Below are 66,703 nucleotides of genomic sequence, written 5' to 3'. Positions count from 1 at the left end.
AGGCCTTTCAGGTTAATCAGGTTCCTCTCAGGAAACTAAAATATCCTCCTTTATCATTAAAGTTGTACCAGCCATAGGGAATAAAATAGGTAGACTTAGTAGGAAATCAAGTGCATGTCATGATTTGTCAGTGTCAAAGATAGCCTGGTGTGTTGTGTGTGTTACAGGTGTGTCCGAACAAGCCGCAAACATTGCAGGACAGCATTCCATCACTCAGTTTTCCACTGTCTCTGTGTAACCGTCTCATCATTTAAATAGAGGGAGGGACACGGTTTCACACATTTCAGACACATATGCATCACACAGTCGTTCATTCAAATCAGGTTCTATGAACAGACGGGAAAGGTTCCCAGAAAAGTGTACAGTGAGCTATGAATAGACGTCTACATGTGTACATGGAGGGTGTGATGATTAAAAATAGAGGTAGGGATCAAAACGTCACATGCAGAGAAGCTGCCAACACCTGCATACCACCTGTGTACTGCAGTATGATGGTGTCTGTAAACTTTTCTGGCTCACTATTAATATGCTGTGCTTCCTGACTGGCAGTGAGGTTTTATTTTGGTCCTTTTCTCCTTTCATCGTCTCACCAGAGCTTCACTCTCTGCTATGTTCAGAGCACAGGATAAGCCAAAGAAAGCCTAAGCCAATTGTGTCCGTCGGCCTGGGCATGAGAGAGTAAGAAAGGGAGAGAAAGACAAACTTGGACGTCATGGTGCGAACAGGCTGTTTAAACAATACTTTTCTGTTATCAGGCACACTAGTTTTATGGCTTTAAACAGAACACAGTTGACATTTGCAGACCAGGATGCAAAAAAACACAGTTGACATTCGCAGACCAGGATACAAGAAAAACACTGATTACTGTTGTTACTGATTATTAACTAACGCAAGACCTTCACCAAAAATGTTTTGCTAGCTGTGTTTTTTTTTTACACACTGATAGTAACCGAAACCTGGCAATTGCTCTCACTATCATCTTGGATCAGCTTTCTTTTTTTTTTTGTTGGTGTGAATTCAGTAATGTGAGCTGATGACTCACTGCCGTGGATTTAAAGGCATCCACATTAAAAGCACAACTCCTGAAACACAGTGGAAGAGTCAATATTTAGCTCAGATATGATCTTATTCGGAAGAGGATTATGAACCAAAGCTGGTTTGTTCAACAACACAAGAGGTGACCGAAGACGGAGGTCATTATGTTTTTGTGTTACTGAATATATATGTGTGTGTTTGTGTGTGTGGATATAGAATACAAAATACAAACATTTGTTTCATACTGCTTTCTTATAATGTTATGCAAAGACAAAAGACCCTGACTTCATTTTAAAGGTCCAGTGTGAAGGATTTGGGGGGATATATTTTCAGATATAGAATGTAATATAAAAAGTGTGTATTTCTTAGGTATGTCCTTAGAATGAGCCATTAATATCTACATTACAATATTATACTTATTATTTCTTTTATAACATTTTAATCATGTAAGCACTAGTGATAAACACTGTAGCATAATGCACATTTTCATTTCTATTTTATTTTATTTCATTGTTTTATATTTACATACGTCTATTTCATACCTTTAATCTTACTAATTATAATTCTCTGTTCTTTACATCGGAGTGACTGTCACGAATTGTAAGATCCTCTCTGTATTTCTGATTCTGATTCTAATACATAGGTAGCGGGGCCACGTGTCCGGAAAGTGCCATGTTGCACCACCATGTTTCTACAGTAGCCCTGAACGGACAAACCAAACACTAGCTATAGATAGGTCCATTCACATTTTCACATCAGCCACCCTAGTTAGCACCTGCTCTTTAACAAGCAGTGTCTGAAAAATGCAGTTGTTTTTTTTAACATGAAACTGTTTTATTCAGTGTTTCTACCAGTTTAAATCCGCCGGTCTGTCTGTTTTGGAGAGGAAGAGACCACTGCGGATAACTCGGCTCCCGGTAAAAATCTCCTGAACAATGAACACTGAAGGAATTCTAACTAGTAGAAGTTTCAGCCGGTTGCAATCTGCAACAATTGTCACCACTAGATGCCACCAAATCCCTGTAAATCTTACACACCCTTCCACTCGTTGTTTTTTGTAAAATAAAAAAAAATCAATGAAATAAAATACAATATAAATAGTGGGGGCGGCACGGTGGTGTGGTGATTAGAACTGTCGCCTCACAGCAAGGGGGATCCTGGTTCGAACACAGGGTGGACGTGCCCTTCTGTGCAGAGTTTGCATGTTTTCCCCGTGTCAGCGTGGGTTTCCTCCAGCTTCCTCCCACAGTCCAAAGACATGCAGGTTAACTGGTGACTCTAAATTGTCCGTAGGTGTGAATGTGAGTGTGAATGGTTGTCTGTCTCTATGTGTCAGCGTCAGTGTCTGTGATAGTCTGGCGACCTTTCCAGGGTGTACCCCACCTCTCGCACAATGTCAGCTGGAATAGGCTCCAGCGCCCCCATGACCCCCTAACAGGATAAGCGGTTATGAAAATGGATGGATGGATAAGTAGTGGGTTGTGTTTGGCCTTAACAATGTAAGGTTATGAAGAAACCAAGGCAAAATCCCCTCTGTTTTGTTGCACTTAGACTGCTTTGTACCCATACATGAATTTACTGTTTTTTGTGTGACAACAAATTTTTTTGATGGTTAAGAAAATAATTGTAAGGTGTATGGATATATCACTAGATTTTATCATTTTACAGTGTATTGCTTACAGTAATCAACCACAAAGTGAGAGTACAATACAAACATAGAGTACCTTAACTCCTGAATAAGTTTAGGGTCAAAGGTGAAGTTGGAGCTCAAGATTTTTATGCAGATACATTGTTTCGTTTTTTTAAAATACCACATGTCCAATAATTACCTATAATTAATTTATAGCTGCGCACCAACACAACTTAAAGGTTATTTCTCTTTAAGGTCTGCACTGTGGGAAGTTCAGGTCTCCTGCCTTTGTAGGGCAGGCTATTTGATGGTTATCATATTTCCCTCTGCGCTTTATCAAGCTGGCTCAAGCTGGTGCAAACCTGAACTGTGCTGCTCCACTGACAGCAAAATATTTGCAATGTGAATGCAGTGAAGGTCAGGAATGTCTTACAATGTGTGGTTGCCTCCTGCAGACCAGATCATATCACTCCCCTGCAGGTCCAGTTTCTGTCAATAGAGGTCAGGAGTGTTCTACTTTTATCACAAGACTCCATCACACTGTTATGTGGAGGTAACTTGGGAGGTCCTTCTAACTGAACCCCTGCAGCCATGTATGTCCTTTAATATGTGATTAGTGCTGGTGACCCTTAATTTAAAAAGTCATTAAAGCTAATTAACATTAAACACCACAGCCTGCCTGCTTTCATATAATTACCCCCGTTCACAACACGCATACCCTATTAGAGACTCACTAGGCCCTTAGCTTTACTATCTGCACCCTTAGGTCTAACGCACTGACCGAGGCTTTTGCTGTTCATATACAAGTATAATTAGTAGCACAGCCACAGGCACAGGATTGGTAGAGTAGCATGAGGTAGTCTCATAAGCATCTGACCAGGATCGTAAAGTCCACGCCATTATTAATCATTATTATGATCTTTACCAGTGTCACACTCCAGCATTCCAAGCACAGACTGCAGAAAATCACAGTTAGAAATGCAGCGCCGCATGTGAGTCATGTTCATTTGAATATCATTCGGCAGCATGTGTGAGTATAGCGGTTCACATAAGGAAACTTGCAGGCAGACAAGCAGGTCGTGGTAGTCGCTGCATAAATTACTGATGCATCAGTTTCAAAAGCTAAAAAGTTATGTAATGTGGAAAAGGGAGGAAAGACTGGCAGGATTCAGTCTGTGGCCTGCAGTGGAACACGTGGTTCCAAATCAGCAGAAAAGCAGAAGAAGACAGAAAGCATGAAACAGGATCATGTGTAATACCTGCCACTCCTGCCAGCTTATTAGCTAAATCTTTTGATACGTGCAAATGGTATTACGCTCGCTGGGGGCTGCTGTTAATTCTACCTGAAGTAGGTGAGCAAGAATCAAAAGTGCTTTAACTGTTGCAACATTTACCAGCCCAGTCACCAGAAGAAAATGTTCTGCACACCATGGACATGTTACTCACGTATGTCACATACATATCATATCAACACAGTTCTGATGTCATGATTATTAGCTATCTTTGTCATTGAGATGGAGGTAATGGTGGATAATGTGACACCAAGGCGAGATGGCTGCCAAACTGCAGACCACTGTTTAAGACCAACAAACAACAAAATTTGGTGTTTTCTAATGAGGTATCAGCCACATTTCCAGCAGCGATTGTACCCCCAAAAGTAGATACTGGTGGCATTTCCAGCCATGATTGTGCCACCAAAAGCAGGTATTATTTAGCAAGACATGGGCAGCATATACAGTGGTGATTTTACCACAAACAGCAGGCAATCGGCAGCATTTCCAGCCTTGATAGTGCCACCAAAAGCAATGTGTTTTCTAATGAGGTATCAGCCACATTTCCAGCAGCGATTGTACCCCCAAAAGTAGATACTGGTGGCATTTACAGCTGTGATTGTGCCCCCAAAAGTGGGTATTTTTTAGGATATCTGCGGCATTTTCATCTATGATTGTGCCATCAAAAGTGAGGCCTCATAGCATTTCCAGTGGTGATTTTGCTACCAAAAGTAAGTTTTGTTACCGAGACATCTATGGCATTTCCAGCTGTGATTGTGCCACCAAAAGCGTTGTGTTTTATAATGAGATATCAACTGCATTTCCAGCAGCGATTGTGCCCACAAAAGTGGGTATTTTTTAGAAAGATATCGGTTGCATTTTCATTTGTGATTGTACCATCAAAAATTAGTTTGCAACATTTTCAGTGGTAATTTTGCACCAAAAGTGAATTTTTTTAGCAGGACATCTATGGCATTTCCAGCTGCGAGTGTGCCATCAAAAGTGGTGTGTTGTTCAATGAGATATTGGCGTCATTTCCAGTGGCAATTATGCCCCAAAAGTGGGTATTTTTTAGAAAGATTGGTGACATTTTCATCTGTGATTGTGCCATCAAAAGTGAGTTTTTTGACTGGACCCTGTGGCATTTCCAGCCATGATTTTGCGACCAAAAGTAAGTTTTTAGGGAGACATCTATGGCATTTCCAGCTGAGATTGTGCCACCAAACGCAGTGTGTTTTTAACAAGACATCAGCAGCATTTCAAGCGGCAATTGTGCCCCCCAAAAGTGGGTATTTTAGAAAGATATCAGTGACATTTTCATCTGTGATTGTGCTATCAAAAGTGAGATTGTTTAGCGAAACATCTATGGCATTTTCAGCCATGACTGCCACAAAATGTGGTGTTTCAAGCCAAAACATGATCTTCCTAACCATAACCATGTAGTTTTTGTGCCTAGAGTGTTGCTCAAATGTGAGGTAACACAAAGTTCCAGCATATTCACCACATAGTGACATACAAATGTTACATATCCATGATTTGCATTTACACATTTGGAGCACACATAGCTGATGTGAGTTTAACTCGAACCCTCTGGTTACCAACAGCCATCAGCAACCAGAATACAACTCTTTATCATGATCATGGAAAACCAACAAAATTACATCCTGAAATCTATAATTCAAGGACTCTCGGGGAATCAGTCTGCCTTTTTGTTTGCACGCCATGGTGTCGTTTCCAGCCTGTCACTGTTGTTAACAGACTCTCTGGTGGTTGCCATTCACCCTCAAACTAACTGATGTGATCTGAACCAACAGTTACAGAGGAAACATTAATAATACACACTGTTAATCTTACTCTGCTGCAAGGAGCCATTATAATACAGCAGCATAACTTGATGCAAAATGTGATTTCTTTTTAGTGTTTAATTTACTATAAATCATTACAGCTTTCACCCACCGTGGTTTGAGCATCACTGAACACACTCTTATCCTTGTGAAAGTGCTGATGCAGACAGAGGTCAATGATGTTTCTACAAAAATCTCTATAATTACAGACAGGCTGTGAGTAATTACTATTTTACTTGACATGTAAGTTTTCAAGGGTGAGCACAACAGCGGGTCTCCTTTACACACTTTATCTGTGTTTCTGCAATATTCTGTGCATCAGTTTTTCAGTGTTTTAAATGAACAAAACCTCCCTGGCTTCTTCTCATGCTGACTCAGTGATGAAATATGTCACTCAAACACGAACAGAAGAGTGAGCATCTGCTCCATCTGCTCAGTGGTTGAGGAGATCCAAAGGTTTCCAACTGAGTTCACAAGAATCTTTCGAGCCAACTTAAGATATGCATAAGTAAATAATCAGATCATTAAATCTGAATTCCTTGCAAAACCAGTGAGAGACGTGAAGAGAAAAGGGGGATTACGGGGAGCGGTAGAGAGAAACTGGAGATAAAGTATCAAGAGGACAATTTAATGTGAGGGGAACAAGAGGGGAAGAGAATCAGTGGACACAGACGTGAGATTTTCTTTTTCTGGAAACACAGAAGAAGAAAAGAGCAAATTAATGAGGAGCTGGGCCTTCAGACTAAGCAGATGGAGAAAGGCAGAGTTGTCGTTGTCTTTGAAGGGAAGTTGAGAGACTTTGTGCCCACCTGCTTTTCCGTCGTTGCCCACTTGCTTCCGTTCTCACACACACACACACACACACACACACACCCACACCCACACTCATGCAAATCTGTGTGTGCCCTCTGCATCAGCGCCCCTGACAGGATGAAATGTTTTCATCACTCAGGCAGAAAAGCTTGCATACTGAATGTGCCTGTGTGTTGAGGGCAACACATACTCATGCACCACAACTACAGGCTACTGATTTTTTCCCCACACAGACAATGAAATGTCAGTTAAACACTTTATTCAATAGATTTATGAAGTAAAAATCCCTTAGTATTAATAGACAATGTGCTACTGGGCAGTTGATGCAGTACAGCGATAATAACTACACAGTGTTAACACTCGCTGTTGAAAACATCCGGTGTTGTCTTCACTGGAAATGGACACAGGAAGTGAAGTAGGTTTATCAGCTGAGTTACGTGAACAGAAGAAAATGGTATGAGGAGTGAACAGCACCGTGGCTGAGGAGACAAAGAACAGAACCACCTACAGAAAACTTGGCAAACAAAGAACAAAATCCAAAGGAAAAAAAAACCATACAAAAGTAGCGCCTACGCTGTTTGTTTGAGAAGTGAGGCTGGGAAGTGCCAACAGGAACACAACAGCAGCGACCAATTAGCACAAAGCTGCTCATAGAAATGGAACAAATTAGCTTCGTAAGCGTACAGGTGGATGCACATCTATGGAGACTGACTTCTAAATCATCTGATGCTTTGTCAAATCTATTTTCATTCTTCTTCAGTATTGCTGTTCAGCATTTATTATACAACTATGTGTGGTGGGTCGCTTCCTTTTTAAGATTCTATATATGTCCTGATGTGTAGGACCTCAGGGGAAATCATAAAGGGGCCAAAAAGTAAAGCTTGTGCTTTGGCACTCGAGCTTAACCGCAGTTCCACTTCCTCTCCCTCTCTTCCTCTTCTATTCTTCCACCACCACACATTCAGCCCGCCTGTCTTCCTCTTGCAGGCCCTCTTCTCATGGCTGAGTCAAGTGACCAGCTGACTGGGGATTTCCTGGACAGGTCATGCTATTCAAACCACAGTGCGTCCATGCTTTCCTGCTGTTCTGCTTTGCCCAGATCTGTTTAGTTCTCTTCATTTTCCTCTGCTTTTCTCTTCTAAATAATCATCTCACAATCTTTCTCATGTTTGTCTATGTGTTTTCAACATGCTAACTAGTTTTAAATACTGTATATTAAAATGAAAGGGAATTTTCTGCTTTAGTCTCAAGAATGTCCATGTTTTGGGGGTTTACAGATGGATTGCACTGCAGGATAATTTTGTGAAGAACAAATAAAAACACATAACTCAGGATTCTGAGCAGCCACTGACAGCAGCAACATTTCTCATGGCACATTTTGACAAGGCAAAAGGGCGAATGCTCTCTCATTCCGTGACAGCTCGTGGCCTCGATGTGCAGTGTGGAAAATTTAGACCTCACGAGAAAGAGCTGAAGTTTGCATGTTGTATCTTACACCAAAAAGAGATTAACTATCATTGTTAAGTATCACATTTGGAGTAAGTACTGATGCCCCCGCTTGTGCAATATTCTACACTTTTCAGAGCAAAAATCAGTGACTATTTTGGCTCACAACACCTGAGTCTGCTGGGTTTTATTAGTGAATACTGTTGCGTGTCGTGGCTGTATTGAGGCTCTTTCAAATTGCCAGATGTGTGTGTGTCACAAGAAGATAACTGCAATTTAGTTTTGATTTATCAACAATCACTACTGGCGTCAGAGACTTGTAGGGGAAAACCATCCTGACCAGTCACATTGTGTGTGGTTTTTGCATGGTGTAAGTGACGTAACTGTTGGAGACCTTTTTGGAACACACAGAGGACGTCTTGGTATTAATAAGTGGTTTATCTGTAATGCAGTTTGACAACAGTGCGATCACCATAAGAAAATGTTGGCATTCTAAGTTTCTGCAAAGCATTGATATGCTACATTTATATGTTTCATACGTATCAAATCATTGTTTCTAAAGAGCCATATTCCTGATTATCTATATCAGCTAACTTTGTCTTCGGTAAGAGGACAGGATGGTGGATGACGTGACAGATAGGCGAGATCACTGCTAAACTGCAGACATTTTTTGGCAAGACATCTGCAGCATTTCTAGTGGTGACTGTGCCACCAAAGACAGGTGTTTTACATTGAGACATCGGTGGCATTTCCAGCAGTAATCGTGGCACCAAAGCCTTGTACTTTAAGCCAAAACATGATCTTTTTCCTAACTCTAACCAAGTGTTTTGTGCCTAAACATAGCCACGTGTTAGCTACATGTGAACTATAGTGTTGCTGCTACATAAAGAAACATGAACTTCAAACATATCCATATTTGTTCTGGTGGTTTGCTGACAACAAATACTATAAATCAACATGTTTCTTGACATTCTGATCTCCATTTGTCTTCCAAGCCAGTGGGTTAGCTGTGTACTGTCATACTGGAAGAACAATTTCAGCAGGAACAAATATTGTCCTCGCTGCCTCTCCAGCCTGCAGACTTTTCAACTTCTGTTTTGGTTAAATCTTGCAGGTGAAGCGAGAAAAAATGAAGTTGCATTTAGGCTTCAGTTACACCCACAGTGTGTCAGTATAATTTCCTCTGATCCTGAGTGTGTCCCTCCAGTATTGAGATGAAAAGCTCTTCTCTGGCAAACCTTATTTTTCACTCTCCACTACTTCCAACTTGACTCCGGGGCACTTGTGAATTCAGCTCAGTGAATGAATAAAGCTGGGTTGTGTGATCTGTCCACTGTTAGCTACCTGCTGCTGTCAGGCTCACAGCAGTAAGTGAGAGAAGCCAAACTGTAATGTGCAAACTCAATGCTGGCTATATCCTCCATCCTTTGCTCTTTTTCTCAGACTTGGAAATGTTCATCCAGTTGCCCAGTTACCCTTTTTGCCATGTGGGTGTGTGCGAATGGAAGTCTCTGATTGGTGGATATGTCTTCTCTTTCAGTGCTCCACATGTAACCCTAGATGCCTTGCAAATCTTGAATGCAACTACTGTCATGGTGGACATACAAGATAAGTATAAAAAGCGAGACACTCTGCATATGGCGGGCAGGAGGGGCAGTGGATGGGTCAAACATACATGGACTTCCAACCAGGAGACCACTGTTTGTGTCCTGTCCACACATTCTGATTCAATATTATTAAACATCAAACTATGACACTTTAGGTGCCCTGTGTCGGTTTTGAACATGAAAGGATGGCGTGCAAATATATGTTCATTACATGCATCGTTCATTCATTCATTTTCCGTAACCACTTATCCTGTTGGGGCTCACTGGGGGGGCTGGAGCCTATCCCAGCTGACACTGGGCGAGAGGCAGGGTACACCCTGGACAGGTTGCCAGATTATCAGGAGACACATTACAGACACTTCACATTCATTCATTTAGAGTCACCAATTAGCCTGCATGTCTTTGAACATGAAAGGATGGCGTGCAAATATATGTTCATTACATGCATCGTTCATTCATTCATTTTCCGTAACCACTTATCCTGTTGGGGCTCACTGGGGGGGCTGGAACCTATCCCAGCTGACACTGGGCGAGAGGCAGGGTACACCCTGGACAGGTTGCCAGATTATCACAGGGCTGACACATCGAGACAGACAACCATTCACACTCACATTCACACCTACGGACAATTTAGAGTCACCAATTAGCCTGCATGTCTTTGGACTGTGGGAGGAAGCTGGAGTACCTGGAGAAAACCCACGCTGACACAAACTCCACACTAGGGTTGGGTGATGTGTTAAAAATTTCCGACCAGCCACCGTCAGCCCATCAACCGGCGGTTGCCAATATATTCGGCAGTTGTGTGTGTGGCGGAGAAAAAAAAAAAAGAGGGGGGATGTTGCATTCATGTGATGTCAGAAAGAATCGAAAAATGACTTTCAGAATGGGATAATTCACATTAACGCCACCTCATGTCAGAAAAACAACTCGGATCTCCCGACACCACATTAATGCAGCAAAAAAATGCAGCGTGCTTTGCGAGCCCACTCATGTCCAACATGGCACGGAAATATCTGTGCATACCGACAACAAGCACGCCATCAGAGAGGGTGTTTAGCACGGCTGGTAACAGCCGCTACGGGACTCGCGCTGCAGACATGTCACGCCGCTTCCGTTGCCGGTGGACCCCGGCCGTAACTTTCAGCTCCGCCATCACTGAGGTGTTTTGTGAAAGACTCGTCGAAATCAGCGTGATGCTGCCAGTTCCAACAGGCACACACTTTGAATTGTGCTCTACATCGTTATTATGGACTATATGTACCGAGTTTAATTCTGTGGAGACAGACCATTAATTTAGCAAAATAAAATGACAAAAATCGCCCCAAAAAAATCGCCAAAAATGAAACCAACCGTGATGGATTCAGCCGATGGGCGACTGGCGATATATTCGTCCAATCGCCCAAGCCTACTCCACACAGAGAGGTTCCCCCACCCTGGGTTCAAACCAGAAGCCCTCTTGCTGTGAGGTGACAATGCTAACCACTGCGCCACTGTGGCGCCTTTTCGAAATAAACTTTTGTCTTCAAAGGAAATGTACAGGTTTATTTTCATATGTTAAAGCCACAAAAACATTCTAAAATAAGTATGTTTGGTCATAACATCACTTTCTCACTCTTTGTACTGTGGTAGTTTCCCAGAGCGTCAAAAAACTCCACCGCATGGCCCGTCTCATACCGCGACTAAAGGATGCCTCTGTGCATTGGTATCTCACACCGAGGGCCACTGATCAAGCATCAGTATTTAAAGGAGGGGAGTGAGACTGAGTTGGTCCCATGTGAAACCAAAAGCCAATGTACATTACATAACGACACGAAATACAAAAAAAGTAATGTCATTTTTGTCTCGTATGTAGTTATTCAAACCAAAACCACAATCTGAGTCTGAACTCAAAGTTTTTCTCTAAGCCAGTTTTTCTATCCCCAAACTCTGGTCATGTCACAACTAAACTGTGACTGTGCATAATAAACATTTCATTGGCATTGTTTTTGTGTTCCCAGCACATAATGTTAACACATTTCGTGCCCACCACCACAAAGAGATCGTGTCCATTTCATGTATTTCTGTGAGAATGTGTTCAGCAGTATGTACACATGGGGGATTAAAAGAGGAGATTACAGTTTAACAAAGGGGAAATAAAGCTCTTGTTATGGCTGCTGGCCCAGGAACTACACACTGAAAGTGAATAATATAGCCGATGAATTTCTCTTGTGTTTCATAAAAGCAAGTTAATAATTCAGATGTTTCCCTTGTTGGTTGTATTATTCCTTCACTTTTCACCTACACCTGACCTTAATGTAAGTTTCCATTTTTAAAGGTGTTAAAAGAGCAAGTACGTGCTGACTTTTCACCTCCAAGGTGAGAATCTAAAGCTGGGTCACACGGTGACAGAAGTGCAACGACAAACCACACACGGATTCAGGCAACTGATAGAAGAAACACTCACACACACATAGAATCCACAGAAGCCACACCAACTGTGTGAGACAAATATATACACAGGAAGTGCCTCCCACTCCCTTGCCCCTACTTGCTGTGAGTGTGTGTGTGTGTGTGTGTGTGTGTGTGTGTGTGTGTGTGTGTGTGTGTGTGTGTGTGTGTGTGTGTGTGTGTGTGTGTATGTGTGTGCGTGTCTCTCTCTCTCTCTCTCTCTCTCTCTCTGAACGTTACTCATGGTGGTGTGTTGCCGAGCAGCAGCCAGTCGTGTTTTTCCCCTCGCCGAGCTCACTCTCTTTCATCCTCTGCTCTGACTCTCTCGCGTGCTCTGTGGCTCAGCGGACAGACGAGACCTCTCCTCTCTTGCGCCTCTTCTTTTCTCTCACTTCGTCTTGTCTGTTGTTTCATCGAATCCTCTTCCTTTATCTTTTTTTTTTTAATTATTTGTTTTTATTTCTCTTTCTCCCCCCTTCGCCCTGTGCCAGGGGCATTAGTGGGGGTCCCAGAGAGAAAGAGAGAGTGTGTGTGTGTGTGTGTGTGTGTGTGTGTGTGTGAGTGTGTGTGTGTGTTGGGAGGTTTCGGCATGGAAGCAGTGGCACTTTATACGTTTCGTGCCACAGAGGGGGATGAACTCAGTTTCAACAAGGGAGACTTGCTCAAGGTAAGGGAAAATCATTTTGTCACTTTTTATCTATCTATCTATCTATCTATCTATCTATCTATCTACAAACATACAGCACATGTTTCACACAGATCAGAGCAGCGCAGCGGTCCAACAGATGAACCACCTCTCTCTTTCTCTTTCTCCGCCTCCACTGTGATAATTACAACAATTATAACTTTAGCGTCACCCTCTGTATCCAGGTGCTACCGTTGCCAACTAAAGAAAAGAGCTGTATGACAAACCAGCCAATAGACGAACTGCTCTTGTACTGAATGTTAGAAGCAGATTTGATTTTTGAGAAAGGAACTGCAGCTTAAAAAATTGCACATGAATATGTGATTTAAAGTTCCATTGTTGAAAAATAGTTTGACATTTTGGGAAATGCACGTACTCTCTAAGATTAATGCCACTATCATGTCTGTACGCTGAATACGCAGCCGGCTAACTTAGCTTAGCATAAAGAAAAACTGGCTTCAAAACCCACGTACCTGCACATTTAAAGCTCACTAATTGTGCTATTATATTTCAATTGTTTATTTTAATTTAATTGTTAAAAATGGCTTTGTATGGTTCATTATGTGCACAACTGTTTCATGGTCGGGGCCAATAACTTCCTGGAGTTTCTGGTCTGGCGTTTTTATGCAAAGCTAAGCTAACTGGCTGCTGACTGCAGCTTTTAGCAAACAGACAAAAAAGTGCATTTTCATAAATGACAAACTATCCCTTTAAATTATATTTTTTGCTATGGAATGCAAAACAAACATTGTCTTAAAGCTACAGCTGTGTTTTCCTGATGGATAATAGGCAGAATGCAGAGCTCGGATACTTTCCGCACAGCTGGAAATTACTGTAGTAGAAAATTGTCCCTCTAAGACATCAGCAGTAAACCTCAGAATTAAAGAGCGAGAGCTTCTCTGAAGACTTACTCCATGGCACCAGCTGTTCCCCGGTCAAACAGCACACAGACAAAGTCATGGCAGAAGACACAGCGAGATCAATTTCTCCACAGGGTTTAGCCTCAGTTGACCAGAGTGCAGTGCTGCTGCAGGACCAGTTTCAGGGTGGGCAGCTCTAACTTTTTCATGACTGGGAAAACCCTTATGTTCCTGCTCTCATTACAGCCACTTGCACGTATTACTGGTTTGTTAAAGGCATTCTGGAAAATGTTGGAAATGACTGGAGGTAGGAATAGATGAAGCAGCTGGAAGGGAAAGACGTCATCATAAAATAACCCATGACAAGGGGATAATAACGCCCGAGGGTGGAATTTACCTTTAATTGTATGCAGTACGCTGGTATATTATTCATCCCAGACACACTCTGTTCCAATATTAGCAGCTTCTCATTCCTGCTGTCTGCAAAGTCATTGTTTTGGAGTGTCATACTGCAGCCAGAATGAGCTGGCATTTCGTTTTGCTGCTTACAGTAAATAAATGTGATTTCTTGCAGTATTTGTGTGCAGAGCAGATATCACTTGGTAGAGTGTGGAAGTTTGGAGAGTCTGGGAAGTGCGACATAATACTATGTTGACGGCAAGGTCAAGAGCATCAAAGTGGACTTATACTTTATGGCCACAGTGGCACAGTAGCTGTGACTAAAATGAGACCAACACTTAAAACACTGTTGAGCTAGTTTATGCAGCACGTTTTCTTTTTTTCCTGCTGGAATAAACTGCTGTCTTGTCTCAGCCAAACAGCTCTGGTTCAGACTCAGGTCAAACAGTACTTCATAAATAATTCTTCACGTTTGTTCATTCCTGCTTGCGGCACCAGATGGCCGAAGCTTTACAATATCACAACAACTTGTGTAGCATTGTGTTAAATGCCCATCTTTTAAAACTATCTTAAATTGACAGTCAGATATTTACTGTTGTTTTTGTGTATCATTTTATTAGTGTTTTCTTCATGTCGTTCATGTGGAAACGGATCAATCAGGCTGACTGGAGTGTAGGCTCACGATGAAATGATAAAAATAGCTTCACATCGCTGCTATGACATTCTGTTTAAAGCTGGAAGACATCGCGGCCAAGTCCAACTCAAGGGACACAAAAGTAGAGCGCCAAAACACACAATTCTTTTGTTCTCCAAACCCCAACACATGAATGTGACAATTTGGGGTTTAAATTGGATTTGGACTGTGCGACAGACTCCTCTGCCACTGGCAGCAGCTAAAACTACAGGGAGTATCCAGGTGGTGGCCTCAAGAAAAGAGCTACTTTCTTTTTTGTTCACTTCCTGGTGCGACAAAAAAGACCCAAATTCAGAAGTGACTGACTTTCCGAGTGCCTGACCCAGGTGCAGGGGATCATCTGAACTCTCTCAGCCTCATTAAGAGTTCAGATCTATAGTGCAGATACATGGCAGAAGTGTTGGATTTTTCCTTTATACATTTTGGGCTAATAGTATGATTGTTATTTTAAGGGTTCATTATATAACTGATAAACCCATTGGTATGGTCTGGAAGGAGCTGAGACAGTCACAGCTGAATCAGTGGGGGTGGTCATGGATAAACATCCTATATATACATTTCCTAAATACACATGAAGACGGAGGAAATAAATTGTTAATGGATTTGACTGAGCTCAGACGAACTTAGACTGTGTGCTTTTCCCAAGAAGCAAATAAACATAGCAAGGATAGTTTGGGATTTTTTGCATGATGTAGGACTTGTACGAAAGATTTAGTGGGATAGTCATACTATAAAAAATATGTGCAATAAAGCTCTTTTAGAATGAGAAAGGTGCACAGTTTTATGCAGGATATGCAAAAACATTAATCAGGGGATGTGCAAAAGTTCATGGTATAGCAATGATGCAATGTCATGATGCAGTGTCTGCAGAAAATAAAGAAGAAGAGAACCTGATTATATTGCAAAGTCAAGAGCTTACGAACGCACCCCTGGCAAAGTGTAATTAAGCAGCAAAATCAAAAAGGACACTGAGGGTGTGACATGACAGAGGTTGGGAAAGTGGATGAAGGGAAGATGGTAGCTTTCAATTCAAATTCTGGTTAGAAATGCTAACGTCTGTGGCTCACAGACAGACAGTGATGGATTTAAGGAATACTTCATGCTCCAAATGGCTTTTGTATATCGATTATTCACCCTCTTATGTTGCATTCATGAAGAAAACTGTTTTTCTTGCGTGCCTCGGGCGAACAAAGAATCCAAAATCTGAGAGAATCCTTGATGAAGTGAAGTCACAACAACAGCAAAGCTATGTCAAAACATTTGTTGACAAACTCTCACACAACTCGTGCTGTATCCAAGTCTCATTTACCCAGTCATATGCTCAGTACATCCCAAACAGACAGCCCTTTACGAGAGGGAACTGAACCAAAAGTAAAAATTATTCATGCTCTTTCTGAAGCCAGAGTCCATTAACAAAAACAGCAATTTCACCTCAGCGAACCAGGAAACTGCTGGACTACCACTACTTTGATGCAGATAGTTTGTGTTCTTGTGTGACTTTAATGAGTCTGAACTAACCCTTCAAAACACCAAAGTCACACAGTGACACAAACATACTGACTAACTAATCGAGGCAGTGGTACCAGCAGCTCTTGTGTACAGCGAGGTAAAATGACAGTTTTTGTCAATGGAGTCTGATTTGAAAAGACCATAAAAGTTTCACCCTCACTGCAGTTTTTATAGTACTGTTGTAGCAAACAATGCGTGTGTTTGGGAAGTACTGATCATACAACTGGATAAATAGCTCCGTTTCCACTGAGCAGTACAGTACAGTACGCTTCTCTTGCATTTCCACAGTGAAAGGTTGTGGATGGTACCAACGGAACCTTCTGTTGGGGTACCTAGCACACAGATCTGGTACTAAAAGGTGCAGCTGTGAACACTGCAGTCTGTTGATTGGTCAGTAGAGGACGGTCACTCTGCTCAGGGCTGAGATGTGTCTGGTTTTGAGGCTCATGTACAGAGTTGGGTATAACGCGTTACAAAGTGACGCTTGAGAGTACTTTGATTACTTTTAGCAGTCACGAGTAACCTAACGCGTTAGTTTGCTATTTGAGTAATCAAATACTTAAGTATATTTTCAAACAAGACATAAGTTACTTCCGTTACTTTTAGAACGCTGGTCCTTCAGCTCCGAAACAGCAACGGCTGTTGTTTGGTTCTAATAACGGAGATAACGTTAAACCTATCAGTCTGAAAGAAGCCACGGAGCTTGTGGCTCGCTACGTGGTCGGAGAAATGCTGCCGTTGTCTATGGTGGAGTCTAAATAGGTGGAGTAGGACTCGCTGACAGACATATTTCAGACTCAGGACTTGCATTATGCCTGGTACACGCTACACGCTGGTACTCACCAATTATCCCCGGTCGTCTTTCACGGCGTGTGTGATGTCATCGGTTTATTCTTGTCCTGTATTTATTTCACTATTATTTGAGTCACTGTGTGTTCATGTGCCAGCTGACATGTTGTTGTAGTCACCTAAAAGCGTCAGCAGATGGCAGGAGCTACATTTGACGCGCCATACGTAAACTGTCAAGCTACTGTATCTTCCACAGGAAGTTCTGACAAATGTTTCAGAATAAAAGCCTATTTGGAAAATGGAGGGATTCTCTAGCCGAGGTTATAAGGGACTTTTAATTTGTAACAAGTGTTGAGTTTGAAATGACGGTGCGATGTGTTAACTTTACAAATACAACGGAGCGGTTAAACATAAATATATAAACACACAGAGGGATTAATAAATAACGGACCGTCTATAATGTAGTTTGTTTCAAATGAAGCTGGGAGCCTCTGCAGTTGTGGTGAGTAAAAGCCCCGCCGCTATTTGTTAATGTTATTACTTTATGTCCGACCGTGAGGATGTACCATTGTTTGCTAGCTTGATGCTAATGACAGTAACGTTAACTCAGCGGGTTGACAAAGTGCCTCTGCTGTTTCACACCATCATTTCCCCCTTTTACTCTGTGTGGTAACATCCCTAGAGGAAATATTAAAAATGCTGGGGTGTTGTTGTCATACAGTTGTCTACGGCAGCAGATCGTTGTGTGTTTCTACTGGTCAAAGTGACGGCTGTGATGGGAGAACTGGATCTCAGTGAAGGACAAGTGGTCCATAACTTTAATGTTGGAGACAAAAAATGTAGGCTTAGCGCCCTGTGGTCCATTGCCCAATAGGAAATGTAGAATACTCAAAAGTACTTTAAAAGTGCTTGAGTTACTTTTTTCAGGAAGTAACGTTGGAAGTACTTTTAAAGTAATTGAGTTACTTTACTCAACGCAGTAAAGTAACTGGTTACTTTTTTAAAAAGTAACGTACTTTGATTACTTTTAAAGTAACCCTTACCCAACACTGCTAATGTAACCACTGTTACCATGGAGAGTTGTATTTGTAGTCTATAACTATAAGATAAAAGGATGTTTTGTTGCCTCTCACAGCAGCTGGAGCTGACTGCTGGTGACTTTTAAGTTGGAAAGTGAACTTATAATGTTACTCAATGCATGAGTTGACGATGTGAATCCATCAGCACACCTTAAATGTCACTGTGACAACTTTGAGTATTACTTTAGTTTTTATATGACATACACTTTTAGTAATGAGTGGACCTTCAGCATTTATGTAACGTAGACTCACGGTGTTCCGGACACTTGGCACAGTAAAAGTCCCATAAGATATCAATGCGCAGATAGATACGCTTGATTGGTGTGTCTATCTCTGGGGGCAGGTCTTACACGCATACCAAAGTTTGATTGACACATTTTGGGCCAATCATTTGGGAGAAGTGTTGAAAAAACAGTCAGTAGTCACGCTGTCCGGATGACGGTGACTGCTCACAGTAATCCGGACAGCTGGCAATTTCCACTCACGGTATTCCGGACAGGTCCGGAAAGAGGTGTTAATAACACAGTAATGTTAATATAAATTAAATTTAATGTTATGGCTTGAAAAGTTAATAACGTTAAGTTACAAATATGTGTAAATAACTTTAAAACAACCATTTTAAGAGTGAGATGATGTGTGTGTCTTGCTCGGTCTTGCTGCAGTGATGTGCCGTTGGCGCTCATATTCATGTCAGACAAAGGGCCTCTGTAAATGTGTGTATCCCTTCAAAAGGTCAAAATATTGGTAAAAGTAAGTCGTAAATATTCTATGACACCTTAAAGATGTTTATTTCATTTTGCTGATGGGTTATCATGTTTTAAAATGGGTACTTTGCGGACATAAGTCTCTCCCCCCCGTAGCGTCCTGTCCGAAGACTTTCCCCTCCGTCCATTTCTGAGCGTCATACGTGCACGTTGGAAACTCGTGTTGATTTCTCCCAAACGACAGCCCCCAGAAAGTGGAGATTGGTCAGAATCGAAAGAGGCGGAACCAAAGATGACACAGACATATATATTACTCATGACCTGGAAGTATTTATTTATTTATTTATTTGCGGGTAAAAGTCAAGTGTCCGGAATACCGTGATGTCCGGAATACAGTGAGTCTACGTTACAGTATATTGATTTTGGATGGGTTACGTGAGCGGCAGATATTCTGATTCTCACTCAGAGGAAAAAAAAGCGTTGTGGAGTGTAGTTCCTGTGGGCTACAGCAACACTAAACCCCTGAGCTTGCCTGAGAAGGACTAAATGCACAAACCCGTTATTTTTAAATATCTCATGGAGAGAGACTCTCACTGCAGCCTGTTTCATTTTGTTCAGAAAATGTCGGCGTGCAACCTCGCTCTGTAGACGATAAACGAGGTGCAGACTTCCCTCTGTGTCACCGGTAACAAGGAAATACAGCGAGTGCTGGACAGAGCAGTGAGTGACAACAACCCCACCCACATTTAAGGGTACTGTTGGCGGTGGAAACGCTAGGGTCTAGGTACCATGTCTGAAGGGTTACTTTTAGTTCCAAAAGTACCATACCAAAAGTGTTTGGTGGAAACGGGGCTTATGATACTGCATGATACTGTTGTGTGAGAGTTTGTAAACAGATATGGTCACCTTGACTTCAAATCAAGAATTTTCTGTTTGTGAATTCATTCTTCACCGGAGGCATGCAAGAACTTTTCTTCACAAATTCACTGTAACTCCGGGTGAGTAATTAACCTACAAATGATCATTTTTGCAGAGAATTTTCCTTTCACTGAGCCCTAAATTGAGTGATGTGAATATGGTAGTCTTAAGAAAGTCCAACATGTTGTATTAACCTGCCTCAAACATAGCAAGGAGTTGTTTAAGAGGTTTTTTTTCTCATTCAAATGAAATGTTGTCTGGCTGACATTGAAACCACCCACTGAGTGAAAGGGCAATCATTCAGGTCTGTGATTGAACCATGATTGATGCTACTGTATGAGCAGTAAATCACCCTGTAGCCTGCAACACATTTTCAAATGTTCCCACAATTTCACAGTGCCACCATTAAAGTAGGTGGTGCATGAAATGAAGTTCCTAAAGGCAGAGGGGGGACAGGACAACTTTTTTTTTTTGGCAGATGGGCACCATTGCCAAAGGACTTTTGCCATTATTAAAGGCAGGATCCATTTCACTTGTACATGTTTTTAACTGTATGTCATGCTCTGCTTCCTATCAGTTTGTTTTTAGTTTATTTGACTGATGAAAACGACGAACCTCAGCTCTGTAGGGGAGATAAAGAAAATAAGGGGTTTATAAATCACTGCAAACCAAGCGGAGCAAACAAAACAACAGCTTAAAATATCAAAATGACAAGGGGTGTCAGCGCTGGATTAGAATACTGAATAAAAAACGACAACAGAACAGAAAAAACTGCAGCGAGAGCAATGAAACGAGACAGGATGAAAGAGGTAAACATTAAAGCAGTTAAACTGGACCGTATCAGGTGACAGTGTGTCTCTCACAATTAGAAACTGTCCTCCGCTGCACTCACTGTTTCTGTCTAAAAAATGTCCGTCAGAAAAAGTCATTTAACATCAGCAGCTCTGGTTCTATTGAACATAAAGCGTGACACTTCTGCTCTGTTACACGCAGCGACACGGGTTAATGCAGTTCAGATCTGTTTGCTGGCCCCTCGTGTGTGTGTAGTCATGAAGGGCTTTATGTGGCATTTTGAACCGGCCAATAATCTCGTGTGCTTTCGGAATTTGTGTGAGTCGACGGCCTCGCTTCACATGGCGATGGATAAAAGCCACTGTACCGGATAATAGAAGAAGAGAGGCCTGGCGAGGAGATTGATATACAGAGAGCGAGAGAGGAATGATGTTGGCCTTTCACCCGATAGTAATAGGCTGCGTCAACATCATTATGGGCAATATTTCATCTGTGTGTGTGTGTGTGTGTGTGTGTGTGTGTTTGCTTTTAGATCACCAACATGGAGGATGATCCTAACTGGTACACAGCTGAGCTCCACAACAGAAAAGGCTTTGTGCCCAAAAACTACATCAACCTGCGGCCACACGCGTAAGTACACACACACACACACACACACACACACACACACACACACACACACACGTCTGCAACTCATCTGTAAAGCACATGAATACATTTCACACATCCAGCACTGGTCCATCTAAACAGCTCATCAGTGAGTGTGTGTCGCTCGGGGCCTTTTCTGCTCTGCTTTGGACATCTGCACTCCGGCATAAGGCAGCCTACCCAAAGGGACACACTCACTCGCTGTCTTATGTAATCACACATGATACAACCGTGTGTGTGTTTACAGTGAAGCTGCTGGTACACCCTGTATCTCCATCAGATGGTCATACACCAGCTGGGCTCCACTTTTTTTTTGCTGTGACAAACACTAAACTGGCAACGGGGCTCGTTAATGAACACTGATGCACGGTCCAGTTGGAGCTGCTGAGTGAAGTTTGTGCACAGCGTTAAGGATATGTGTTTTTCCCTCTCCCGCATTTCTTCACACAGCCAGAATCCTGACCCCACGACCCCAACCAAGAGAGTCCCATAATGTGGCATCCATATTGAATGTGCTCTCCCCTCATTTGAGCCATCAAATTGACTGCGGAGCACGGGCTCATGAAAGCAGAACGTCATTTATGCAAACCTTGCATCCAAACAAACTGCTCTACTAAGCAAGACTAATGAGCGAAAAAAAAGAAAAGAAATGAAAAATGGTACCATTACTTCACAGCTGACAACTGAAATCCGGCATTTTGGGATTTGTTTGGCGTGCATATTTAGCAGCGTGCTTAAAAATAACTTCAGAAATGTGCTAATTTAACTTTTCCTCCCTTCAACCTCTCTTTTATTTCCCTGTCAGCGTTGATCTCTGCTGTTGAGAGCTGCTTTGCTTTTAAAGTCTCATTATTTCCACTGGAAATACAAACATCAAAAGTTATGATATCCAAACAAATGTTTGAATGCGTGCAGAAATGTGTTGCAGCTGCACGGATCCCAGAAAAACACAGTTCACACTCACATCGATAAAACAGTAAAATCAATGACTTGTTTCTTTCTTGCTTACAGCTGGTTTGCCGGTCGTATATCTCGCGGTGTGGCAGAAAGTCGACTCAGACACAGGGAGTGTGGGGCGTTTCTGGTCAGAGAGAGTGAGAGCGCACCTGGAGAGTTCTCCATGTCCGTCAGGTAGGAGATAAAGGATATTTGAAGAGTTTATAGTGTGCACATTTCAGCCAAGTTGTCAAAGGAAATAATGGCGTTGTACATTTCTACAACCACGAACATGTTACATTTGCATCATAAGTGCTATATTGTAGGCAACTGGACTTGCTTGAGTTTCTTGAAGACAAAACTTCTTCAAGCAAGAAACCCAGCTGCCTATGATGTAGCACTTATGATTACCATGACCTGGATGACTGAGAATCGTCACTGTCATGTTACATTTGCATGTTTCATAGGTGTCAGGTATCATATCAATATTATGACGTGTCACATAGACACGTGATTGAGCAGGTAATTGCTTTGCTTCCACCGGTTTTTAAGGCACCAAGTATGTGTATTTTTTAGAGACCCATCGATGTCTTTTCTGCAGCTTTTTAGCCCCTAGACTTGGGTGTTCTTTAGCGACCCATGGCTCTTTATGCTACTGTATTTCAGCCCCCAAATGTGGGTGTTTTCTAGCGACCTGTGGCTCATATTTTTTAGCCTGTGGCTCCTTATCCCGCTGCATTTCAGCCCCCAAATGTGGGTGTTTTGTGCGAAATGTAGGTCTTAATCCTGCTGCATTTCAGCCCCCAGACGTGGGTGTTTTTTAGCGACCCATGGCTCTTTATCCTGCTGCATTTCAGCCCCCAGATGTGGGTGTTTTTAGTGACCCTGTGGCTCTTTATCCTGCTGCATTTCAGCCCCCAGATGTGGGTGTTTTTAGTGACCCTGAGGCTCTTTATGCCGCTGCATTTCAGCCCCCAGATGTGGGTGTTTTTTAGCGACCCATGGCTCTGTATCCTGCTGCATTTCAGCCCCCAGATGTGGGTGTTTTTTAGAGGCCCATGGCTCTTTATCCTGCTGCATTTCAGCCCCCAGATGTGGGTGTTTTTTAGAGGCCCATGGCTCTTTATCCTGCTGCATTTCAGCCTCCAGCTGTGGGTGTTTTTTAGCGACCCATGGCTCTGTATCCTGCAGCTTTTTAGCCCCCAAACATGGGTGTTTTTAAGGTAGTCATTTCTGTGTTTGAAAGGAATTTTAGGCACAAAAAGCAATTGTTTATTACCAAAACATCACTGCTTTTCCTGTTGGGATACTGGCATGATAAATGGTTGCTTTTTACGGAGACATTGCTGCACTTCTATAACCAAGTGGTTTTTGTGCCTAAACCTAACCACACATTAACCACAGCATTGCTGAAACATATATTTTCAACATATACACTACATAACATTTAAATGCAACTTATTTGTAGTTTGCAGAAACATACAATGCCAACATTTTTCTGGCGACTGGGTTGCACTGTATCCTTAGTATCCTTAATAAGCCTGAGAGCTAAAACTCTTAGGTTGACTTCTATACACCAGTCTGACCTATATATTCTTTTTTATGACATGCTCTTCCTATTCTCAATGCATCCTCTTATTACTGCAGTGTCCCTGTTCCTCCACCGGGACCATTAAAGTTGAATTCAATCTCTTCTAATGCAATCTAATTCAATTAGCAGACCTATGCAAATATATATTGTATGCTCACATCCCTGCGCATGCAGCATTGTTGTCCCTTGTTGGATCGTTAATAACATTTCGAGTGTGTGCTTGTAGACTTTATGTTGGTGGCAGGGGATCAGAGGAGCAGGCAGAGGAGGAGGGCTGGAGGATAAGGTATGGGAAGGAGGGTAAGAGGATCCGCAACCCCTCTGGCCTGATGTGAGCTAATCCTGTCTGGCACACCGCGGCATCTGGAGCTGCTGATGGGGCCGATCGGTTGTCTTGTCGGGGGGCTGACGCCGGTCAGGGATGCAGCTGAGGCTTGGTGTTGTTTCCTGGGGGTTGTGTGGATATTGGAGGTGGAGGGTGTGTGTGGAGGGGGCGAAGGGGGGGTGTCTGGAGATTGAGTTTTGGCACTAAAGGCCAGACCTGGAACTGAGGGTTGGCTCCTCTATGGGGTGCTGGTGCTGTAACTGGCTTAAGTCGGGGGTTAAGAGTTGGATTTGTGGGTTGTTTTGTGGTTGGTTGTAACAAAGTCTGGGCATGATATCTCTCACCCAGTGGATTTAGGACAGGAAAGGAAGCTTCCTGCATTAAGAGAATCGAAAGGGAAAATTAAAGCGAAGGCAGAGAAGGGAGGTGCTGTGTGTAAAACAGGTTTGCCAGGAGGGGACAGAGAGGATTTTAAAGCTACTTGTTTTATTTTTTGGCTGTTTGCTGATGCCTCTCTGGCTGTTGTTGCTGGATGGTGTAGCAGCTTGAAAATTGGGTCAGGTGTTTGTGTGAGTGTGAGTGTGTGTGCGGTCCTCGTGTGCTGACAGCTCCCCTGTCAGAGGAGACGTCCTGACAGCAGTAACTGTGGAAACTTCAGCCCCGGCTCAGCTCGGCTCAGCTCGGTCCGGCTTTGACGTCAGCCCTTGAAAATCGGATCCACTTTCACACACCACAACAAGTGAAGCCAAAAAGGGACATTGTTCCATAATTCACTGGAAAACTGCTGGTGAAGTTAGAAATTATGCAACACTGTGAATGTAATGTAAGGTTAAAATACATGTGATGTGATGTTTTCATTGAAATCTCAGGGTCAGTTTCACCAAAACCTTAAAGGTGGCACAGTGATGCAGTGGTGCGCATTGTTGCCTCGCAGCAAGAGGGTGCATGTTCTCCCCGTGTCAGCGTAGGTTTTCTCCGGGTACTCCAGCTTCCTCCCACAGTCCAAAGACATGCAGATTATTGGTGACTCTAAATTGTCCGTAGGTGTGAATGTGAGTGTGAATGGTTGTCTGTCTCTATGTGTCAGCCCTGTGATAGTCTGGCGACCTGTCCAGGGTGTACCCTGCCTATCACCAGTGTCAGCTGGGATAGGCTCCAGCCCCCCTGTGACACCAACAGGATAAGCAGTTACTGGAAATGAATGAATGAATGTCACATTAAGGTCAAGGAGAGGCACCGTGGTTCATTCTCACAGACATCACTTTAGTTAGGCTGTTGTCATGCACTGTTCTTACACCTACAGAAAGTAATGCATCAGAATTCGTATTTAACTCATTTAGTTATGAAGGCTGACTCTTTTCCTAAATCTAACCTAACCGACAGGGGCACTAATTCATTAGATATCATAAGATGAACTGTTGTATGAGGATACGTTGTCTTAGTCCATCATGGAAGTATTTCATGGTGTTAAAGGTCTATGTGTGAGGATGTCAGGATTGGGTGTCACTGTGACATCATGTTATGATGACAAGTAATTCTATTACAACAAATTGATTTCATCATACAGTCACCCCTGTTGCCACCTTTGGGATTTAATATGCTCTCAGGCTTCATTCCCAGCAAAATAAATAATAAAATAAAACAATGTAATGAACCATCAGAAAGCTGTTACTGGGTTATTGAACATTGCGGCCTTGTTTATCATTCTAATCCAATCCAATTATGAAAAATGCACGCTGGGGACTGGGCTATAGCCACGGTGTTTAGAAACACTGAGGTCAAGGTGAGGATGAAATTTTTAGATAATCAGGTAATTAAGAGGTTTAAAAAGCTTTATTCAGCCAAAGGAGTAGGATACTTTTTTCAGGCCATAAAGGAAGGCTTGAGTCTTGACTTAAATAAGCAAGTTTTAAGATACATTGCTTTCACTGGACAACAGCTGAATTTAATCGATCTTTCAATAAGTTATGTATTATTTGTAGGCTTAAATATATTGAGTTAAAAAGAACATACTGGAATGAGAATAAAACATATCCACAAATGTAGAATGGATGCTTACCAACCCAATCCTTGTATGTTTCTGCAAAACACGGCCAAGTTACATTTGTAAGTTATCATGTAGTACATACGTTGAAAGTTTCAACAACGCTGTGGTTAACATGTGTTTAGGTTTAAACACAAAAACCACTTGGTTATGGTGACAAAAATATCACATTTGGGCTTAAAAAAAATCTTGGTTTTGGTGGCCAAGTGCCGGCTGGAGAGGCCTAAATGACCTAATTCACTGGGCTGCCTGCCGACAACTTTTAAGGCGGAATGTTTACTTGTAATTTACTCAATGCATGAGTTGACAACATGAATCCATCGACACACCTTAAATTTCACTGTGACAACTTTGACCATTACTTTAGCTTTTACTTGACACACGCACTTTAACTAATTAGTGGATCATCAAGCGTTTATATATTAATTTTGCTGGACGGAGCAGTGAGTGACAACAACCTCGCCCACATTTAAGGGTACTGTTTGCAGTGGAAACGCTAGGGTCTAGGTAACTTGTCTGAAGGGTTACTGTTGGTTCCAAAGGTACCATACCGAAAGTGTTTGGTGAAAACGGGGCTAATGGTACTGCACAAGTTGTGTGAGAGTTTGTAAACAGATGTTATGTTGATATCAATTTTGACTCGGATGGTATAATCCTCACTCGGAGGAAAAAAAGCATGGTGGAGCGTTGTTCCTGTGGGCTACAACAACACTAAATCCCTGAGCTTGCCTGAGAAGGACAAAATGCACAAACCTGCTATTTTTAAATATGCCATGGAGAGAGCCTCTCACTGCAGCCTGTTTTAGTTTCTTGTGAAAATGTTGGTGTGCAGCCTCGTTCTGTGGACGATAAACGAGGTGCAGACTTCCATCTGTGTCACTGCTGATGAGGAAATACAGTGAGTGCTGGACGGAGCAGTGAGTGACAACAACCCTGCTCACATTCAAGAGTACTGTTTGCAGTGGAAACGCTAAGCGGACCTAGGGTCTAGGTACCATGTCTGAAGGGTTACTTTTGGTTTCAAATGTGTCATACTGAAAGTGTTTGGTGGAAATGGGGCTTTATAGTCACTGATTAATCTAATCTGCATGTCTTTGGACTGTGAGAGGAAGCCAGAGATTGTGGAGAAAACCCACGCTGACACCGGGAGAACATGCAAACTCTGCACAGAGGGGCTCCCCCACCCTGGGGTTCGAACCCCTCACCCTGGATTCAAACTGGGGACTTTTTGTGGCACTATAGCCAATGGAAAATGCTAGAAAACACCCACATTTGGTGGCAAAAAAAAGCAGCTGGAGAAGCAGCAATGACTCGTGAAATCACATCCATTTTTGTTGTTCTCTAACAGTGGTCTGCAGCTTGGCAGCCATACCCTCCACCTCACAATGGCAAAGTCAGCCTCTATACTCCACCACTTTAGATTTCTGATACATATGAAATGTACAAATGTAATGCATTTGTGATTTGCAAAAAATATACAATGCCAATGTTTTCCTCTGGTGTCTGGGTTGTATAAAAGCTTTCTGGGGTCTGCATTAGAGCTGTATTGCCCACAGACAGAATAGAGGGGGCCTTGTTTAAGTAGAGTTTCTGTTCAGATTACTTTCTGAAAGGTGGTTATGAAAGAATATGTGGCTGGGGACTAGCTTCAGACTATGCCAGCGAATCTGTCCCAATGGGTTATTTAGTAGCTTATTTTTGGAAAGTGGAGCAAAGTGATGCCAACCTAGACTCTTATAGACAGAGATGAGGAATCCATTTTGCTTAGCTGGGCTTTCACAGTTCTCTTTGACTCAGCAGCAGACTCACCCAAAGGATTGGTTTTTGTCTTTCCTGTGTCTGAGTCTTCCAAAATGCTGTAACATAGGTCTAGTCTGAAAAAGAAAAAAGACACGTCTAGAGTAAAGGAGCTCAGGTACATCAACACAGTTAAAAGGCAGCATGATATATTCCTGGTTTTTGTTGGTGGGGTATTTTTCAGACTCTCGCTGACAAGGGACATAACTTTCACTTTTTCTCAAATGGAAAATCTCACTTCCTCCTTCGCACTCTGTCACAATCACTATCAATATCAGACCTTCCACCTACACGTAACACTCACAGCTGAATGTAACAACTGTAAAAGCTGTGCACTGTCTCTGTGAGTCATCAAAGGACATTCTTGGAAATCAGTAACAGCAGCAAAAAGCAGACAGTGCACATGGAGGGAAAGTGGATACACTCTGATAACAACCACAACATGATATTTGAAGCTGGAGCGCACCTTTGTTTATTTCAGCTGTGTGGTCATTTTGCTTTTCTCCCCGAAACAGTACTTTTTTATTTGTGTTTTCTTTCAATTAAACTGTAAAAGCAGTCAGCAGTTTCTTTTTGATTGCTGGGTGTCTCGTCGTCTGATAGAGCTCAAGGTCGTTTCACCGCAGCTCAGCCCTCTATGTGCCTATGTATTGTTATTTGAACAGTAAGGTGGTGCGCCCACGCGTGCAGACTCATACACACAGAACATTTGGTTTTCCTGTGGCCTTTGTCTTATCAGGTGACGGTCATGTATAGAACAAAGGACATTGTCTTTGCTTTCACATTTGGATATGGTTTGTCTAAACCAAATGTATATGTGTGAGTGTGTATGTGTGTGTGAGAGATAGCTTGAGTTCTGTGCATTTACTCTTGTCCCTCAGGGAGGTCAATCAGAGTGTCTTTCCTCGAGATAATTATTGTTAAAAAAATGACTAACTCCTGCCCCTTGCTACCACTGGGACACAGAGTGATGACAAAGTGTGATGACAATGACATCACTGCAGATATATTTAAGTGTTGCCTGTATTTTTGGCCTTAAAAATCTTCCTTTGAGTGTGGAATACTGTAAATACTGCTCACTAAAACAGCCTGAGCCGTTTGTCTGTTGTTGTGGCGTTCCACTGTGGATGCCACCGTTTTTGACATGGCCTCTGATATCACTGACTCATGCCTCCAGTGCCTGATGGCTCATACAGCAAAGTGCTGAATCGGGCTGTTCATTCAGCCTCCTTGCCATCACTCATCATTAGACTTTTTACAGGGTCATTACTCCAAAGAGGAACCATAAAGGGAACTGACCCTTTAGGCTGTGCTTATTTTACAGATTCATAATCTTCTTTGAGCTTTAAGTAACACACTGCGGACTCTGTGTCCCATGAATGTTGTCTCCTTGGGAGGCTTGATAACCCTCTGATAAAAGCAAAGCACTTAGTATATAGCTGGACAAATAAATGTATGTGGAGAAAAAGTGAAAAAGAACTGAGGGAAGAAATGAGTCAGCGAAGTTATGCAACGTCATTTGGGAATAAATATACGGTGCTGGCAGCAATTAGGTTCATCTTCAGGTGAAATTCTCCTTTAAGTTCTTGCTTCATGCACATCCAAGCCACGAGAGCAATAGTTGACACTTTGGGAAATACTCAAATACTAATTACTTATTTCCGATGGAGAGATAGACGCTCTAATACACGAGAGTGGTATCAATCTTTTCATCCAGTCCAGTCACCAGAGGAAAATGCTGGTATTGTGTGTTTCTGCAAACCACAGATACATTTGTTTGTTTCATATGTATCACACTGATGTTTCTTAAGTGAATTAGCATATGAGCTGTCTTTGCATCTGGAGGTGAAGGGGATGGTAGATGGTGTGTCACCTTGGTGAAATAAAATAATAAAATGAAAACTGGTTGTTTTTTTGGCAGGTCATTGCTATGTTTCTAGCCACCAAATGTGGGCGGTATTTTGTGACTCGTTGCTGTGTTTCCACCTGGGATGGTGCCACGAAAAGTGGTTGTTTATTGCCGAAACATCACTGTGTTTCCTGCCGGTATAGTGCCACAAAATGCAGTTGGTTATTACCCAGACACTGCAGTGTTTCCTGCCAGGATAGTGCCACGAAAAGTGACTGTTTTTATAGAGACATGGCTGCATTTCCAGCCAGATTAGTACCACAAAATGCAGTTGTTGTTGTACCTAAATGCCAGGATAGTGCCACAAAATACAGTTGTTTGTTACTGAGACATTGCAGTGTATCCTGCAGGGATGGTGCCAGGAAAAGCGATTGTTTTTGACAGAGACATTGCTGCATCTCCTGTGAGGATAGTGCCATGAAATGTGTTCATCTTTTGTGGAGCTATCACTGCATTTCCTGCCGGGACTGTGACATCAAAAGCATCGGGCATCTTAAGCCAAAACATGATCTTTTTCTAACCATAACCAAGTGGTTTTCAAGCCTAAAACGTTAGCCACAGCATTATTGAAATGCAAAGTGACAGTAAGTCTTGCATCTGCTTCATAATAACACACAAATGTAATGTATCCATGGTCTGCAGTACAATGCCAACATGTATCTTGGAGACTGAGTTGCTAACTCTCACAGAGTACTAGAGGTTTTGGAAATATCCCCAATGAAGATGACTTTGCCAAAATTGTAGTAACCATAGAAAACCTATGATTTCTATGTTATGTTGTTTTGTTTTCATCACTGCTTCGACATTTGTAACCGAAAGAAAAAAGTGCTTCTTCTTTTCTTTGTTTTCAGTTGTCCAGTTAGGCTTTCACAGCTTGCCCCACAGCTCAGTGGCACCAATTGAATACCACAGTTCAGTGACCTACACACAATTGAGACAGACTTGAGAGAGACAGAGACATAAATACAGAGAGAAATAGAGAGAAGTAGAATATGAAGAGAGACAGAGGGAAAGAGCAAGCCGCGACTGCAGATAAAATAGACAGGGGAAGGAAGCGCTTATGGTGGGTGGAGGGGGGGTTGCATGATTTAACTTTTTTATTTCTCTGTTTTCTCATATTGACAGTGGAGCTGAAATAAGACCAGCCAGTCCTCTGGGAAATAATCCCCCCAGAGGGTCTCCTCCTTTCTTTTCTCCATCTGTTTTTTTCTCACTTTATTTTGTACATATTTCTCACTGCCTTTCCTCTCTGTCCTTCTCCTCTCTGGTTCTGGTGATGGAGTGGTACATAACCCCAAGTATAAAAGAAAAACAATTGCATGTCATAAAATCATGAATGCATGATTTTGTTTAGCCCTAAAGGGTCTCCATTTAACAGACTTTAGTTTGGGTCTACAGTGCTTACCACGCTACAAACTTAAAGGAGTATTTCAACATTTTGGGAAAGACAACTGTAGCTGTGAGAAAATGTTTGACTCCCATCATATAGCAAACAGTTTTGCCATCTTGGCAACTTTCTCGCTAGATTTAACAACTTTTCAGACCCTCTTAGTGAGTGTTGCATTATAGTAGTATGTTATAGTATAAGCACCATAGCTCTTGTGCCATTCAAATGATCTGCTGAGTGATTGTTTTTAGATTGGTGCAGAAATTAATCAGGATTTTTTCACTCCTGCTTCATTCTACTTAAGCCAGTGGGTTTTTGGTTAGATGCCTGAAATAAGGTCTGTGCTTAAGACAAGCATAAGAGATTTACATGTTTTGTTCCACAACATAAAATAACACCAGTAAATACCTTACTTGAGAATCCTGAAGCTGTTAGGTGTCTTAAAAAAAGCAGTTGCTAAGTGGCTAAATGAGACTACAGAACATCATCATGCCAAAAACGTCTTTACAGCCTTGTTGTGGTAGCGACATTAAGTCATGATGCAACCTTAGTGTAGTTCGTTTATAGATAAACGTTAGCTTTTTACGTCTGATGACTGCAATTGCATTTCAAAAATCATAAAAGTGGTGTTAACTTGTGAAGATTATCTTGCTAAACAACGTGTATTTTTTGCAATAATCCAAAATCCAACTGAAAAATCCCACAGGCTTTTTGTTGAGGGGTCCAGGGTTAGCTAACGTCCGTGTTGGCCTACAAAAAAACCCCATCATCCCTGTGGCACTGTTAAATAAAATTCAGGGAAGTTTTAATACTTCCATTAATGCACGATGATATCACCAATATGCGAATGAGCATATGGCATCTTCTGGCGAATTTTAGCCCTTTTTGGAGCTAGTGCTAGCTACTTTAACTGGAAAAGAGCTAGCAACACTGATAGCAAAAAGTAGTCTTGTCTAAAATGAATCTTTTGTTATTCTAGAAAGTATGCTTATTTGCTTTTTTTTTGCTAAGAGTTTGATGAGCCAATTGATACCACTCTCATATCTGTACGATAAATATGATGCTACGGCCAGCAGCAGCTTAGCTTAGATTAGTTTAGCACAGTGACTGGAAACAGGGGGAAAAACCTAAGATAACTCTTCACAAGGAAGCAAAAAATAATGATTCACAACATGTCAAACTATTCCTTTAAGAATTAACCATATACAGCAGCCTCAAAATGTGTACAATCTGTTTTTTCAGAATGTAGCATTGCTAACTAGCGTACCCAAATTGCTATAGGCTGGTTTGGCTAGTCAGAAAAGCTGTGGCTCTTTCACTCTGTCTGTTGAGACTGAACTAAAGTGATCAGATTATTTCTCTCCTTGAAGCATCTCTGGCTCAGAAAAACTATTATATAACTCAAATCCATATTTATTACAGGATTTTTTTTTTGCCAGTTGCTGATATGAACTCCATCTTCTGAAACTGATCTCAACCAATGACAGCAGCTCTTGTCTGAACCCATCATATCAGTTTATCCAAATTTTCAGGCTGACACGAACGACTTCATGGTTTAAATTCAAAGTATAAAGGGTTAGAATTGATGCAAGCTATAGAGATGGGAGTTTGCTATTTCTGCTTTTTCGCATGAAGTCAGTGTTTGTTTAGGTATATGGTTGATTGTTAATAACTGACTTGAGAAGAGAGTCTTTCTCCCTCTTTTAGGCCCATATCATCTCCGTCTGAAAGGCTCCTTATTGAACCGTCAACACACTTTGGACTAAATTGCTTCCACCACAGATCTTTTATCACTCTTCACCTCATTCGCTCCATCTCGGCGCCCTGTCTGCACACCATCACACACACACTTCCTCCCTCTGCCCTCTCTCGTCATCCATCTATGGAGACGGGTGATGGCTAATGTATATTGATGCTGCAGGAGGAGCTGAACCTCTCAGTCACTGACACGCTTGGTTGACACACTTTCACAAAATCACACACACCACGCTCAGCCTGTGATACACGAGATAACAGGAAGTCAAATACGCCAACCAGACACGCGCGTAAACACCGATGTAATCAGTGATTTGTATCGAGCACATGGGCTGACGAGCACCCTGATAACTCCCTGACACCACCATCGGTTACTGATACACTCTCACAGTCACAGAGTTAAATTGACAGCTGGAGGTGTCAGCGCGGCCGTGTGAAGGATTCCAGACATCTGCAGCGATTTAGAAACTGAACAGCAGATTAGAGAAAGGGGGGGTTGGCAGGATGAGAGACAGAGACAGAGAGAGAGAGAGAATGGGGTAGTGAGACTAGATTGATGGGGAGAAAGTGGAGAGAAAGATGGACGGATGACCTTCACGCGTCTTGAATTGTGCTGGCGCAGAGTTAAAGTTTTATAAATAACTTCTGTCCTCATCTACCGTGTATCTCTCCCTCTGCATTCTATCTCTACATCTATATCATTTTCTCTCTTTCAGTCTTTCTCATTCTCCCTTAATCTCTCTCTCACCCGTTTCCTTTTAGTTGGAAAAAGAAAATAATCTCTCTATCGCTGTGGGCCTTAATTACACTGGATCAGGGAGATGAGAGGGCACTTGGAGAGTGTGTATGTGTGCATATGTGTGTGTGTGTGTGTGTGTGTGTGTGTGTGTGTGTGAGTTCGTGATCAAGTTGAGACAGATGCTGTCTGTGTTACGCTCGTGCTTCTCTGATGTCTCTGGGTAATAATTAATAAAAACGTCTACATGGCACCACCTAACGCTGATATAGTTGCAACATTACATCTGCTTTCCCTCATCCTCCTTCCCCTTCCTCTTTTTTTGACGTCTAGTCAGTGATCATGATGATGTAAACAACCCCCAATATGAGCAAATGAAGTATTTAAAACATTTTTATTAACTTTCCATTGTTCATACGACCGTATAATGACACGTGGGAGGTGTTACATGACCTTTGTAAATGGTTTGTGGTCTTTATTCTGACTGTTTCTCTAATTTTCCCATGGTTCCGTGCCTAAATTTCAAAGTGCATTAGTTCACTCTAGTGGTACAGAGGTGGAGTAGTGTTTTGCACCGCAGGGCAAATTGAGCATGAAGATGTGATGTTGTAGTTTAAGGGTTGCTTGATAAATATTTGAAGCACTTCTGGTTACTTATACAGAGACGCTGCAAGGTACATTATTCCTCTGCTGACACTGTGTGTGGAATTGATATGCAAAAATCAAGATGAAATATTTAAGATCTTTTTTTGTCTTCCAAACTTCACTACCATTATTACCTGTAATAATATGGAAGCAGACAAGAGACATAAATACCTGAATTTTAACAGCCACTGATGCATTTAGCCACTTAGCCACGGATGCTGCAAATTCTAAAATGTGGATGTTTCACACACATCTTCACAGATCATCTCTACAATCAGCACAGCTACAAGATTAGTGTCACCAATTCAGTATCTGACCAAATGTCTCCCCTCCTGTTCCTGAGTTATGTTGTTGAATAATGGACAGAAAAGTGTTTTTGTAGAACATTATGACATGATGTCATAGTGACGTTGACCTTTGACCTTTTGGATATAAAATGTCAGCATTTAATTTGATCCTATTACACATCTGTGTGACATTTTGTCATAATTAGCGTATGAATTCTTGAGTTATGGCCAAAATCATGCTGTGTGAGGTCACAGTGACCTTGACCTTTGATCACTATGTTGTAATTAGTTCACATGTTTGTCCAAAGTGATTTGAGGAAATTCCCTCAAGGTCTTGTTGAGATATTGTGTTCACAGGAATGGGATGTACGTATGAACAGGAAAACAAAATGCCTTCAGCCACGCCTGTTGCTGCCGTGGAGGAATAAAAACTCAAATTTCAAAAGATTTACATTGTTCAAACTGAACTGGTCAAATTCAGATCCAAAAATGTATCATCTGTTGCATGAAAACCTAAAGTACAGACAGGCTATTTGTAATTCTAGAGTAAATAAACCAGAGGATCTGCAACCTCTGTGATGATAATCGTCAAAAGTATTATTCAAACCATCCATTTTGTTTGAATTAATTTTATTACAATCAGATAAGCCAAAAGTAATTTGTGAACTAGGTGGTTTTTTTTGAAGAATGGCTTTCCTTCGTTTAACTAACACTGATTATAGTTTAGCCACGCTGTGTCATTGTTCTGTTATTGTATATAATGTTTGTCCATACCATAAGATGTTGTCCTGAGTCAAATTTAAAAAAAAAAAAAAAAAAAAAGACAAAATGACTTCTGGCTGATAAAATCACGTAGCTGGTCACAGACAGACTGTCAGTCGTGTGACACGTGTGAAGAAAGCATCTCAAAAACCCACAGATGACTACCACAGAGAACAACGGCACTTGTTCCCCCCAGTTTGTGCTGTTAACGTAGAATCTGACATCTACTATCTGATGTTCTACTAGAATTTTTCAATTTTAATTTTTAGATCTGAATTTGACCAATCAATTTTTTTGTTTAATTCTGAAACTTGAATTTTTAGTTCTGAAATTGTGAACATTGTAAAAGAAATTCAAATACAGCTTTTGAAATTGCAAATCAAGAATTTTTTCTATTTTAATTTCAAAGAAGTGAACTGGGATTTTCAAAGTAAAGTATGTCAGTGCTATGAGTAGTGGTTTAAATTGCAGTATCAAGTATTCAGTGGTGATTAAAATCTAAATACTTATGTCTCTTATTTGCTTCCATATAATCAAATGCTCTCATAGATTTTACGACATGTTATATCTTGAGTATTTAGGAAGTTTTAATTTTATGTCTAATACAATATTGCTGAGTTAATGGTAGCGTGTGCAGAGTTTCGGTGTAATTCCTTTATGTTTTAACTCACACTGGTTTGCCAGTTTCTCCCACCATGTGAGAACCAACTTGTAAAAAATGTATTAATGATGATAAAAATAATGATAATGCATTTTATTTTTAGGCACCTTTCAGAGCACTGAAGGACACCTTACAAGACACAGTTAAAAGCAGCAGCAATGTATCCATAGATCATAAAATAAAACAATTCTATACAATAAAAGTTAATAAAATGATGAGACAAAAATCATAATTCTAAATATTAGGTGTAATATCATCATCATAAAGCCTCACCTATGGTCACGAGCTCTGCAGGGTGGCTGGGCTCAGCCTTAGAGATAGGGTGAGGAGCTCGTACATCCAGGAGGGACTCGGAGTAGAGCCGCTGCTCCTCCGCATTGAGAGGAGCCAGTTGAGGTGGTTCGGGCATCTAGTAAGGATGCCTTCCAGACGCCTCCCTTGGGAGGTGTTTCGGGCATGTCCAACCGGGAGGAGTCCTCGGGGCCGCCCCAGGACACGATGGAGGGATTACATCGCCCGGCTGGCCTGGGAACGCCTTGGGGTTCCCTCGGAAGAGCTGACAGAAGTGGCTGGGGAGAGGACTGTCTGGGCTTCTTTGCTGAGGCTGCTGCCCCCGCGACCCGGACCCAGATAAGCGGAGGACGACGAGTACGAGTACGATTTAATAGTATGGGAGGGAGCGTAGATATGAAGGAGTTCAGACAGGTAGGAAGAGGCTTGATTATGAAGGGCCTTAAAGGTGAGAAGCAGAGTCTTCAAATCGATGTGATATTTAACAAGAAGCCAGTGAAGTTGCTGGACCAACTTCCAAACAAAGCAAACATTAAAACTGCCATAGCTACATATCCATCACAGTTTCCCACACAGCAACTTTCTTAGTCATCTTTCTCGCATTGTGCATTGAGACAGACAGAGTTTGTGTGTGTGGCTGCTGTATTGTGTTTAATGTCAATCATTTGTCAAACACTGGATGGGATAACCAGGAAAATGTGTTAGTCAGGATGACAGATGATTATAATCTTGGCTTAAAAATGATTTTTGTGCTTTAAAATTGACCCCAAACAAACAAAAGCTACCACTATGTTAAACATGGCATTTTTACTGACACATAACAGCTGCAGGAAATGTAAAGTAGATGCGATGAACAGGCTTCAGCACAACTTAAAATAATGACTTGCTTCCCCTTCCCTTCCCCATAAGTGTTTGATGTGTTTCATTTTACATGTCATTGTGGTAAATACCCTGAAGGGAAAGTCCTTGCCCTGTCTGCATCCTGTCTTTAATCTCCACCTGCACACATTCGAAATTTGCCTTCCTTTTTCTTTGTCACCCACTTTTCTATCCAGTGAGGGCACAGGCCCAGGTACAACATCTGCACAGCTGGTGGCAGTAACAAAGCCCGACCAGTAGGGCGCAGCAGACAGTGTGAGACAACTGGGTACAGTGATGGGGGCTGATAGAGATCATTCATGGGGAAGATCACAAATCTGTGTGTGAGTCAGTGTGGAGGGATGGGGCGGTGATGGAGACGGAGTGGAGCAGATAATAAGAGGAGCTGCGATAGGAAGGGAAAAGTTAGATAGAAGTCAGATAACAGAGAAGAGTGATGGCAACACTGAGACAAATACAAGCCCTTAAGGCAGAGAGGAAGACTGACACACAGCACGGCCGATCACACAGAGTTAATGTTCAAAGACGACAGAGGCTGGTACAGTGTCAATCCAAAAATAAGATTAAAAAAAACATTTGGCTTGAACTAATGAAGCGTCCTCTGTCTTTTACACTTCACTACAGTCTCATCATTTTCCGGGAGTGAGAGGGTGAGAGGAGGGAAATGAGGACACAGAGGGTGAAATGGAGAAGGCAGGCAAAGAAGGGCAGGGTGGAGGTGTAGCTGAATGCCATCCAGTCATCAGGGAGTCAGCCCTGCTTGTTCATAGAGCTCGGCATCTGAATAGAGAAAGGAATTCTGTCTGAAACAAGCCGGTGCTCATTTACTTTCTCCTGGCTTGGAGCAGCGCCAGGCAGAGAGAGGAGGAGGAGGAGGAGTTCGGTGAGGTTAAACCACAAGTGCTATATTGTGTTTATTCTAGAGCAGGGGCATGTCATTTATGGGAGGAATCTGCTGTATTTTAACACACCAATGATGCAACAATGGAGAAAATGATAATGAGATCGCTGTTATCTCTTCCCCCAAATGAGATTTTAGCCATCATTAACATAAGCCCTACACACACACCCACTTGTGTGATGTGTTTAGAAATATGGGGGAGTTGTATCGACTTCCGCTGCATATTGCATGCAGTTATGTAACCGTATGATCATGGTGAGGTGTCCAGATTTCTAAAGATAAGCTGGCAAGTTACTTAGCAACCACCACAGAGCAGGATAGGGGAGCAGGTATGATTGCCAATGAATACTGGCCAAACTCTTTTAATCACAACAACAAGGCATGCACTCCAGCACGGTGGCTATTTTTGTTTGTGCCATCAGCTTTATTTTATTATCTTCTTTCAACTCCGTGTTCATCAAAATATAATATGAAATGTTGCAAGTACATTAGATACTGTGACAAGTGATTCACATCGAAATGGGTGTTGTGTTTAACTCCATCTGCTTTGCACAGAATCCCCCTGACCCTCAGAGCGGCCCATGCAAATGTCATCGCCTGCTCTTTAAATTCCAAAATATTACTCACACACACTTAAAAAAAGACTCCACTACTAATCATATTGAGTTTCTCTTCATCTTCAGTGTCTACATTTTGTCTCACCACCTGCTTTGGCCAAGGTTTTCACTATGGACATGATGTACATGAGAAAAAAAAGCTATTTGAAATAAAATAAAGCAGGAAATAAGTGGTCGCCAGTGTGTTTTGAGGAGACAAATGAGCAGGACGGTGCTGAGTGCATGCCAGTCCCAACAGCTGACAGCTGTGGATTTAAAGGGGCAGCTTTGAGGACTAAAGGCCAAGACTGTTGGTATCAACCCAAAGCTGGTCCACATTTATTGTGTGGAAAAAAAGAGCGCTGACCCAGGGCCAAGCAGATTATGTCCGACTGTCTATCAGTCTCCACTGTTACTACACTGTGATGTTATTGTAGTTTGATTTGTGACTGATTTGATTTGATTATGGTGTCATGCATGTATAATATGCCCAACCCAAACAAGCTTACAAAACACCATCAGAGAAATAAGACCAGAAACTAGAGCAGCAACATCAATAAACCTACAAAGATATCCAATTTATGAACATTAAGATCGAACAGATCCGGGTTTTGAACAAACATTTAATTAGTTACTCTTAAATCAACAAATTAGTTCTCAGCGTCTCCTAATTTGCATAATTCAGCGGTTTCAAACCTTTTGTGCCCGCAGCACACCAAAGGGCGAGCCAAAACCTCAAGGCACACCTGTATTTATATCCGTGCACAATAGCTTCTATAACATGTGTTGTCACTCTCATCACGACATAAGACAATACAAATAAGAAAAAATAAAACAGGTTTCTCTTCTGTTTCAGTGGTAGGTCGTGGCTTTCTCCTTTAAATTGTTATCATCCCTCACACTGGCTGCCAATCAGGGCTTTTGATGTATCACACACTTTTAATTCCCACATGCAAATAGTAGCAAATAGGTTCCCAGTGAAGGTTTTTTAAATTAAATTAAAATAAATTACATTCTTGTCTATAGTTCTATAGTAGCCTCTTTTCTCCGAGGTGAATATTGTAGTAATTATGTGCAGTTATCACAAAATCCCATGGCACACCTGGATTGGCATCACAGCAATCCACGTGATGCCACCATTAGAGAGCCACTGGCATAACTGACACAACCTGTTGTCGTCCTGGATGTTTTTAAATCTGCCAGCCTCAGAGCTGCAGGAAAGATTCCTGTCCTCAACTGTGCAACTACCAACCTCTGACTCCTTGATTAGCTATAACATGATTTTCAGTGCCACTGTTGTGCTTGATTTGAATGTATGGCTGTAATTTTGATTTTAACAAGATATCTTTCAACCATTTTTGGTATTAGTTTTGTACTTTTTTTTATTAGAATGCAGGGGTCACTTGAAGATGCCAGGTGGGAGCTTCTCGCGAGATTTTGAAGTATCTCGTCTCCTCGTTCAGGAAAAAAAATTACAGGGAAACAGGGAAAAAATCACTCAGAAAAACAGAAAATATTACCACAAAAAACAGGGAAAAAATTACACCAAAAAACAGAAAAACAGAAAAAATTACACCAAATAACAGAAAAAATTACACCCCAAAAAAAAAATGTTACTCAGAAAAACAGAAAAAAATTACTCAGAAAAACAGGGCTTTTTTTATTTGTCAAGTGAATGCAATACGCTTCCGTAGTTTTCAAAGCGGGTTTGCTCATTTCATTTTAATTTTTTGTTTCAGTATTCATATTATTTTTCTTATTTTATATTATTATTTAAATTATTATTGTACTATGGTGAGCATTGTCAGGAGCAAGATTTAAGAAGCTCAGAATAGATATTATGATACAAACAACATTTTGTGAAGTAAACGGACTATCAGTGTTGTAGACATCCCAGTCTCAGTAAACATATACACAAATGCCTCCGCATGCTTATTGTGTTGACAAATTTGACCACATTGACAAAGATTAGAACTAAGGATATTTCCTGTATATATGTATACATACATATATATATATATATATATATATATATATATGTATATATAGATAGATAGATATATAGATATAGATATATATACACACACACACACACACACACACACACACACACATACATATATATAGACAATATCCTTTCAGTTAGTCTTTGTTTTTCCCCAAAGTCTAGTTTTTATTTATATGTCACTTAACTAAACTGTTTTTTTTTCCAAAGCTAGGTTTATTTTCATTTTAGCTTTAGTTAAGTGTAATAACCGTAGTTGCAACAACATGCTCAATATACATATATACTGTATCTTCATGCATCTTTACACTACATGCACAGTTTTTATCAATCTGAGAAACATGGCAACTATCCTGGAGAGTTTCTCCTCAACTACTAACCCTTATGTTAAATTAATTTTGAGACTAAATGGGTGATGCAGTGGCAGAATTATATTTCTTTTTACATGCTCAGATCAACATGTTAAAAATGATTAAAGCTGTTTGTGACAATCTCATGGAAAAACTTAGCACATGACCAGTAGTTTGAGATACTACACAAGTCTCTAAACAGTTATTGTGAGGGACCAGTGAGTAAAGCGGGGGCGTCCAAACTTTTTTTTTTGCATGAGGGCCAGATTAGACAATGTGAAAATACCCAGGGGCAACCTGCTTCTCACATCATATGAGTTCAAAAAGGAAAAAAAAAAAAAAACACCTATAAATGAGACAAACACAACTGTTTCATCTTTCCGCACAAAAATATTCAACCTTCACTGTTGATTTTACACTTTACACTTGTTTGCTGTGACCATGTCTGCTGCCGAGCAGCAAATGTCTGCTTTTAGATAAACATCTGTTTGCTTGTCTGTTTATGAAAACACAAGACTCTCACCTGGATAGTTCCTACAAACTATACGATAGTCCTGCTATTATAACGTGAATGGAAAAAATATAAAATGATCTTGCTTGATTAACCCAGCAGGTATGAAATATAGTATATTTTAAAAGACAAGCTGTAGGCCATTAAAAATTGGTCCCCAGGATGGACTTTGGACATGAACAACATCTGATTGGTGTTAATCATCGGGCCACACCAGACCAAGACTAATGTTCTTTTAATATGAGAGAGTATTTTAAACTTCTCTCTGTTTGTTTTGCAGTTATGGGGACCATGTTCAGCATTTCAAGGTGCTGCAGGATCGCTGCTGTCAGTACTACGTGTGGGACGAGCTCTTCTCCTCTCTGAATGAGCTGGTGGAGTTCTACCATAGCAACAGCATCGCTAAGGAGAGGACCGTCTTTCTGAGAGACCCCGAGCACTTCGCCAGGGTGAGCATGCAACCCCTCGTTTGTTTGTTCGTTTGTGTCTTTCTTTCCTTCTTTCTTTCCTTTCTTCCTTCTGGCATTTCGACTGTCCTAAATACTTTATTACCAGGCCTTTCGCTTTTGCTGACTGCATTCATGTAATGTGCAAAGGTGGTTGTACGGTTTGTGGTCCATCTCCAGCTGGTTTTATTAGTAGTTTCCTGCTGTGGGTGTTTCACAGTAAAAGCATTCCACTTGTGATTAACGGATTGGCTTTTATTGTGAAGAGGAAGAGGAACACAGTTTTGTTCATTCACACTGCATGTTGTGTGACTATCAGAACCAAATTAGTCACTGAGAGGAGAAAGCAGGGCTCTGTCTGACACGCTGAGTCCAAGGATGAAACATGAAGCCATTACTGCAGTTTTGGGGGTGTTATTTTAACCCTTTCAATAAAACATACATTTTATGCAGATGGACTATGAATGGACTAGACTGTGATGGAAAAATGGCCTTCGGCACCCTACCTCACCCTCTCTCTGTACTAAGCAAAACAGATTCACAGGCAGGTGCAGGAGATACTCATTTGGCAATCAATCAGCCTCACACACATAACCCCGCCCACACACATAACTCCACCCACACACACATGCAGCCACACCCACTACCCCAGGTGACAAATGAGAAACACATCCCTGCCTCTACACTGCACTTGCTGTTACCATGGCAACAGAATTGGAAGGGGGGATGTGATGTCATTTGTGACATCACAACACAGTCCTCTGAAAACTTGTAAGTAGAGGTTAAAATCAAGGAGTTGCACAGCTAGGGGGCTACTCAATTCATTTAGAAAGCTGAGTTAGACAGGAAGGATATACAGGAATATTATCCACTGAACCACACACGGGAAACACAACACAGAGACAGAAAGATGGCAATAGCAAACACCGGAAGTCTGGACAATCGTGTGAACTCCTATATTCATGGCTTGGAGACTAAACTCATTAGAGAGATAGGGGCCATCCATGTGCAGCTTTACCATTGTAAAAATAACAATGCACGAGCCGCAATGAAAAAACAGGCCATGACCCTCTATGAGTTCCTCCTTCGGCTCAAGGGTAAAAAGATCATAGACACCTGCGACTCAGATCTAAGAAAGGAGAATTTAAAACTGCAGGTTGAGCTGACTGAAGCTAAGGACAAACTTGAAACAACTGCTGACAGCCTTCATACCGCAAAACGGATAATTCAGGACCTTAAACACCAGCTTCACGCATGTAATCTGAAGCAGGTCCAGACTGTGGAGGCAAACAAGGACCTCCGTCGTCAGTTGGAGGAGGCTCATAAACAGCTCGAAGAGTCTCTAAATCAGGTAAACACCGACGCTACTGATGACAAGGAGTGCGTACCCTCCACCGCAGAGCCTGACGCACCTGCTGCAGAGAGTGCAGTGAGTGCGGAGAGCCCGTGTGGAGCTACGACTCCTTCAGGTGAGGTAGAACATCCACAGGATAAGGACCTCCATGTTCCTGAACCGAGGGTCTGGAGGAGGAGGAAGAGGTTCGTCTGGGCGTTTAAAGACAAGCACGCAGATAAAAGCGTTAGTTCCATAAACACAGACGCTACTGATGACAAGGAGTGCGTACCCTCCACCGCAGAGCCTGACGCACCTGCTGCAGAGAGTGCAGTGAGTGCGGAGAGCCCGTGTGGAGATACGACTCCTTCAGGTGAGGTAGAACATCCACAGGATGAGGACATCTTCATTCCTGAACCGAGGGTGAGGAGGAGGAGGAGGAGGAACTGGTTCATCGGGGCGTTTAAAGGCAAACACACAGATAAAAGCGTTAGTTCGATAAACACCGACGCTACTGATGACAAGGAGTGCATACCCTCCACCGCAGAGCCTGATGCACCTGCTGCAGAGAGTGCAGTGAGTGCGGAGAGCCCGTGTGGAGATACGACTCCTTCAGGTGAGGTAGAACATCCACAGGATGAGGACATCTTCATTCCTGAACCGAGGGTGAGGAGGAGGAGGAGGAGGAACTGGTTCATCGGGGCGTTTAAAGGCAAACACACAGATAAAAGCGTTAGTTCGATAAACACCGACGCTACTGATGACAAGGAGTGCATACCCTCCACCGCAGAGCCTGACGCACCTGCTGCAGTGAGTGCGGAGAGCCCGTGTGGAGATACGACTCCTTCAGGTGAGGTAGAACATCCACAGGATGAGGACATCTTCATTCCTGAACCGAGCAATGACTACCTCTTCATTCCTGAACCGAGGGTCAGGAATGAAGAGGTAGAACATCCACAGGATGAGGACATCTTCATTCCTGAACCGAGCAATGACTACCTCTTCATTCCTGAACCGAGGGTCAGGAATGAAGAGGTAGAACATCCACAGGATGAGGACATCTTCATTTCTGAACCGAGCAATGACTACCTCTTCATTCCTGAACCGAGGGTCAGGAATGAAGAGGTAGAACATCCACAGGATGAGGACATCTTCATTCCTGAACCGAGGGTCAGGAGGAGGAGGAGGAACTGGTTTGTCAGGATGTTTGTATGCGGACGTGCAGAGGAGTAGTTGTGTGGTTCACCCAGCCACCTGTGGAGGGGAGATCTCTCTTAGAATTGCCCCTGCCGAGGTTTCTTCCTTGTTTGGCTGATGGGGAGTTTTTCCTCGTCTTCTAAGAGAGCTTGGGCTGGTGAGAAACATTGTTGATGTGGACTAGTGTTCTTGTGCTCTTGTAATATAGCAAGAGTAGTGTATTACAAATTGACATGGCAATGTCAATTTGTCATACGCTACTCTTGCTATATTACACTAATAATAATAATAATAATAATAATAATGTTAGTTTTATTATTATTATTATTATGAATAATAATGATGTGAAATCATTATAAAAACAATCATTTCAATAATAATAATGATGTGAAATCATTATAAAAACAATAACTTAATAAATTAGCCCATCAAAACAAAGTCTTATACCTGTTTTTTTCCCTTGTGTATATAAATATAAGTTGCATTTCAGTGTATATACTACGAAAGCAGAGAACGGCCATCCTCACAATTATTCTTTAATGTTTTCATTTCAACATCACAAATTAATTATTTTATCATCTCAGGAAAACAAGCTGTGAAATAATAATCTAAAAAAAATTGAAATAATTAAATGTTGAGAAAACAAAAGGTTATTTTATTTTGTTACCTTGGAATAATTACAAAAAGGTTGTTTCCTCTTAGTAGGCTACTTGTAATGTTTATCAGAGATTATTATTGATCACATCGATCAAGATCAAGAATAAATAAGTTACATCAAACCCTAAAAATACTTCTACAAATATGCAAATCAGCAAGTCAAGGAGGAAATTAGCTACAGAGACCAAAACAGTTTTTTCTACCTGGCTGTAAACAATGTTAAAGCCTGAGGTTCGGTTTTTCAGCTGTCGCCACCTTGGATTTTTAGAGCTTTTAAACCAAAGCAGACAAAGCAAAAAGCACAAATATTTTATCAATAGCTAATTTAATAAAATTAATATTTTATCAATAGACAATTTAAAAAATGGCACTTTATTAATGATTAATGATTTTAAAAATGTTGCTCAATATCAGAGATTTCTTTCCTTGCAAACTGTAAAAATTAATTCTGCTATCCCCTGCCTCCTAAAATATTCTGCTATTTTTAATTTGAGGAAACAGTCTTTAGGGTGTTGCTGTTTTGAATTTACTAAAATTAGTTTTTCTTGCCTCATATTGTTTACACAACAGATCAGCATGCCACAGCAGTTACGTAGCACAGTTTATTTTGTAACGTCAATTTTAATCTCCTCCCTAAACCATTTAAAACACATCTGTTCTTCTTGTCATCGGTCTCCTCCTTTTCCCTTGTCTCTTTAAGCCGCCAGAGATTAAGTTAAGTATCCAATGAGGTTATACAACACAGTGAAGCAGCGTTTGTTGTCAAATCAGTGTTTTTACAGATGTACCAAGCAGCCCAGGTGCTTGTAATTCATTTTGCCGCGACTGCCAGGCATAACCAGTTTTGTCTTTTGACAGCTATGGGGGCATTCCATATGTTGGTGAAATTTCTGGAGCTGTGACTGTGGGAGCAGTGTTTGACATAGAGGTGCAGCTCATGATGAAAGATCACAGGGCTGCCGTCAGCTTGGAGCCGAACCAAATCAGTCATCTTAGGCAGCGAGCCAAAGGGAGTGAGAGAGAGAACTGATTTAAAAGGCAATTATTTACTGAAGTCATGATTAAGTTTCCATATGTCAAGTTTGGACAGAACATTTCTTTAGTTTCTTGGGTTTAGTCCACTTTCCCTTTGTAACTCAGACACATCATGAGCCTGGTCGAGGTTTTCACTTTCATCTACACCATTTATAAGCTATTTAAGTCATTTAAATTTGTCTCAAAGGGCCTTTACAGTCTGTACACACCCTTTGTCTCCTTTATTGTTTTAATGTACTTTTCTTTTTTTGTAAGGTGAAATCGTTTGAACGTCGGTTACCCAAAGGCGTCTCCCAAATTTCCGTCAGGTTTAGTGAGAGAGAAACGAAATGACAGGTAGTTCCCATGATGGTGTCACCATGGGAGAAGCTGTTGTTGTTGCTTATTGTGAAGTCATTATGCAGACAGGATCACGTTGCATGTTAAGTATTCCTGGGAGTGGCAGGCGAGCCGTGCCCGCGGGCGAACCCGCTTGCTTGCAGAGGGATGTGATCCACAGCGATCCTGACGTGGCAGCATGTTCGTATCGCTGTAACACAAGCCGTGTGCTAATACTCATCACATCAAGGCTGGCACCTGAGAATAGACAGTTGTTCATTAGGGAGCTGAACTGCAGTGTCGATCACTGAGAGCAGACGTATGTGAAGTGATGTGAGGGTTTACAAAAGGAAGGGTTTGACTACGGCATGGCTGTTTGGATGGCAATGTTGGTTAGTCGGTCTGTTGGTCCACCACTTCGGTCCAAACTGAAATGTCTCAACAACTACTTGATGGCTTGTTATTAAATCTTGTGCAGACGTTCATGGTCCTTAGCGGAAGAACCCTAAAATATCTGATGATTCTCTGATGTTTAGCGACAGCACAAGGTTGACATTTGTGGTTTTGAGTGAAATACCTGAACAAACTATTAGATGGATTGCGAGGATGACTCGTACTAATTGTAGTGCAGGCTTGTGAATACACAGTCACGAATGGTAAACAAAAAGGTTAAATACACAAATTACTAGGGCTGCCCTCTAACAGTCGAACCAAACCTTAGTCAACCAAAAAGGTCAATTATTGGCAAGATTTCATTGATCGCTTAGTTGCAGAAAACAAACAAACGTGAAACTCTACTCGGAGCTGTGCCTTGTCAAAATAAGTCACGACCTATATGACTGGACCATGTTGGAATTTAATTTGAAAGGACAGACACAGGAAGTGTCCATGCTCAGCAGTCAGACAGGAGTCAGGTTAATTTCCAGGGCTGGTACCTGCGGTTATTCCACAGGCTAGTTAATGACATGTCGGGCAGGAAATCCAAAGTGTGGGATCATTTTGAGAAGGTGAAGGACAAACCCAAGGTGATATGTAAACGCATCTTCATTGGTCGACTACAAACAGGACGTATCATCTGAAACATGGAAGTAGCTACATGCCCATTAGCCCACAGCGTCATTAACAGGCGGCTCGCTCAGTGTGTGACGTGCACTTGTAGATAAAATATAGGCCTATATTAATGAAGGTTCATTAGTACGGTTTTGTATTTCTCTGTAATGTAGCACAATGTTAACAATGTTACTGATACTATTCTTTCTCACACCTTCAACTCAAACCATTGTTTTTCGCCCCAAAATAATTAAATTAATATCGTAAACACACAGGTGACTAGTCGACTAATGGCCCTAAATGACAACTATTGGTTGACGAGGAAAATTCTTAGTCTTGGGCCGCCCTACAAATTACTATGCATCAGATTGTTTTTCCAGGGATAGACTGACATGACTCTTTCTGGACTTAGGTTGAGTCATCTGGCAATAAAGTAGACTGACATAACAGATGTAGGCTTCATCTCACTGTAGGCTTAACCTCTGGGTCACCCATTATCAGATTCTGTATTTTTTATCACTAAAAGTTGAAGGACTGTAAATGTTATTTTGTGGCGTTTTCCTTTGAGAGGCAGGTGCAAACGTTCCACCAAAACAAGTTCCCTCCGACACTATTTCCCAAAAGCACCATTGTTGTATCCTGGGCTTAGTACCATGCAACATGACTGTGATCGGTTCATATAAACAGTAATAAGCCAGAGCGATGAAAGTCAAGAGCGCATACTCCACAGCAAAATCTGGGGACCAAAGGACCAAAAGCCAGTACCCTGAAGTACACTGCACAAAACACTGACTAGCAAAAAAACAAAAAAAAAAAAAGACAACTGCTCAACTTGAGGCAATCTCAGTCAACTGAGTGGTCTTCAACTGACGATTCAAATCTCAAGGGGCAGCCCTAGCGTACTGCACTATGCTTCCTAGTGTACTCAAGTCAAAGGATTAACAAGATGTGACAGGTTACAGTAAGGTCCCATTACTCATAAGCAGGGTTGGGTATCGTTTGAATTTTAGCGATTCTGATTCCGATTCTGATTCTGCTTTCCGATTCCGGTTCCTAACGATTCTCGATTCCGATTCTTTGAGGGGCGGGGTCATAAAATGTCAAATGCTTATTTCACACAATTTTTTTTTTTTAATACACCTTTCCACAAATTGACTCACATTCAGTCATTCACAATCTGCAGGGAACTAGCAGGTATAAAAAAAACAGAAACACTTCAAGAAAATAAGCATATCTCAAGCCTTCTCAGGCAGTATATGTGAACGTCCAGCAGATTGTGTTTCCCGCATTAAAGAAAACTTATTCACCCGGTGTAAAGGAGGCCTGCGTGGAACAAGCAGGTGTAAAAACTCCCCACATTAACAGTTTTTGTTCAGAAAAATAAGCATATCTGCCTTCTCAGGCAGTATATGTGAACGTTCAGCACAGATTGTGTTTCCCGCAGTGGAGAAAACTCGTTCACTTGGTGTAGAGGAGGCCTGTACACATAAAAATGAAAAGGCCATGTCTGACAAACAAGGATATGTCGTTCGCATGCTCCACCACCAAGCAGCAGGGTCATCAGATGTAACGATGGGTGGCATATCCTTGTACATCTGTAACTCCTTCTCAACTCTGTCCTGGATGGATGTGGAGGTCTGCAGTGATGTCATCTTTACAGCATCTTCGTCAGCAAAAAGCTCCTCCAGTGGAGTCATCCTCACAGTTTTGCAGGGAGGTGGCTGCAAAACAAATAACGAACAAGCTTATCACAAAAAAGTTCAAGCATCCATATATAATAATTAAGATTCAGAATCTATCAAATATAATTTCTGCTATCATATGCTTACATGCTCCTCTTCCTCACTCTCCACTCCTTCCTTGTCGCCCTGGCTCCTCTCACCATCTTCTCCACAATCATGCACTGTTAACTACAGACAACATTTGGCATTTAGATAAAACATTGTAATGACTGAGGAGAGACAGTGTTTGTGCATGAATAACATTTCACCTGTTCAGTGTCGGTCACCTTTCCAGCCGCTAAGGTGAAGGGAGTTTCACGTTGTGGGACCAGCTTGTTAGCTTGAGCAGTAACGTTAGGCCGTAAACTCTGCAACTGTGAGCTTTCATCTACAAAAACACATTTGACGCGGTTGCTTAATAAATTTAGAAACTAAACAAACGTTATTTAAATCTTCAATAAAAGTTCACTGAACTTACCCGACTGTGAGGGCTCCTGCGAGGAGGTGCTGGCTGTTGGCTGCCGGGCTGACGGAGGAGGACGAGGCTTGTGAGGAGGAGGGAGGCCGGCACAGCATGTCAAACACGGTACATTCTTTGATTTGTATACCGTGCTGCTGGCGAAGAGGTTTTGCCATATTCGAGGTGCATCCTCCATTGCACAAAATGCGTTCGTCACAAGTGTTGTACTGTGCCGAACAGTCATCCGTTTTGACAAAATGAAGCCACACTTTAGAGCGCCTGCTGCGCTCCATGATGGCGAACAACTTACGTTATACAGGTTCGTATCTTGTTATCAACAAAGAAAATATCCGTGTGCAGTCCAAACAGAACGGCGTGCCGTGAGAAGCTGGAGGTAGACGCAGCTGCGCATGCGTTTTTAACAGAAACGAGTGTGTGCGGCGAGGGACAACTTTTAGGAATTGAAAAGCAGAACCGAAATTAAAATTTCTTAATGATTCACGTGGAACCGAAAATTCGGAACCAGTTCTAATTTGGAACCGGTTCTCGGGACCCAACCCTACTCATAAGAGCTGCATCCCATAACATGTGGTGACTAACCCGTCGCGCTCGTAGTAAACAAGTTTAATAAGAAATGTCAAAATCCCACATGACCTCCACAGTCAAGTGTAACACAATTACCACTTCTTCTCTCCTCCAGTTGTATCTGTTTTGTATTCAAAGATTTGTGTACAGACTTAAAGTGTATTAATGTGAGGAAGTATAAAGGTCTGTCCATTTTCCACATAGGAACAGATCGAAAAATACTTGAAATCCAGTCTAAAAGCAGAGCTGCATTTACAAATGAAAAAAAAAATTCCCAAGTTGCTCGGGGTGTTTGTCTTGTCTTAAACGTGTGTGGCCATTTTAATGGCTGTAGCAGCATTTTAATACCCTCATTCAGCCCAGAGCAGCTCTAAAACAGATAAGCACAACTTCCACATTTTGCTGCCACCTGTTTTAGTGCACAACACTGCAGATTGGGTATGTTTGTAACCAGTTCTTTGGATCGACTTTACTTTTTGTTAGAGAATTAAAACCTTGCACTTCACTATCGGCTCACTGGGCTGCATGCAGATGCATCTAAAGGTGCCAGCGTGCAGGTGCTGCTTTGTGGTATTTTTGAGGTGAGTGAGTGCTGACAATAGAACAAAACTTACAAAAATTCAACACAAACTCGCATGTATACATCCGTCCGTGTTTGTGGCATTAACAACAATGTATTTAAAACATTTCAAACAGGTATTGGCACTCTGGCAAGGCAGCACATTGCATGTCTTTCACTTTTCCCCTGTCTTATTTGTATTCTGACTCGAAATATTGGAGCCAAATGACTGCAGTAAAATGCCTTTACACAAGAAAACCTTTAAGAACGGGCTCCTAGTGGAACTGATGCATTGATTAAGAGGGTAATGATTTAAAAAAAGAATAAAATATGTGCCAAAATATCAATATAGTTCAATATTTTTATGCCCACATCATCAGCGTGAGCTTGAAAAAAAAATCTGATTGCTTGAAATGTGTTGCGCTCGTCTGAATCGTATCTTCTTTGGAAGCTGATCCACATTTATTGATCTCTGTGATGTGTGAGCTTTACTTCGATAAATCTGGTCCTTATGATTCAGGGAGCTCTTCTTATCCGTCTCTTCATATACTTGTTGTTGTATAAGTGTAATGGAATAAAGCATAGTGTTAAAGTCAGGAGGATTTGGCCGTTCCACTGAATAATTTTGGTAAAAGTCTGATTTTATAGCTCACATGAGGTTCTTGCTATAAAACAGGGGTCTTGTTTTTCTCATAATCTCCATTTGTGCAGAGACGGTTTGCTGAGCAGCCAGACTGCTGTAGTATCTCACCTGGTGGAGCAGGAGACACTGACAGGTTTTGATCCTAAAAATAGGTTTTTGTCTCATCGAGAAGCTTCACGCAAATTTAGTTCTTGTTTAGTAACTTCCTGCCTCACACCTAAACATTTTCACGCCTGCTCTAAATCACCGGGGAAGTTGCACAGTCCTCTGAACAAACGCAGCTGGAGCAGGTGCGAGTTGAGAATTTAGCTTTAGGCCGTTATGATGGTAGTTAAACGGGAGGTAACGGCAGCCATCCCATGGGAGGATAAAAAACTGTATGACCTAAATACTGTCACAATCTAAATCTCTTTAATGTGAGCAGCTAACACATGGAAACAACACCAGCTCCTTCTGAGCATTTTGGCTTCCTGAGAATTCTACTTTCCTATATTCGTACAGTAAAACAGTTTCTACTGGTGCACCACACACATTAATCTTCTGTTCTCGACTTACAGCTCAGTCACAAGAAGAAAATGTTGGCATTGTACGTTTCTGCAAACCCCTATATGTCATGTTTAAAGTCAACCAATGAAGATGAGTTTACATATCACCTTGATAGACTAACGTTTGGTCGACTATTAGGAGGCAGCCCTACCTTGGTGAGATGCCTGCCAAGCTGCAGACCACTGTTTGAGATGAACATACAACTAAACAGTTTGTGACTTAGTGAGTCATCGCTGTTTTCAGTAGTTTTTCAGCGCAAAACTTGTGTTTTGTAGATTTAAACAAAACTTGTGTTTTGTAGCGCCCTGTCACTGTGTTTCCAGCTGCTTTTTAGGCTTTAGAAGTGGTTGATTTCTACAAAGTCACTGCTGCATTTTCTCTCGAGATAGTGGCGCGAAAAGCAGTTGATTTTTACAGTCATCACTGCCTTTCCTGCTGGGATAGTGATCCGATAAAGGGGTTGTTTTTACTGAGTCATAGCTGTATTTCCTGCCGTGGTTGTGACCCATAAAGGCCAAAACATGATCTTTTTCTGACTATAACCAAGTGGGTTAGGACTGAAGACCTGGTGCAATAATCTCTGCATACAGGTATAGTCGCATACCAACAATAATTGCTCAAAATGCCTCTATAATTCATCCAAATCATCTTCCATCTTCACTGGATCTATGTGTCTGCCATGACTTCTGATAAACTAAACCAAAGTTAGACTTCTAACACTTCTAAGAAGTATGAGTACTGGATAATTCAGACAGATGCTGCAATCCTCTCCGTTTTATAGCCATTTATTGCCGTTATAAAATTATTTTTATTTAGGACCATAACAGAATGTTTATGCTTGTTAATTTCATTGCTATTTCATACTCCATTTATTCTCTCCATTACATTTTAATGTGATGGTGTGCCAAGTTAGTCAATTTGCCCTGCTTTCTCAATGAATAAACAGGTATAAACAGTCACTGGTGTCTCTTCATCATATTTTGAAATTCCTGGTTAACAAATGGTCCTCACTTAACAACCCCCGCCCACATCCTCACAGCTGTTGTAGAGATTTATCCAGAGTGAGTGTACTCACAGGCCTTTATCTCATCTTTATGCTGTTAATGCCCCATTACAACAATAACACTCAACATAAAAGGGGACCTATTATACTTTGCCTTTTTTTGTTGGTGTTATATTTATAATAATAAAATATAATATTCATATTGGTTTTCAATAATATGGTAAATATATGTAAAATTACTCCCTGTGAGCAAAAACCTCAGGCTTCAGACTGTTTTGAATGCCCTGTTTCCATGTTTTTTTCCAACTTTTTGAGACAAACTATACTGCAAGTATTCAAAGTACATACTCTGCTACATGTAGCTACGTGCTAACATCAGGATAGCATGTAATCTTGGTTGCTGATGTTGTTGATTTCTCTCTGATTTCGGATCATATTCCTCCTGAAACATGTCCATTTGGGAAGATTTGAGTCAGTAGAGGACCATACAAGATGTATGTTTGGAAGGACTTGGCCTGTTGTTTTGCTTTTCTTTTTCGTATTCTCGATAAACTGGTTTAACTTTTTTCCCTGCCTCGTGTGAGTACCGTGGCTCTCCAGAATAGGAAGATCCCAGGGTGTGTGTGTGTGTGTGTGTGTGTGTGGAGTTTACATGATTTCCCAGTGTCAGTGTGGGTTTTCTCTGGGTACTCCATCTTCCTCTCACAGTCCAAAGACATGCAGGTGTGAATGTGATCATCAATGGTTGTCTGTCGCTTAGCTCCATTTTCTTTTTTTGCTCCATGTTTGAAAATATGTAGGCTGGATTCTGGTCCTTGTTTGATTTTCTGGTGTCTTGTAAGCCCACGCCTGTAACTGTTTGCATTACACAATAATAAATCATTCAGTCATTGCATTCTGTATTGGCCAGTCAACAAACCCAGGATCTGGGAAAAACATTAATCGTTGCTTTACTCAGTTACTTGTTCCTGGTTACACACACATATGTACAGTAGACTTGTATCATTCCAACATTAGCACGCTGGCTGTGACTTTTCTTGTGCTGTAGGTCACCGTGTTGCTCTGCCATGGCCGTGAGCTAGCATGTATCTGCATCAAAACATGCTCCATAGTTGAGGGTGGCGTGCTAAAGGTGCCGTGTTTACCTACATGGCTGTGTAGCCTCAGAAAAAGTCTGTCATTCCACATCAGATCACGGCAGCTTAGTCATACCTTATATCTGTAGCCTTGTTTACTCTGCAGCCATTTTAATGAGAGTTTTAAGGGGTAAACTGTACGTTCTCCGTCGTCTGTTTTAGCAGCACGATTAGACATGGAGTATTTCTGTCACAACCTATTGGTTTGTGGCTTTAAATCTACATCCTGTGCTACTTACTTAGACTTTATTTTGGACTTTTATGAAATAATTTGTGCTTTAAATTCCTCCTGAATGTGTTGCTACAGCCTTTTTCTTCAGTCTGGCAGCAGAACAAAGAAGACAGAGACAAGATTACACAAACTCCATCCTACCTTTCTCTTCATTAGCTTCCAGGATTTTTAGCACATCACCGTCATCTGACATTCAAGTGTCCCTGTAGGTGGGTCCGCAGATTAAAAATACATTCGAAACATCACATTTAGCTCGGATCCAAACTGTGTGTCATTTTACATAAAAATCATGGTCAGCTGGTCTTCGTATCTGCGGGGCTTCGTCTTGGCCTTCGGCATCAACAAAGCTCTAACGCCCACTGAATGTCTCTCACTCCGCGTGTCTCTACAAACCCCTACAACACAGTCGTCTTCACTCCACACAAATTACGATGCCAGAGAGATAACAGGAGAACTTCATTTGCAAAGATGCAGACCTTTTCTCGCCTGATACCTAAATTCCCGCCAAGTTCTTCCGTAACTCCCCTCTCTGTCTTTGCAACCTTGTTGTGTTATGCTCTCTAAAATATTAATAGTATACCCACTTCTTCAGTTACCAGCGCACCATTTCATCTTCACTTCACACTAGGCAGTGACACTAACAGCACAAAAACACTCAGAAAAACTAGTTCTTGTATCGCTCCCTTTAGACCTTTAGATTATTAAATGGATGCATGAAAACAGGATTATAGAGAAAGCATGTTCAATCTGTGCACTGTAAATGTTTCATGACAACATTGTCTTTCTAATTCTTTTCCTCACTTTCTTTCACACCACCACATGATCAAAGTTTCTCTTAGTTTTCGACTATATGGGTCAGTTTCTTAGAGACGTCTGGCTTAATCTGAATCCATGCATCTCGATGCAGTGCGTCCGTCTTATTGTGTGGTTGGTCTTTCCACACTGATTCCACATCGGCTCATTACGTGGCGCTAGATCACTTCTTATCTCACCATGGCAGGGTGGGAAATAATTCTGCCTTCTTTTTCTCCCCTTCAACATATCCCTAACGTCCTCGTGCCCCAAAGCTTTCTCTTCAAACACAAAGCCAGTTCATGCAAAACGTCGACCTCTTTTTGACACCTTGTCATTTTCAAGTGGAAACAGAGGCAGTGTTTTCTGTGTGTGTGTGTGTGTGTGTGTGTGTGTGTGGAGACAAATCTAGTATAAAGCTGTAGTCCATTGATGTTACAGAGTAATTTGTTCCACTGTCAGCGCTCGCTCTGGGTCGGAGCAGGCGCTGAAGAGGACGTTGATCACAAGGCAGCCGAGCGCAGCTGATACGGACAGACCATATTTCTCTTTCCAAACCGTTTGCTCCTCAAGAGCCGGCATGGAAAAATGAATGGGTTTTCCCTGCGCCGTCACACACACATGCACATACACACCCGAGCAAATAGAGGCCTGCACACACATGCTCGCTCACACCCAAATACACAATGTGTGCACACATTAACAAGACGTCTAGACTAGATCACAGAAACAATAATGGATACGTCCATGAGGATTTTGGGGACAGATAGATTGTGTCTGTGTGTCTTGATCCGAATCCTGCTGTCTGGTTAGTGTGTGTATGTGTTTGCGTGGATGCCATTACATCAGGCCTCGCTCTAAGACAAAGCAGTCCACAGCAATAGCGCCCAAAATTGCAACACAGTTACCTACACACACACACAAGAAAATACAATATTGGTATTCCTTCCAGTCTCTCAGCTCCCTCCCAGTTCATATCACATCCACTTTTCTCCGCGGGAGTGCAACTGACAGCTAAGAGGTTAGTTAAGTTCAAGGCACGCTCCCAAAAATAGCCACTTTTATTCTGCCACTCTTAAACTGCTTTTACTTCACGAGTCAACAGAGATCAGAGGAGGCCGGCTATCGAGGGAGAAGAAAGACTCGACTTTTGTGGAGTCGTAGAATAAACACAGCGAGACAGAGAAAGCACAGCGTCTGCTGGCTGAATTGGAAGCGGTTCGCCACGCGCTGAATTGTCGTAAAGCATCACGCTTCTCACAGAGTGCTGGTTATAGGTGTGTGCTTGTAGGGGTGTGAACTCGAATCTCATTCTCACATCAGTCTAGACTTATTACCCTTCTGTGTCATGACTAAGCAGCAAAACATTTTTATAACTGGGATCAATCAGCACAAAGTATTGTTAGTCATCATCAAGTATTTGCTTTCATGCTCTTCTGTCAGCATGCTGCTGTCCTGATGAGACATTTCTCACTGTATTAATATTTAATATGAAAGGACTGACTGACCATGGCCTGGCTGAATAAATGTTAAATGAAAAAGATAAATAAAATATATTTGTACTATAAAAGAACAATGATTACAGGCCCCTTCACCTTAACACAAGAGCAACATTTGCAAAAACACTAAACCTGATTTGAACTCTTTGAAGCAAACATCCGGGAGTATGTATCCCATGTGGTGTTGCAAACATTTTTTGTTTTGTTTTGTTTTAGCCATAGACATAACAAGTGTCATGCTTCAAAGAAACATCACCGATGGAGGAATTCACCTTCTGTTTCATGGCTCTTGAATTAAATACTATCTCTCAAACTTTTTGAGAGTTGTCTTGAGTTGAGAAAAACAACCAAACTGACCACCATGAATTTTTCAAGTTGTCCAGTGGGGAATTTATTTTAGACCAACACATGTTTGTGCAGTCCTTCAACAGAGAGAGGGCTTTGAAAGACTGCTTTGAATTTTTATTTTAAAATCCATGTTGGAAATGTATCTGTGAAAAATAAAGCTTTATATGGTAAGAATTATATAAGAAGTTTAAAGTATCTGTTTTGTGATTGGTTACTTCTAAGAGTAGTGGATTTCTAAATTTCCCAGGACTTAAAATACACACTAAGGAAACGTGTAAATTACAAACAACAACAAAAACGATACGTAAAGATAGGCATTAACATAATTAATTAAGCTGAGTTCAAACATCCTCTGAAGAACCTTAGTAGTTACAACATAGGAACACAAGACCCTGGACAGGTCACCAGACTATCACAGGGCTGACACATAGAGACAGACAACCATTCACACTCACATTCACACCTACGGACAATTTAGAGTCACCAGTTAACCTGCATGTCTTTGGACTGTGGGAGGAAGCCGGCGTACCTGGAAAAAACACGCAAACTCCACACAGAAGTTCTCCCCCACCCCAGGTTCGAACCAGGAACACTCTTGCTGTGAGTGTGTGAGGCGACAATGCTAACCACTGCACCAGCATGCTGCCCATTTGTTGGATCATTAGATTGATATTACTCTCATGTCTGTATGTTACAGCTGGAGCTACAGCCAGCAGCTGGTTAGCTCTGCTTAGCATGAAGGTTTGAAAGAGGAGGAAACTGCTAGCTTGACTGTGTACAAAGAAAATAAAGAAAAGTAGCAGTTTCCACCTCTTTCCTGTCTTAAGCAGCTGCTAGCTGTAGCTACCCAGATGAAAGAAAGACGCTGGACTTGAATTTTGGTTGGAATGAAAATGCTGACAATATTTGTATTGGTCTAATGCAGGTGTAGGGAACCTGTGGCTCCTAAGCCTCCCTGTGGCTTTGACAAAAAATTATATTGAAATCACTAACTTTTTTTTTAACATTTTAATTTTCATTTATCAATGTTGTGGGCCTAAAGCAATTCCTACATTCTCCAATTGTAAAAATGTGAAGGAAAAAAAAAGTTTTAACATTTCAACATCTAAAATGTGTGTAAAACATCTACTGTCTGGCACCTTCTCCTCGGAATTTTGCCTAACCTTGATAGCAGTGGCTAGTCTTGAGTCTCCCTGACTGGTTAGCTATGGATGCCAAATCCAAAAAGGTAAAAGTCTTGAAATAATTTGCTTTCACTGCCAGCTCTGCAAAGTTGAAGTACAAAATAATCATAAATAGTTCCCTTTACAGTAGGCAAAACACAGTAATGAAGGCTAATTTAGACTTAACAGGCTATGTCACCTAGATAATAATACTCAAATATGTTTTGTGGCTCCACAGATTATTTTCATTGGCAGCAAGGTGGTACAGTGGTTAGCATTGTTGCTTCACAGCAAAAGGGCTCCCAGTACAAATCCAGGGTGGGGGTTCGAACCCCAGAGTGGAGAAGCCCTTCTGTGTGAAGTTTGGATGTTCTCCCCATGTCAGTGTGGGTTTCCTCCAGGTACTCCAGCTTCCTCCCACAGTACAAAGACATGCAGGTTAATTGGTGACTCTAAATTGTCCGTAGGTGTGAATGTGAGTGTGAATGGTTGTCTGTCTCTGTGTGTCAGCCATGTGATAGTCTGGTGACCTGTCCAGGGTGTACCCCGCCTATCACCTAATGTCAGCTGCGATAGATTCCAGCCTCCCTGCGACCCCTAGCAGGATAGGCGGTTACAGAAATTTAAAAAAAAAAAAAAAAAAAAAGGAATTATTTTCGGTCAAAAATTGCTTTTTTGATAGTAACGGTAGCTGAGCCCTGGTTTAACAACATTAGAATTTCACACTGTGTGGATGTTAACATTATGATGTTTTACAGACGTTTGATTTTGGCCTCCATATAAATGCAGTTACTCTCTGTTAAACTGATGTTGGCATTAGACATCTGTCATTAAATTTTGGTAACCTGATGTTACAACAAAAGTTCAACAAAATATCGATGTCAAACAATGTTGGTGACCAGCTGGGATATTTAGTGCGGTTGATAACCACTGCCCTGATGTGTTGGGTAAAGTTCAGAGTTGCCTCAAAAGTTGTGAAGCTTTCATTAACCGTCTCTCTCCTTTTTTCTTCCATCCCTCTCTCCCTCTTCTTCTCCTTTTCCCCCTACAGCGTCCTCATCACGCCCACGCTCTCTTCGACTTCACCCCCCACCACCCATCCCAGCTACGCTTCCTGCGTGGCGACGTCATCGAACTCATTGACTGCTCCGATTCGCTGCGCTGGAGGGGCCGTTGCCATGGACATGTGGGCTACTTCCCCCCTGAGTACGTCCAGCCCATTTACCACTGCCAGTAACCTGGCACGTCAAACACAGAGCCATTCCTACAGGTTCATCGATGAGCTGTCTTGACCCCGCCCTTCACACTGCTCCCCTGCGCTGCACCTGCCCATTCACTTTTGGAGAACTGACGAGCCGCAACTGAATGCCTCGTTATGTAACTGCCTCCTCCCATTTCCCCTGTGATAACCCTACCTGTCAATCACAAGCCTCGCCCAATCCGCTGCTACAGGCTCATCAATCGCTTCCACCTGATCTCATAACTCCACTTATTCTTTAATTATGTAATAAAAAAATGAAGATATGGACCTATACACTGTGGAGAACTCATACACACACACACACACACACACACACACACACACACACACACAGACTGACAACCCACTCACACAGCCCCAGGCATAATCATTTATTAGAGCTTATCAGCACTGGTGCAGGCTAAATAAAAGCAACACACACACCTGATGAAAAAAGGAAGGAGTGTGTGAGACCCATGGGAGGCTGTGGAGGAAGGGCGAGGTTTTCTCCGCTGAAGATGAGTCAGGATTTGCTCCAGTACTTTGCTGCCGTTCCCACGAAGAGATCGGTGAGCTTAGCAGAGAGACACAGAGAGTCATTGTGAATATTTGGGGCAGACACTCCGAGGATACTGACACAGCAGATTCCTCTCTCGCTGGGCGGGTGTGTGTGTGTGTGTGTGTGTCTGCGGAGGAGTTTGTGGGTCTGAACAAATGTAACTGCAAACTTTATGTATGTGTCTGTTTATTGTGTGCTAAGGGAAAGTGAATGAGTGTGTGTACATGTATGTGTGTGTATATATGTGTGTGTGCAGGAGGTTACTGTGTGTAAGTGACCAGTGAGATAAACACTGCCCAGACGACACTTTGTTTTAAAGCGCACCGCTTGAAATGTAATTCGCTCAACTCAATTTAGGAACCGTTTGTTTGTTTGTTTGTTTCCATGTATTTATTCTTATTCATGTGTAATCTTAGAGTACATACAGTATATTACGAGTAATAAAAAACATTGTATAAAGGTTTTTGTTTCTGTTGCAACGAATAGTTTAAGATGCCACATTTTATGTGATGAACAGTGAGAAGTTGGACCGGTCTTCCTTAACATGTAATGACAAATCATTTAAATAAAGTGATACATTTACCTCTTTGAACTTGGAGCCTGGACATTGTCGTTTAATAACATTTAAATTTCTGTTAAGATTTTGTCTTTTGCAATGTGATATGAATATGTGAGTGTACGCAAAATACCATAAAATTTGCAGATTAAAGAAAAAATAAAAATAAAAAAATAGATGCCAGTCCCTGCAGGTGGGCGGCCCACAGGGTGGCGACTTCATGTTATTCACTGAGCTGAGCCCGACTGCCAGGCACTCGCTAGTGAGCTCCCCCCAAGGTCTGGCTCCAGAGGGGGGGCCCGGTGTCCCCACACTGGGCGAGGTACTCTGTCTCCGACTGTGCCGTTTCATTGTGGTCTTCTTGAACCTTCTTGTTGGGAGTTAGCTACTGCCTAAAGTGTGGGAGTTCAAGTATCTCAGGGTCTTGTTCACAAGTGAAGGTAGAATGGAGCGTGAGATGGATCGGCGGTTGGGTGCAGCTTCTGCAGTGATGCGGGCGCCGCACCAGACTGTCATGGTGAAGAGGGAGCTGAGCTGGAAGGCGAAGTTTTTGATTTACTGGTCCATCTACATCCTGAATAGGGTTGGGATCCGGATCTGGTTCTTTTTTGGAACCGGGTCCAAAGTTCCGGTTCCGGAACCGGTTCCATCACATTTGGAGTAACAGTTCCTGCAAACAAAAAAAAAAACTAAAGGTGCATTTCCATTAGAGTCCGGCACGGGCCGCATATTTCTGTCCAAACCCGACTGAGCCCGACATTATTTAATGAGGCTGCTAATGCACTGAGTTTGTGTCACACAGTTGTTATGGTTACAGGCTATTTAACAGGCCGGGCATACGCCGTGGGTGCTCTGCGGAGAGGGAGACCTCCGTGTTTGAGATGGAACGGGCAGCGGGAGGTCCACTGCTTCCAGCAAGGGGAGAGGAAATATAACAAGATAAAATAGGAAAAACCTGTCTCCCTCTTTTATTTAATTTAAACAGCGTTTAATCAAGGCGGAGGCGGGCAGCAGAAGATCCGACGCTTCCAGCAAGGGGAGCGGTAGAAACAAACAGCCAATGTGTGTCTGTGTGTCTTCTGTTCAGGTGTTGTCATGTAAATAACAGTGCCCAAGCATGAATGCATATAAGTATTTTTTATTACATTGCTGTGGTTCATTTGAGCTAATAGTGTTACTGTAGAAATCAGAGAATCACTTTTTGTTGTTATATATTCTCAGGGAGATGATACAAGCTCTAAATCTGAAATACACACCACACACAAATGTGTTTTTTCATCTAATTGTACTGTGCAACACTTAGAATAAAGTTTTTGTATTTGTATGATTGCATCTGTGTTTATTACATACTTGTTTAAGTATAGCAAGTATAATGACTATAATGTAGGAATCGGTAAGAGGAATCGGTAAGGAATCGGACCGTTAAGAAGGAATCAGTAAGGAATCGGACCGTTAAGAAGGAATCGGTAAGGAATCGGAATCGTTAAAATCCTAATGAGTCCCATCCCTAATCCTGAACCTCACCTACAGTATGGTCATGGGCTCTGGGTAATGACCAAAAGAATGCCATGAGTTTCCTCTGTGGGGTGGCTGGGCTCAGCCTCAGAGATGGGGTGAGGAGCTCGGACATCTGGAGGGAGCTCAGAGTAGAGCCGCTGCTCCTTTGCATTGAAAGGGGTCAGTTGAGATGGTTACGGCATCTGATCAGGATGCCTCCTGGGTGCCTCCTGTTAGAGGTGTTGCAGCCATGTCCAACTGGTAGGAGGCCCTGGGGCAGACCCTAAACACGCTGGAGGGATTACATATCTCATCTGGCGGGGGAACACATTGGGATCCCCGGGAAGGAGTTGGAAAGCGTTGCTGGGGAGAGGGACATCAGGGGTGCTTTGCCTGGTCTGCTGCCCCCACAACCAGATAAACAGTTATCAACAAAATTGATTGAAATGAACTTAAATTAGAAAAAAATGCATGTTTAAAAAGAACAGCATTAATATTAAAAGATGTACTCAAGTATATTTAAATACATCTTAACTATATTAGCCCCAATTTACACAATACATTAGTACATTAAAAATAGCACACTTTTAGACCATTATTTACATGCTCATGGAGGCATACTAAGTATACTGAAAGTAGGTGTACTTCAGTATACTTAAATTCTACTGACACAAAACACTGATGCAAAAATGGTTTATATACTTAATACTATGTGTGAGATCCCCTTTGTATGCTGTAGGCAACCCTCAGTATACAGTCTGCAGTGTGTTGTCTACAGTTTCAAATTATGGTCACTGCTCCTCTTTGCTGATACAGTTTGTCTGCCAAAAGCTGCTGAGTTGCACTTTGTCACACACTGTGCACTGCAGTCTATTTTGTGCTTTTCTTGCTTTTAATGTCACAGGATGAAATTTCATGCACAAACAGCCTCTTCCTTTCATGTGTAAATTGCAATTTCGTGACATTTGCCAGCGTGACATTTCACACTTTGTGCCACAAAATGCGGGTTAATAGTGTGGGATAAATTCTGTGTATTTTGCATTAAGGTACGGTCACATGACAAAATTGCCCTTGCAGTCAATCAGAGTGATCACAGAGTGCGAGAATGACACCAGTTCGTAGTCTAGTGGGGTGACACTGTACTAAATATGGCAATGAAACAATGACCTATAGATTTAAACACAGTGCAGGCAACCCTGTCTCCTAAAATGTTTGTATGTAACTTAACTGCTTTCTTAATTACGATGTTGTGGCAACGTAATTGCTGCCTGGATCATGTTCAAAGACAACATTACTGTCAGGTACCGCAACTCTACATTCGTGTCCTGCCTAGGCTTCAATAGGAGGCGGTTGAGCAGGATGGCGGCTGTACAAAGTGCAGGACTTTAACGACAGCAAAGGCTTGCGTCACGACTCCTGTCTTAGGTTTAGCAAACAAAAGCATTTTGGTTAAGGTTTGGGAGATGTGATTTTGGCCAAAGGTTGAAAAAAGGTAATATAATGCTGTAATGGATACTGTATTGCAAGAACAATTAGTTCAGGATCAACATTTTTTTGACTTGGCAGGTATGCTAATTAGAAATACTTCCTCAGTATGTTAATATTTCCCCCAAAATATAGTTTTAAATTAGTTGTACATAAACATCATTTCTAATAGACAGGGCTGGTGCATGAGTGTTTCTATGGGCTGACCAGCACACAGAAGTTTAATGTGACCATACCAGTGGTTCTCAAATGGTGTGCCGTGATGCAAATCCAGGTGTGCTGTCGGATTTTGAGATAACCACACATTATAACTGCAATATTCAACTGAGCCTTTACATAAAGTTATGAATTTTTAATTGACTTTATCATAATGTTGTGCACACCCATTTCCTAATAACATGGCAAACTCTAGCTAAAAATGTAACGTAATTGAATATCTAACATTATTTCCTATTTAAATGAGTGCGTTATTGGTGCTTTGATGTAATTTTAAAAGGTTTAAAACTGAATTATTGAATCATTTCATGACTTACAGTTGGTTGTCAATTGTTATTTGATATAAGCAAACAAAAACAAGCATTTATGCCATGATAAGACTGATAACACAACTTACAGAGGCTATTGTGCACAGATGTGTGCCTTGAGATTTTGGCTCACACCATACCTTCACTGTATGCACGAGGGACCCACTAAGTGTCATGACTGTGTGCTTAACTGCATTAAATTAGTACTGAAAGCATTAGAAACGATTGTCAATTCATCTGCTAGGCAACGAATAGAAAAGTGAATTCGTAGCTATTTAAATAATTAATTAGAAGTTAAAGTCATTTGTCAAACAAAAATGACAAGTCTCTCTGGTTCCAGCTTCTCTGCTTCTCTCTATAGTTCGTCCTTACGAATTGAATGTCTTTGCTTTTTGTACGGTCCATCCATTCATCTATTTTCATCCGCTTATTCGGGGCCAGGCTGCGGGGCCGGCAGGCCAAGCAAAGCGCCCCAGACATCCCTCTCCCCAGCAACACTTTTCAGCTCCTCCTGGGGGACCCCAAGGAGTTCCCAGGCCAGATGAGATATGTAATCCCTCCAGCGTGTTCTGGGTCTGCCCCGGGGCCTCCTACCAGTTGGACATGGCTGGAACACCTCTAACAGGAGGCACCCAGGAGGCATCCTGATCCGATTCCTGAACCACCTCAACTGACCCCTTCTGACGCGAAGGAGCAGCGGCTCTACTCCAAGCTTCCTCTGGATGTCCAAACTCCTCACCCTATCTCTGAGGCTGAGTCCAGCCACCCTACGGAGGAAATTCATTTCAGCTGCTTGTATCCATGACCTCATTCTTTCGGTCACTACCCAGAGCTCATGACAATAGGCGAGGGTTGGGACGTAGATGAACCAGTAAATCAAAGCTTCACCTTCCGTCTCAGCTCCGTCTTCACCACGACGGTCCGGCGCAGCGCTCGCATCACTGCAGACGCAGTGCAGTTTTTGTATGGTTAGTTGAATAAAGCAGCAATGTGCAGACATCACATTTGGCTCAATGAACTTGTACATTGTATTTTATAGACTAAACAATCACAGAAAGTCTATAAAAGTAATATAAACAGTTTAATTCATGATGAAAATAATCTTTGTTTGCAGCGATTCAAATGCGTCTGAGCAAATGTCACTGAAGCGCATTTAATAGTGTTACAACATTAATACAGCAATAATATTTTAATGTGCGTATGTGTGTGTGTGTGTGTGTGTGTGTGTGTGCAACCTGCTCTTAAATATGTCATTGTACCTCGTGTACATGCCAGAAGAGATCTCACTGGCACTGGCAATTCTTGTTGTCAACAAGACGCATTACGTCTCAGTGTTTTTGTGTGTGCAACTGAACCGCACGATGACAGACACACACACACACATTATATATATGTCATTAAAGATGTAAGCGCGGTGTACTCTGGCAGTCGACTGGTGCTATGCGAGGAATGCAGCGCTGCTTCTCTCACCAGGATGTGAGGTGTGATGCTTGAAATGAGGCAGGAAACAGGGTTACATCCCCTAATTCCCCTGGACTGAATCACTTCTGTTCTCTTTTCTTTCACTCTTTTGTCCGCTCTTATGTTTTTTAACAAACCACTTCTTTCATTCCTACTGACAGAGTCACCTCTGGCTCACCAGTGACAGCTAGTCAATAAACCACCGGCATCCAGCGGGGGAGAAGAAGAGAGGAGTTAAAGGTGTACCAGAAATAGTACTGCTGTTTTCCTCCTCTGTTCTTTTTTAAAAACTGCTGAGTCACTTTGAAGTGTGTGTGCGCCGTTGATAAAGGCTGTGTGTGTGATACAGACACACATTCATCATGACATATTTGTGTCATACACTAGAAGTGAGACGACGTAAGAATACTAAACGTCACAGACAAGCTGTCAGAAAGAAAACAGTGTAAAGTAACACATGAGAGAAAAACGGAGGTAAACAGGAGGGAAAGTGAAGTCGTTATGAGGCGGCGGCGACACGAGACGGGATGGAGATAAGAGGATGTTAAAGGTTGATAACAAGCAACAGTGGGAGACAAAACCAGAGAGGAAGAGGCAGATGATACTAATAAAAAATGCAAGGGCAGGGTGAGGAAGCAGTGTGTCACTATTCAATTGAGAGTGACAATAAAAGAACAAACGGCGGGGGAAGGTGTGGGAGCTGTGACATCAGTGATAGTCACAGGCGTCAGAAACAAATACAGCGAAAACAGTTGAACCAGTTTGACTGACTGACTGACTGACTGACAGCCTCTGGCTATTGAGGTCCTGACAATAAAAGGAGAAATAACCACCATCACCCTGCAAACCAGTCCAACTCCCAGTAAATGAGCAAAACAGTTAGTCAGATAATTCATCACACTCTGACAGTCAAGGTCGGTAAATCAAGAGGTGGGCAGTTGGTGAGTCAGTGAGATATCAGCCAGTGATTCACCCTGTAATTTGCTGAACATGTGATCAGCAGTGACAGGCAGACAGAGAGGAAGTTTGAAATATTTAAAGGTGCCTCAAGTACGGCTGCCCAGGAAGACCAACCAAGCTCTGTCACTGTCACATCATCTGCTGTTTAGGCCTCAAAAGGTGGGACACATACTGGTCATT

At 41.8% G+C, this 66,703-nt stretch overlaps 1 protein-coding gene and 1 long non-coding RNA gene across 3 annotated transcripts; one reads left to right on the top strand and one right to left on the bottom strand.

Moving 5' to 3' along the window:
* The first annotated feature begins 12,316 nt into the window (after nt 1-12,316).
* On the top strand, nt 12,317-60,666 carry grapa (GRB2 related adaptor protein a). 2 transcript variants are annotated; one of them, XM_049561016.1, is made up of 5 exons: nt 12,317-12,740; nt 21,035-21,132; nt 22,162-22,281; nt 41,799-41,967; nt 59,293-60,664. In XM_049561016.1, exons 1-5 carry the CDS (start codon nt 12,663-12,665, stop codon nt 59,476-59,478), a joined length of 651 nt encoding a protein of 216 aa, XP_049416973.1. In that variant the 5' UTR covers nt 12,317-12,662; the 3' UTR covers nt 59,479-60,664. The 2 variants fall into 2 exon arrangements, with proteins under 2 accessions (XP_049416973.1, XP_049416974.1); XM_049561017.1 differs by lacking the exon at nt 12,317-12,740 and adding an exon at nt 17,470-17,511 and having other exon boundaries at nt 59,293-60,666.
* Nucleotides 48,680-50,710, bottom strand: LOC125879267 (uncharacterized). The gene is made up of 3 exons (XR_007447843.1): nt 49,545-50,710; nt 49,384-49,464; nt 48,680-49,275 (listed from the first exon to the last, which is right to left on the bottom strand). It is a non-coding gene; the product is annotated as an uncharacterized LOC125879267 (long non-coding RNA).
* Nucleotides 60,667-66,703: the final 6,037 nt, after the last annotated feature.

Source organism: Epinephelus fuscoguttatus, linkage group LG19 (assembly GCF_011397635.1).
Source record: "Epinephelus fuscoguttatus linkage group LG19, E.fuscoguttatus.final_Chr_v1".
In the NCBI taxonomy this organism is placed as follows: domain Eukaryota; kingdom Metazoa; phylum Chordata; class Actinopteri; order Perciformes; family Serranidae; genus Epinephelus; species Epinephelus fuscoguttatus.
The sequence above is the reverse complement of the archived record's forward strand: the minus strand, read 5'-3'. Positions and strand labels throughout refer to the sequence as shown.

Coding starts and splice junctions, on each gene's coding strand:
- grapa (XM_049561016.1), top strand. CDS start 12,663: ATGGAAGCAGTGGCACTTTATACGTTTCGTGCCACAGAGGGGGATGAA. Junction 22,282..41,798: donor GAGTTCTCCATGTCCGTCAG/GTAGGAGATAAA, acceptor TTTGTTTTGCAG/TTATGGGGACCATGTTCAGC. Junction 41,968..59,292: donor ACCCCGAGCACTTCGCCAGG/GTGAGCATGCAA, acceptor TTCCCCCTACAG/CGTCCTCATCACGCCCACGC.